Here is a 72,089-nt window from a genome sequence, read left to right on the forward strand (position 1 = left end):
CACACTTCACTGTGCCTGTTAAGGACAAGGATTATTAAAATGCAGTTAGCAAGATGAATCATGGGAGTGTCACATTGTCTAATGCACTATACAAACCATAATATGAAACTGAGCCCATTTAGAGAGTACGAATTTGATGCAGAGATCACATCTCTTTTTGATTGAACGGTAAAATGAGAATTTGCCAGGAAAATGATTAAAATAAAAGAAACCCTGTGTCACAGTCCAAAGTGCTGCATAGTAGCACCCTATACATCCGTTAATATTTATCACAATGTAAACTATCTGACTACACAAAAGACAGGTGTTGAATAGTATTAGAGACTAGTTCTGTACTCCCAGAATTAGATCAGTCTCGAATTATTAATATTTCTAATCAAGGTTTGAGGAATCCTAGACATTTTTCGAGGATTGCGTTGGAGGTGATTCAAATAAATCTACCTCTTAACATTGTGTAAGTGCATCAGGGAAGGGAATATAGGGGTCAAACTCACATGAAAAAGCAGGTTATGATGTTAAACCACTTTTTTTCTCCACATTTTGTGGTGATTCAAGCTAAGGCTTATTAACCTATTGTTCACCAGCAAAAAGTAATCTCTCCTATAAGGGCCCAATCACAACTGATCCAGTATAGCGGGCATGGTAATACGCAATATGAGGTACCAGTAGTGTTAGAAAGGGGATCTCTGGTTGGCTAAGGCGTGCGCCAAAGCCAGGCTGAGACCACCACTCTAGTCAGGGCAAGAGAGTTACACGCCAAAGATAACCCCTGCTCACCCCCTTGGTAGCTTGGCACGAGTAGTCAGGCTTATCCGGTGGCCATGTGTAAAGCACTTGCACACGCCCACAGCAACAACATCCCAGGCACACTACAAAAGGCACACTACAAAAGGAACTCCACAGAAGGCTATATCAAAAATAGCCTTTGTATTCTCATAACACATTAGAATAGTAAACACATATTATACAAAGTGCCAACTGGCACTGGGTCATATCTGCAGTGGATTATATACACCTGACACGGGCCCACTGGGCCACTGTCAGAACCATCACAGAGTGAACGTAGTAAAAGTAAAACATATCATAAACGTACAACCAGTAACCACTGTTAATCACTGTACTCAGCATCAGCCTGTAACATAAACTACATTATACATAGTATAACATCAGTCGCGAATTACATTCTGCGCCAACCTCACCAGCATAAACACATTATGCAATCCTCTCATAAGTCTAAATGCATTAGACTCTAACCTCCTACGCATAACTCACATTAGGGGCATAAATCACAGTGGAACATAATCTCACTAGCATAAACCAAAATATGCAAACAAACCTCATATATAAAACTACATTTAGAGATATCAAACAGGGTGCGTAAATCATACTACATGAATCACATTTCCTAGCACCACATAAATCACTTTAGGGCCTAGCGCCCTATAAACCCAAAAGCCAACTGGCCATCTCAAAAAGGGGCTCAAATGCCCTGTGTCCAGAATGTCAGGGCGCGCTGCCAATGCAGCAGAAGTCAAGGTGCGCCATTGCGCAAACCTAAATGTAGGAGCTGCCTACTACTTGCTGGGTAGCTGGGAAAGATATGGGGCCAAGAAGTGCGTCCCACTACTAACTCAACACACGCCCCCAAAGAAAGAATAGCCTAAACGGTGCAGATGGCACTAATTACTGCGCAGCTGTAAATCAAAGGAAGGCCTGGCACTCACTGTGCCCTCTGAACAATTGTGCAAACATTGCAGCTGCCCGCGCTGGTGCGGTGCAGCTGAGGATTAACAAAATGCAGGCACGGGTACCTTGGGGCCCTAGAAATAATTATACTCACGTTGCAGCTGCCCTCTAGCAAGTGGGGCAGCTGTAGGACTGTCCAAACTGGTAGGGACATGAGCCCTGGTAAAAAATCAGGCCCCACATTGGAGGCCAATAGCTCTCCTAAAAACATGCCCCCGAAGTGTTGCAGCTGCCCTCTAGCAAGCGGGGCAGCTGTAAAGGGAAATAGGAGCCTGGCACTTTGGTGCCCTCTGGCCCCCAGAGGCCCATAACTACATAAACACTGCCTCTCTCAATGGAGCGGCACGCAATGGCGTGACCGTTCAGAACAGCCAAAAGGAACAACCCCAAGCCCTCATTTACTGGGCTCCGTGAGGGAGACTTCACTTGGTCCCACTGCGGTGGCCCGCGGGGCTCCCTCTTCACCCCCTGGAGCCCGCCTGGCCTATTGCTTGGTTGCGGCCTGCTCCGGCCGCCTCTTCTTCACCAGGGCCCCCTTTTGGGACCCGGGACTTTACTTCACAGAGGAACCCACGAGGCTCCAGACGACTTCCCTCATGTGCGGCACGAGGGTCTTCCCTTTGCACACGGGAGCCCCTTGGGAGCAGGTGCCGCCTCTGTCTCTCCTCTTCCACTACCGTCCACCAGGCCCGGCCCACAACCAGGCAGGCCCCGGACAGCAATGGAGATCTGGTTTCTTTGGCAGCAATGAGGGGTAGGCTCCCTCTTCTTTAAATAATATAAAGCAAGGTGGGCACCCGCTAATATAACGATAATTGCGGCATATGCCGAGGTTTCCCTCTAAAAGGGATAGAAGTGCTTTTCCTCAGCTGCAGGAAACACAGCACTATGAAAAACGCTTTTAATAAATAAAAGTAAAGCTCTCACAGGGCGCTAGAGGCCAAAGTCCAAGGAAGGGGGCAAAGGGCTGGGCCCCAGGCAGGCCAGCTCACAGGGCCCTCCATCAGGGAGGCAGTCCCTTGTGGCAGTTCCTCCAGAGCCCGGCAGCAGCAGGCCCCCCCCCCTCAAGTCAAGTGAACAGCACACACACATGGGGTCACAGCCCCAATATTTATATGCCCTTTTCCTTTGTGTCACAGCACAGGGCTTGAGAATACTAGTCAGGACTCGTTTAGAGGGGATTTGGAGCACTTTGTTTGGCCCAGCTCCTCTCCCCTTTGTCAGGTAGGGGCTCGGTGATTAGACACATCACAGGGGGCAGAAACAGCATTGTGGAGGGAAGGCACAGACTTATTCAGATCCCAGGTGCAACTCCTCCCTCCCATCTAGATACAGATTTCTCTATTCACTACTGGGCTGACTCACTCAGTCTCCTGGACCCACTAACACCTCCCAGCTCCTGTCAATCACAAGCCAGACATGCAGTTCACATCAGACAAGCAGACACACAGTACACAGAAATGCCAACTTCTAAAAGTGGCATTTCTCCACCCATCACCATAAACCTGCAGCATTTATCCTCACAAGTTCATACATACTAAACTCGCCCCTGCACAACTCTCATACCAGGAATTACCATGGACACACATATCACCCATGCATTCCTATGGGAGGGCTTGCCAATCTCACCACATGCACTCAGAGAGCTCACACACTTTACACTGGGCCACAGTGCTGAAGTGCGCAGAGGCCAGAAAATCACTACCACTATGTCAGAGCTTAAGGCAAAAAGTTCAGGGGTGAACCTACCAATAGGGCCAAGTCCAACAAGTAGCATGTGGAATGGGAAATAAGAAGTGGGAATATTTACTTTTTGAAATTTCTGAATGTTATTCCCAATTTCAACTAGATTGTATCCTTTAGGCAAGACCTATTCATTAAGCCAAAAAAAGACATATTCATGGAAAAAGCGAATGAGTAGGACGTGGATGCATATATTTCCTCAATCATATGATACTGTACACTGCATTGAAAAACAACAAGTTGCATTCAAAATATTGGGCTCATGCAGTGACTAATTACCAAAGGTCAACTAAAATCTGTACAAATTGATATCTGTTGATTTGCTCCTACATTTATACTAGGTTTCCAAGTGCAAAATATTTACAGTTAGTTATTACTGTGGTAGAAAGTTGTCCTGCCCACGTATGATGCCAAAGACTCATAATTGTTAGTATCAGGCCCTGCTGTGGTGCTGAATGGCCAGCTCTGCCCACTAAAATGGATTGAAGACCAAATGAAGAAATGATGAGTGCATATGTCAACTACATCATATACATAAAATACTTCTCAATGAAATTACAACATTAAACCAGAGAATGCTTAACATTGTGAAGACTTTGAGTGCCGTGTGGTATGGTAATGTCTAAGATGATTCTTCCATTATATTGGTGTTTAGGCCAAGCCCATTATTTTTCAAATAGTTACCCATGATTCCAAAATCTTTAAATCAGGTCTTCTGCAGAGGAAATCTTTCTTGGAATGGAAGCATATAGGTAGGATTGTGTCATGACAAACAATCTCACTCAGGTACCATCCCACAGCATGCTGCCTATCATGAAAATAATAGAGATAGAATTTTCTCTTAAGGTTTGGTTGTATATATTAAATTAAGATATGCTAATAAAAATATCATTAGGCTCACCAAATACATTTAAAAAGGTTAACAGAGTTTGAAAAAAAATCCTTACATACAGTAAGTAAATGTTATGCAATGTCAGCCTTACGGCCTATTAAATGTCCATGTTCAAACTGTGATGTCTGATGGGATTTTGCCACCATATATTAAAGCATCAAAAACAAGGTGATTAACGGAATGCTTAAATTAGTGTCAGCTTCTGACAACTGCTTGGGCTGCACCCCAATTCCTAATTTTTCATCCAGCACAAAGCCAAAACTTTTTACCCACGATGACTTCTCCAGTGGGAATAGTCCCGCCCAAACTGCTGCGGAAGGTCCTCCTTGAACCAGAACACAAATAACCAAGGATTGGTTTCACCCTTATAAGGAATTATCAGGCAGGTATAGCTTGGTTCCATTGGCACAGTGAGCACGGTACCCACCTTTGGGCACACCCGTCCCTCTTAATACATCAACAAAGAAGGTGATGGATGGAATACTTGGATCAATCTCATCAAGTGGCAATTGCTCGGGCCACATCTCAGTCCACCATTTTTCAACCACTATACCACTTCAGTTTGGTTCCCGCCATATGCAAATCCGTCTTGACGCTACACAAGTGGGAACAGTCCTGCCCAAACTGCCATACCAGGTCCTTCCTGAACTAGAATTCAAGCAAACCAGGACCAGTTTGACTCTTATCAGGGCTCATAACTGACCACCTACTGGAAAGACTACTTTAGAATGTATTTTATGCATTAGAAGATGTATTTTGAGCAGGGGACTTCTCAGCCATAAGTGCTTTGCATTCTATTAGCATGGTGTCCCAAGCTGTTGCAATGGGGCCTTTTCAAATTCTATGGGTCTCTTCCGAGTATAGCACAGAACTCTCCGCTTCACCCCAACATTGCAAATCCCTACATCACTGTGCGGAAGACACTGAGTGACTCCGAAATGGGAGCTAAATCACTTGATGGATCCCGAAGACATAGTCTGCATATAGCAAAACTACGGGCACAACATCATCCAACGATATGCCATAACGTCACCCATCTAATTGTAGTCGCTGTGCCAAGGGCTCTATAACAAGAGTGAATTGGATGGGTGGAAGTAGACATCACTGCCGTGTGCCACCACATATGGGAAACATCGCAACCATTACATCGCACCACACTTACAATGCAACATTCTTTACAACACATGTCACTATAATGCAGGCATTACAGCACATACCATTACAACCCATGACTCCACATCGCATGTCACTACAACGCAGGCATTACAACGCATGCCTTCACAACGCATAGTACCTCTACACTATCCAAAACCTACCCTATTGTTGCACCCCCTGGAGATAGATTAGTAATTTTACCCCTACACTATCCAAAACTTACCCTACTGTTGCACACCCTGGAGTTAGAATAGTAATTTTTACCCCTACACTATCCAACACTTACCCTACTGTTGCACCCCCTGGTGTTAGAATAGTAATTTTTACCCCTATACTATCCAATACTTACCTTAAATGCAATGTAATGGTATGCGATATAATGCAATGCGTTGTGAAGGTTGTTTATAAAAATGCGATGTAGTGTCATGCGATGTAATGCAGTGCGTTGTAAAGGATGTTGCAATGTAAAAACCTCATTGTAAAGGCATGCATTGTAAATGTATGTGTTGTGACGTCATGCATTCCCACATATAGAGAACGAGTCCAAGATCAACTTCTGGTCAAGTACTCATGAAGTAGGGTTTGTATATCACAGTTTTGTATAGTTTTTAAACATAAACAATGTGTTTCACATAAATAATTTTATGAACAAATAACATGAAAACGAAACACAATCATTAGATTAATTAGTATAAAAGGACAATATATGCCACAGACAAGATGGACATAATAAAAAACATTTAATTAGATACATAATTTGATAACATTTTCCAAACAGATGTGCACTTTTATTATCAGACACATATTGTACATAAGGCCCCTTTATTGCTCAAGTATTGTCAGTAGAGAATTGCGGGTTGACGTGGCTGTCCTCGTGATGATCATACTGTGCATCATGATGACCCTACTGTGCATTGGTGTGAGTTGGGAGCTGCAACGTTAGCTGCTTGGACAGACTTAGCGTTAGAAAGGGATCCTTTTGACCTATTCACCCCCATTTCTTTCTGAATGAAACTGGTGTTAACTTACTCTGACGATACCCTAGGCTCTGCTAACCATGCCCAGGACCATGCTATGTCCAAGAAGGCACACATAATAGGGTACACTTACAATTGGCAATGACAGACCCTATAAGTCCCTATCAGAAATAGGGGCTAGGGGAGCGATTGTAATTGTAATTGTAAATAATGGTGCATGGAGGTTTTGAGTCCCAGCAGATTTCCTTCATTTACATGTTTACATGTGTGCACAGCTGTGTGCCTGCTGTCCTTTTAAAGGCAGTCCTGCCTTACAGCCTGTCTTTGAAAGTACATTCTGCAGTTTGTATTGACAGACCCTATAGGACCCTAGTGTATAAAATGGCTAGGGGGTTAAAACTACCTATAAGTCTCTAGTATTTAATAGGGCATGAAAATTTAGAGGCCAAGCAGATTTCCTGGACTTAAATGTGTGCACTGCTGAGTGTCTGCTGTCATTTTAAAGGCATCCTGGCTTTGCAGACTGTCTTTAAAAGTAAATTGTTTGCAAACTCAACGTTTCTGGTAGGGGTACTTTAAAAGTGATGATCTACAATATTTTCACATATTAGGCACCCTCTCAGGTCTCCCCTATGTGTCCCGGGTGGCAGGCCATGTACCTGTAAGCAGGGACCTTACAAAAGATGTTGTATATAAACTGGTGGGGAAAAATTGCTGATTTCAATTTCTCCATTGTAAATACTTAGCTCCATATGTTAACTTTGCTATATTTTGTTAAGATATAACTATAGCTAGGAAAGGAGAAATAGCATTCAAGGACTTAAAAGATTGGTATTGATAGATGGAACTATTTGCCACTGCTGAATTTATCATAACTAGTGCAGAAGAGACGTTATAGAACTTTCTCTTTTGTAAGCCAAAATCCAGCCTCTCAGTGATATTTGCTGATTGGTTAGCCTTAACAGACTTATCCAGGCTGCTTTAATTATATGATAAGTGGCCTGGCTGGAGCAGAGGTTGTCTGATGAAAAGAGCTCTGAAGCTGAGGAGAATGGTCCTGCAGAGGAGGCTGGATACATCAAACTGAACTTGAAGAGAGAGCAGATCAGTAACGAATGCCAGGCATTACTACCCCTATACCCTGTGCCTCAGCCAGATTGCAAAAACAACAGTTGATGGGCAGAATGCAGAACAATGTCATACATTCACCCCAGTAAAGAGATCTGGGCCTAAATCCATTGTTTTTGTTGCACTCCACACCACCCCAGTTCAGACATGGCCATATGCAAACCAGCATTGACCCTGTGCTTCATGGGAACAGTCCAGCTCGAACTGCCAAGCCATGTCTTCCCTGGAGCGGAATCAAGCATCCTAGAACTGGTTTCTGGCTATCAGACGTCATCAGCCAGGATAGCTTGACTAGAGTGGTTTGGAGAGCACGGGACTCACGTCTGACCATACCCTTCCCACTCGGGGTGACAAATGCAAAAACAACAGTTGATGGACAGAATGCAAAACAATGTCATAAATTCACCCCAGTACAGAGATCTGGGCCTAAATCCATTGTTTTTTTGTACTCCACACCACCCCAGTTCAGACCTGGCCATATGCAAATCAGCCTTGACCCTGTGCCTCATGGGAACAGTCCAGCCCGAACTGCCAAGCCATGTCTTCCCTGGACTGAAATCAAGCATCCTAGGACCAGTTTCTGGCTATCAGCCGTCATCAGCCAGGATAGCTTGACTCCAGTGGTGTGGAGAGCACGGGACTCACGTCAGAGCATACCCTTCCCACTCAGGGTGACAAATGCAAAAACAACAGTTGATGGACAGAATGCAGAACAATGTCATACATTCCCACCAGTACAGAAATCTGGGCCTAAATCCATTGTTTTTTTTAACTCCACACCATCCCAGTTCCGACATGGCCATATGCAAATCAGCCTTGACCCTGTGCATCATGGGACCAGTCCAGCCCGAACTGCCGAGCCATGTCTTCCCTGGACCGGAATCAAGCATCCTAGGACCGGTTTCTGGCTATCAGACGTCATCAGCCAGGATAGCTTGACTCCAGTGGTGTGGAGAGCACGGGACTCACATCTGAGCATACCCTTCCCACTCGGGGTGACAAATGCAAAAACAACAGTTGATGGACAGAATGCAGAACAATGTCATACATTCACCCCAGTACAGAGATCTGGGCCTAAATCCATCATTATTTTGCACTCCACACCACCCCAGTTCAGACATGGCCATATGCAAACCAGCATTGACCCTGTGCTTAATGGGAACAGTCCAGCCCGAACTACCAAGCCATGTCTTCCCTGGACCGGAATCAAGAATCTTAGGACCAGTTTCTGACTATCAGTCGTCATCAGCCAGGATATCTTGACTCCAGTGGTGTAGAGAGCACGGGACTCACGTCTGAGCATACCCTTCCCACTCGAGGTGACAAATGCAAAAACAACAGTTGATGTGGACAGAATGCAGAACAATGTCATACATTCACCCCAGTACAGAGATCTGGGCCTAAATCCATTGTTTTTTGCACTCCACACCACCCCAGTTCAGACATGGCCATATGCAAATCAGCCTTGACCCTGTGCCTCATGGGAACAGTCCAGCCCGATTTGCCAAGCCATGATTTCCTGGACCAGAACAAGCATCCTAGGACCAGTTTCTGGCTATCAGCCGTCATCAGCCAGGATAGCTTTACTCCAGTGGTGTGGAGAGCACGGGACTCACGTCTGAGCATACCCTTCCCTCTCGGGGTGACATATGGAAAAATAACAGTTGATGGACAGAATGCAGAACAATGTCATACATTCTCCCCAGTACAGAGATCTGGTCCTAAATCCATAGTTTTTTTGCACTCCACACCACCCCAGTTAAGACATGGCCATATGCAAATCATCCTTGACCCTGAGCCTCATGGGAACAGTCCAGCCCAAACTGCCAAGCCATGATTTCCTGGACCGGAATCAAGCATCCTAGGACCAGTTTCTAGTTATCAGCCGTCATCGGTCAGGATAGTTTGACTCCAGTGGTGTAGAGAGCACCTGACCCACGCTGAGCATACGCTTCCCACTCGGGGTGACAAATGCAAAAGCATCAGTTGATGGACAGAATGCAGAACAATGTCATACATTCACCCCAGTACAGAGATCTGGGCCTAAATCCATCTTTTTATTGCAATCCACACCACCCCAGTTCAGACATGGCCATATGCAAATCAGCCAAATTGCAGGCATAGGAAATGAATTTGCAGAGATCAGGAGGAGAAGAGCTAATGGAACTAAGCCACACTTTAGTTGGTTTAGCTACTACTTACTCCTCTGGAGAGAAATCATCCAAGTTGAATTTTGGAAATACAATGCTTTGTGGCACAAGAAGATGCCACAGTTTGGAGTAAGTTGTCATGCTTTTGCTAACATCCCAATGGACAGAGCTTCCCCTGCTTGTCATCACAGAACACTGAATAAATATGTGTAAGCTGAGTAATCTTTCAGATCTGCTGCTTGAAACTACAAAAAAAGAAGGACTGCCCTGCTGGAATCTGACTCTACACCCAAAGGCCTGCACTCTGAATGTCTGTGTCTGCTTCACAATCTGGTACTACTGCCCCTGGGACTGTGACTTGCTTCAAAAAAGATTAAGGAGTGGACTCACTGCAAACTACAGGTTAACGAGCCCACCTGGATCATCTTCACCAAGAGTCTCCAATCTAGAGAGCATTCATTGGACTTTTAAGGATTTGGCATGGAGCATTGTGGGAACTGTAGTCGAGACATCTCAGAGAACATCTAGGAGATTCCAGACATTTCAAATGGTGATTTGAACACTTTGAACCTACAAGGAGACCTTTAGGAAGCACATCTTAAAGTTTGAAGAACTTTAGAGAACTTTTGTGCAAAAGCTTCATAAGGAGACCAACCCGACCTTGAGGGTCTGCCTGACAACCTTCAACCACAACCTGGCCGGGATTTCAGGTTCGTCCCTCTGAAAGCTCTTCCAGGATTTGACCAGGGCCTTGCAGAAAGTCAAGCCAGTGAACCCTCTCCGAATTCGGACTGTGGGGAGAGTCAATCGATGTCGAAGAAGAAACTCCAGGAAGGTTTGTAAGAGTGAAGGTAACATTTTGACCAAGGCCTCCCACTCAGAGTATCTGATCAGGACTCCATCATGTTCAGCCTCAAACTTTGACTTTGTCCCGGTCAAGCTCGACCAGATGGCCCAGAGTTGCACATAATTAAGTGGTTAATCTTTACAAAGTCATATATCCGCTTCCCTACATTGGATTTTTTGTGTTTTGGTGACTATTTATTCATACAAATATTTCGTAATTTTATACATTTGTGTGGGATTTTGTATTGTATGTTGTGTCCTACTGATTTGATATTTTGGTGCTGCTCGTAGTCGGATTTTGCTGATGCTTTGGAGCAGAACCATCAGAGGTGAACTTGCCTTTTACCGACTCTTGGATTATCGTTGCTGACATTTGAGGCCGCTGTTGGACTCTGGGGTATGGGACTGCGAGGCCCACAGTGCAGCGCGTTCCAAACATCACGCGCACCTACCGCCTCTTCCCGTGACTCCTCCCTCCTTCTCTACTTAAGGCTGGACCACCACGCTACCGCGGGACGGGTGCGGGATGAAGACCGGGCCGAAGCCGGGGCAAAGGGCGGGCCATCTGTGGCCGTCAAGGGCTGCAGAAGGCTGGGCTGGGCCCCCCCTTATCATTTGGGTCAGGACCCCTTTCTGTTTCATTGACTCTGACACAGTGAGTGGTTTCTTGTTTGACATCATTAACTGTTAGTGGTAAAGGACTATTACACTTTCGGGACTCTTTACGTAGCGTTTCAAAGTGATTACGTTTAACTCTACTACTGATTGTTGGCTATAGCATGACTACGTGTACACCAAATCCCTTACCCTCTACTGTAGGGGTTTCAATATTAGGACCCCTAGATAAATATTTTGCCAGGGCTACACGAGAGATAGATAGAGAGATTGCACTGGCTGAGAGACGTGCTGAGCGTCGGTTATCCATCAAACTTCTTAAACATCTTCCTGAGAAGCGGTCGTCATTGGGTTCCATGGCGCAAGCTCCTTCTCCAGCACGTGCAAACGATCCGGTGGTGAATGCTTCTCTTCCCTTAGATCATCCACAGGTTGCTGCTCTAAGGGTCAGTTCTGATAGGCTGGAGAGTATGGCAGACTTACCCCCACTTATGGAAGATGATGCTTTGGATTTATGGTCTAGTAATGCCCCCGTCCCCTTGCTCTCTCCTAATATTTCTTCTAGTCATGGGGATCCCCTCCCTCCACCAGTGTTGGTATCGCTGGAAGTAAATAGACCAGCCCATACCAAAAGGAAAAGAACTGCTAGCCCGCGCAAAGGTTCTCATCCCAAACCCTATAAGAAAATTAGGAGATTGGGCACTAGGGTGGGTGTGATCCACAAGGGCGTTGGGGAGGGTGCAAGCTGCGCTCAGGGGGTCATGGGGGGTGTGTTCTCCGGCGCTACAGCAGCGAAGCCAAGCGATGTTCTGACTTCAGACTCTGCCGAGTTCCCACCCCAAGAGATCCCCTCGATCTCTTGGGGTGAAAATGCTGAAATCTTTTAGAGAGAGTTAAAGGGCTGGCAGAGCGGTTGGACAGGTTTGAGCAAGTGACCCTGGACAATTTCTATTCCACAAAATCTCTTATTAAGTTACATTCTAGAATTAGGGAGGATGAACCAGGGGGGAATCTGTTGTCCGGGTGACCCCTATATCCCCACAGGACCCATCTATTGCAACTGGAACGGTAAAAGGAGTGGCAGCGGAAAATGTTCACGCTGCACTCGCTGAGGCCTCTAATGGGGGTGTTCGGAATCCTGGGTTGGTCACAATGAACGTTACAGAACATCCTAACATACCAAAGGCTAGTAATGTCCCTGTCAAGAAGCTTGTGCGTTCCGAGGTTTCTGGTAGAAATGGCCCTGTCATTCCCAGAAACTCTGGCACTAGCATAGGCCTTGAGCAAGCACAACCTAGAAAAATCAGTTCCATTCCTCTACCTGGTATCCAGCCTGATGCGCTCCCTCCTAAAGAGGCCCCTAGAATACCCCCTATGAACTTACCACCAGACTGTCAGCCCTATGTTGCCATTCTTACTAATGTACCACCCTTGAAGGCTGACCAGCAAGAATCCTACCAAATGCTAAAAAACAAAAGTATGCATTGGTTAAGGACAAATAGACCTCTCCCTAGGGAACTAGGTGGCTTGATCCTAGGTGTCAGAAGGGTAGGGTGGGTAGGTTATGGGCACAAGCATTTTGAGGGTGACTGTGTGGTGGTTAATTTTAAGGATGTTAGGGTTACCCAAACAATTTGTAACCAGAATCATGGGATTGGTGGTGCTGGTATTGGGGTAGTAGACTTGACCTACATCTACCCGAGATCTGTAGGTAACCAATGTGGAAGATGGAGGCACAATTTTACCCTTCCCGAGAATCACTTCATCCCTTTGCTTCCTCAGCCAGTTGCATGGTCAGGGCCATATGGGAGGATGCCAGGATATTGAAATGACATTTTCCCTGGGGTGGTTTCCTTGCCCCTGAGCCTGGGATTTGTGTTAGAGCCTTATGTCTCAGGCCCTAGTAACGCCAGTCCGCCACTTTCACCAGTTGTATGTAGCCCCCTAGTTCAGGATGTCAACCTGGTTGTTGGGATTCAACAAGGAGAAAGAGCACTTTGGATACCCCCTGAGAGGGAGGGGGTACCTAGCCCCGAACCCCGCAGCGAGCCTGCTGTGGCGGATCCAGATCTAAGGATTCTCAGCTGGAATGTTGCGGGTATTTTGAGGAAGCTGACTCTACCCGACTGGAATACCCTTGTGGAAGGCTACTCTATTTGCATTTTCCAAGAAACTTGGAGTAGGGAGCCTTGTCACAAGGTAGGTTACTCATCCTTTTTTATACCAGTAGTGTCCCCCCTCTCGGGGAAGGGCCGTCCCTCAGGAGGCTTCTTAATGTGGGTTGTTATTTCACTTGGTTGCCAAGTTACTCAGCATGTGTCTAATTCACCAGACCTACTGAGCATATCAATCAAGGGACCGCGGAGACGGCTGATCTTGGACATCTTTAATATCTACGCCAGGGGCACGAAGGGAGGCTCGCATTCACCTATAGTATCAGTGTTGGAATCTTTGCTTAGGCAGTGTCCTAATAGTTCTCATATCCTGGTCGCAGGGGACCTAAACTGTACGTTTGAGCCCCTTGGGTTGGAGGACACCTTGGGAACCGCCGACGAAGACATTAGGAGAGGGATACCAGCCCTAACTATACCTCCTATGGTGGTGGTCCAAATTAACTCCCTAAATATGGAATTTGACCTTAGGGCTGTTAACGGAAGGACGACGTCAGATCCTTCTGGAGCCCATACTTATAACAGGGCGAACCACATGTCTAGGATAGACTATATTCTCCTTGATGTAAAACTTTGGACCTTCTTGCAGGATATGGAGGTACTCCCTTCAGTTGAGAGTGATCACAATCTCCTCTCTCTTGCCTTCCGTCCTCTGTGGATCGGGAACCGGGGGGTGCTTACTCCTCATTTAGCGTCTGCCCCTTAGGAAGTATATCCTTCCAACTGCAGCAGACATTTGAAATGGAGTAAGCTTATCATAGATGAAGAGAAAGTGCTAGCTATTGGGGCACTCTTAGATATAGCTCAGTCTAAATTGGATTCGTTGATTCCTTAGCCTGGGGAAGTCACAGTGCTTTTTTGTGACACAACCAAGGCCCTGAGTGACCTTTTCATTCTCCCAAATAAGGCCTCCCGACCTGGCAAGAGCAAGAAGTTGTCGAAATGGCCGAGTTGGTATACTAAAAAATGTAGGGGGAAGAAAAATGCCCTGATAGGTGCTGTTAAAAGCAAATCCCAGGCTGCAATTAGACTGGCTAGGAAAGATTACTCCCAGACTACTTTTGCAGCAAAGAGAGAATGGGAGGACAGGTTCTGGGCGGATCTCATGAAAGCGTGCAGGGATGCCAGAAGATTCTGGAACCTTGTAAGATCTAGGGATAGGCCAGATAGCACTCTGATGACGTGTAACATCCCTGCCCAGAACTGGTTCAACCACTTCTCCTCCCTCTATACCCCTATGGAGGTGGCTTCAAGTACCACCTTCTCTTTAGTTGATTGTACAGGGGGTACCAAGTGTGTTCCCTTTACTGCTAGAGAGGTGGAATGTGTAATTAAATCATTGGTACCTCTAAAAGCAGCAGGGCCTGATGGGATACCGGGCGACTTGCTACGGCAAACCCCATGGAGCGGGGGAAGCTGGTTTCATCATGGCTCAATGCTATCAATAGTTGTGCGCCTGTACCAGAATCCTGGAAGGGGGCTGAGGTTGTCCCGATATTCAAAACGGGGTGCCGGGACAACCCAGCCAACTACAGGCCAATAAGTCTCATCGACTCATCCCACAAAGTGTCTGGGAAGGTGATTTTGGGAAGGGTGCTCCAGTGGTTGGACGACAATTACATCCTGTCGGACTTCCAGGTTGGATTTCGCTCTGGAACCGGGACTATTGAACAGGCCTTCAGACTGGCTCTCTTGTATTGGAAGGTAGTGGTGCTGGGCAAAGGCAGTCTGTATTTGGCCTTTATAGACCTTAAGACTGCCTTTGACCTGGTACCAAGGGAGGAATTGTAGAAGGTTTAGTCAGAACTGGGGTTGCCTCCGTATATCCTTTCCCTCCTTGTGAGACTACACGCTGGCAATTTTGCGCAGGTGCGATGGGGTACGAATGGTGAAAAAAACGACAGGATTCCTGTGGGTAGGGGCGTCCGTCAGGGATGTGTGCTAGCTCCCACTCTGTTCTCTCTTTATGTGAAGGGAGTGGTTGAGCATTTGTTAAGAAACCCTTCCGATGCTCCTTCCCTGGCGGGCAAACGGATCCCAACGCTGCTTTTTGCAGATGACACCCTTCTTATTTCAAAGTCCTCCATGGGCCTCCACAGTCTCCTGAATAGCTTTCAGGAGTTCTGCTCATGTGAGGGGATTGGTAATCAATACTGATAAAACTAAGTATTTGATTATGAATCCCCCCAAAAAACCTGGGCGACCTCCGGTTTTGAATTCTGTTCCATTGGAGAGGGTAACCGAGTTTGACTATTTGGGTATCCGCCTCAATGATTCATTTAGCTGGAACTCACACGTCCAAAAAATGCTCCTCAGTCATAAAAGGGTGGGTGGGGTATTACTCAAGGAACAACACTCCTCCACAAGCAAACCTATAGCCCCAGTTGTGGAGATATACAAAGCTAGAGGGGTTAGCACAGCCCTATATGGGGCGGAGCTGTGGGGTACTTGCAACCTGGATGTACTAGCAAAATCGGAGAGCAAATTTTTGAAATATCTGATGGCTCTCCCGTTGAGTACTCCTACTGTACCAGTGTAACTGGATCTAGGTTGCAGATCGAGCAAGGACCAAGCGCAACTCCGCCCCCTGCTTCTCTGGGCTTGGTTGTGGCAGATGCCCGAACTAACCTCTTATGCAGAAGCGCTAACAGAGGTAATGGCCATGGAAGGCTGGTCTAGGATCAAATGGTTGAGGGACGTAAAACAGCTATTAGTGGAGATAGGGCTAGGCGATGCATGGGCATTGAGAACCGCCCCACCTAAAGCCATGATTAAGAAACTGTACTGGAACTGGGTCTCCTCTAAACTATTTACAGACGCACGTCACTGTAATTCCACTGTAGCCTTTGTGAGGAGTAAAGATGTGGTGGCCTATGAACCTTTCTTAGACATGATTTCCATCCCTTTTGACCGCGCCTTGTATTTTAAGTTTAGAGTGTGGACCCTACCAGTGGTGAACTAGTTGCCCGTTGGAAATCCTCTTTCCAGTTTTCCCCCTTTTGTGCGCGTTGTCTCACTCGAGTAGAGTCGGTAGCCCACATTCTTTTTGAATGCCCGGATTACTGTGCACCTAGGAGGTGCTGGCTTAAACCCTTATGTAGACTCTTAGGTACCCCCCAACACAAAGTGGCGTTACGCATTTTAATGTCTGACACATCCTCTATGACTATTTGTGTTGTGACAAAAATGTTTAAGTGGTCATGGTTGATTCGTGCAAGAAGGCTCTCTTTGTCATTTTAATCCTGTTTTAACTGTTTTAACATTTCTTCCCTGTCTTCCCTTTTCGTGCCATTAGGAAGTGATTGTTATAAATGTTGTGTTTTATACTTGTTGTACAAGCTTTTATGATATTTTCATATCGAAATAAAGCCATCAATTAATCCAAATCAATCAATCAAATACTTTACACACCTGTCTCCTAAGTTAGGCCTGACTGCTCATTGTCAGCTTTCAAGCGTTGAGCAAGGGGCTCATATACTGAGACCTTTTCTCTACCCTATCCTGTGTTAGTGGCCTTATTACTATGGGCAGCTGCATACTTACCCATACCAATATCCAACATTTAGCTCCTGCTGAGCCTTATTATGTGCCAGTGCAGAATGTCGTCTCAATGCTTGTATAACTCCTTCCATCTGTGGGTATAGACATGCATTGCACAGCAGCACCTGTTGATCTCCCTCCAGATCAGGCCTGCACTGCAGTGCTCAACTGGGTCTCTGTATCCCCATAGAGCTGAAGATACTTCTAGCAGACTCCCTTGCAAATAATGTCCAACTCCACATTAGTAAACCCTGTGGCCCTCTTAGCTGGCCTTTCCGCAATTTGGGAGCATTTCAATTGCCAAAGGAGCAGCAGAACTTATAAATAGAGAGCAGTAGAAGTAGCCATCCCAGCTGCCCCAGATCAGACGAACCAGCAGCCATTTTGCCCTGGTCAGTGAGACTCTAAGTTTGTTCACATGAGAGAGAGAGTGAGTAGATACACCAAGAGGAGTGTTATAATCTGTAAATTATGAGAGGGGAGTATCTGCATAACCGGATAACGGGTATTTGTTTTGGTCAATTCAATCTGTCCTCGGGATCCAAGAGCAGCTTACCATCACCATTGGGGCATGCATTAGTTAAGATATTCACCACCTTCATACCTGCACCACTCATTTTGCAAGGCATTGTCTTGCCTTTTTCATTTAAATTGTTTCTAAGGCCCAGGGCCCTCCATTGCCTATATCAACATTGGATTGAGTTTTAATTGGTGGAGAGTCTATTTAAGACCCATTTTCTGACTCAGAAGTAGAATTACAACTGGTGGCTTCAGATAAGTAAGATAGTGAAAAATAGCCTTGAGAGTTCTTGTGTCTCATAAGCCAAACTGACAAGACTGTTACAATCCAAAAATGGCTGGCTTGAGGCAATATTGCGTAAGAGAGTAACTTATTATACATCTTGATTCTCTAAAGATAAAGATGGTGTTTCATGGCTTCAGATATTTTAACTTGTATTACGGTCCAAATTCTTAGTAATGTCCACAATCACCTGCACTTGCACCAGGGCAAAATGAGACTTTTGACAAGGGCTGGTCCCGCAACCAAAGATCAATAACTAGTTTGAGTACCTACCAAAGATACCAGGAGCATTAGCAACAGAAAGAATACGGGATGTTTCCATGGTAGCGAGTGCGACTTCTACTTGCAGAATGGATGGAGGGGCAACTGTCTTGCTTTGCTCAATAACCCCATCCCCCACTTTGTGAGCCTCCAAACTCCTGGGATTGGGACTGAAAAAATCCACCATGTTGTTTTTAGAATGACCAGCATAGAAATCACTGTGGCCTGAATGTTCTATAGCTGGCATGTTGTGGCTGCTGCTGTTGTTGTTGCGGCTTCTGCTGTTGCTGCGGCTGCACACTTATCTGCTGAGTTTTCGCCAGCGTTGATTGTGTACTACTTTGCGATAATGACATTTCAACATCGCTGCTCGTTATTAGACTAGCTACTTCTGTGACACTCAAGGGCTTGGGCCTAGGTTGGTGGTGTTGAACCGCTGGTGCAGAGGTGCTGCTCCCAGCTTGGTTCCCGTACAACGCTGCTGCAGGCGTAACTTTTTTGGTCCAAAAAAAAACATTGGCTGGCACACCAGTCGTGGTTAATTGCACTTCCTTTTTCTGTTCATTCTTCTCACCGGTAACTTTCTTGGTACTGGACCTGGTACCTTTCTTTGGGGACATCTTCTTCAGATGTCTGGCAGGACGCAGATGCACAACAAGTTGTGGCCACACGTGGACGTGATGCGCAGCAGGACTTCTGTCTGGCTGGCAGTATAACGGGTGATGATGAATGATGACACCTCCTCCTCTGGCTTTTTGTGCACCTAAAAGCAAATAAGCCAGGGGAAGAACATCAGTGAAATGTTGCATTTGTTGTTGTGATTCAGTTACTACTGTACTAGTACAAACAAAAGATATAGTCTAGCTATTTCCAGGACTTTGTCAACAAGGGCTATGTAATTCTACTGTGTACACACACTACACCCTCAGGAAGGATAGGAAAGAGAATAAGAACCGCCAAAATAAAAATGTAATGGAAGTGGGGTGGACCCTATTTGCCATTAAAATATTTGAGCATCACATCATTCATGGAGCTGCTGCTGGCAACGGGGATAGATGGATGGAAGCAGTAAGCCAATAGGAAAACTATGCAGGCCTATATGGCAAAAGCAGGACACTATTAACTCAAAAAAGGCCACTAGCCACACGGACACTCACAAATCACAAGCAACAAGCAGGGGGCCTGACAAAAGGCATATACAAGCCAGGCAAAGCATGCATGCTAAAACACACTGCTCTGCCTTTTTAATGCAACACAATGTAAATATGAAAATTCACAGGCCCCAAAAAGGTCTCCAGGGTGCATGCATTGCACACCAACACACACCAGACACATGCAACAAAGGCATGTCTTTAAGACACCCAACATCAGAAAGCCCACCCAAAAAAACACACTTTCCAATTCAATCAAATGCCATACATGCCCTAAATGATGTCTAAATTCAACAGACCACAAAGAAACACTTGTTTAAATGCAGCTGTGGCTATCTGCTCTGAGCCTACTGGAAGAAAGCAGGCCTGTTGGCAGACAAGGTCAGACAAGCTTGCAGGCCTAGGCTTCTAAATGGCCACCAGCCACATGGCTAGGACCAACAACAGAAAGTCCACCCCAAAAAAAAGACATTTCCCAACTCAATCCAATGTCATCCATGCCCTAAATGATGCTTGAAAATGAAATACATAAAAAAACACCAAAGGAACTGTTTCTTCATCATGAACCCACCCATGAGGCCATGACTAGCTCTGGGCCTACTGACTACTACTACCCACAACATTTTTAAAAAAAAGGAACTGATAGTTACCAAAAATAAATTGTAGTTGCAACAACTGCAATGCCCCAATCAAACATACACAACAACCACTTACTTGTAAAATATCCAATTAAAAAATCCTCAAATCCAATGGCAATGATGCAGGAGACAAAAAGAGTGATCTTTCCAGCTCAAAATCCAAAGGCAGAATGCGCAGGAGATGGACAAAGCACTGGGAGGAGCCTGCTGGACACGATTCTGTGGCACTTCCTCCCTCTCCCTTTTTTCATCCAAACCATCATTTGCAGAATGTTTTAAGCTGCTAGAGCTGATATTCTTCTCCAAATTGAAGATTTTGCATGTTCGAGTTCTAGAGCTTCACCTTACTTCCGCCGGATGTCAATGGCGCGTCCAAATTGACGTGTTCACGTTCTTTCGCTCCCTGACGCTTTGGATATGACGTGTTCGGGTTCTCTTGCTCCTTGTCGCGTTTGATATGACGTGTTTGCGTCCACACGCTCTCGCTTGTGGTGGAGAATGACGTGTTTTGGTTCTCTCGCTCCATATCGCGTACGATATGACGTGTTCGCGTCCTCACACTCTCGCTGGCGTTTGAGAATGATGTGTTCGAGATCTCATACTCTCGCGGTGCATGATCGTGAGACAAATGACGTGATCGCGGGCGCGAACTCTCGCGAGATAGTGCAAAATGGCTACCAACAATCCAACATCTCGTGGAGCACGCGACCGGATCGGTAAAACTTGTCGGCAAATGCGGGAATCCAGGTAAGGCGATCGCGCGCAGCGAGAACATATTTTTACAGCACGAGCATGAAAATAATTTCCGGTACACTGCGGATCGTGGAAATTTTGGCATTTTCGCGCTCTCCGCGGAACGCGAAAATGTCAAATTATCTCAATTTCCGCGAGCGGAACGGAATTTGATGCCCAGGCCTAATATTTATCAAACTTCCCGGAGTCTGTAGCTTGATACATTTTTTATGTCCGCCGGTAGCCTTACAGCAAGTTCTGCTACCACATTAAAGACTACATTCCTTACCCACTGTGGGGACCACAGACTGCTTGGTGAGGCCAAAAGGAGAAGTGTTCAGCCTTATGTAGAGATCCTGACTAATCCTGGTCTGGCTCTATATTTAACATGGGTGAGGAATCAACATCATATCTTTCTGTTATATAGACTGAGGCTTGGTACCTGCCACTTCTTGGCGGCCTTTCCCACCTAGTGCACTTATTTTAACCACATGCACGCTAGTGGTATTCTGGAGCTATGCTGAGATTTTAAAAAACCCATGTTACATGACGAGCTGGGCTCGTCATCAGCGTGCGAGGAGGCTACACCATGACGAGCCCAGCTCGTCATGAGCCTGGAAGGGGTTAAAAATGTATCTGTTTGTCCTTCTGATGGCTGCTTGAGGCAAAGCACATGACACTTTGTAAATGTTTTTTGCAAATGTTGTGCTTCCTTGAGGAAGTTGTATATCATACCTATTTTAAAACAAGCTAATATTCGCCTCAACAGAGCAGCTTTTAATTATCTACAGTCATTGCTAAATCTGTGGATATCGTATATTTAACTGCAAACTATATCCGAAGGGCTATTAGGCAGAGATCTGCTATCACTGTATAAGAAACATGAATCTGTTTGATGTTTGATGTCTGGTAATCATGAACTATTTGGCATATATGATAAGGAAAGTGATATTTTTATTGTATAGTTAATAAAAAACCATTACAATGTTACATACTATATTATATGATAAGTTGTTTTTAGTCTTTTTTTGCCATGTGTTTTACTGCCTCCTTTATGATAATTTATGTCATCAAATAAATATAAATTGAAGATGATGATGATGATGAGTGTAAAATCAAAGTGTAAGTGGGTTAATAATTTGAGAAAAGCATGTAGCATTATGATATTATGGTAGTGCTAGAGTATTGTGTTTGGATGGTATGTGGATGGTATGAAAGTCCACCATTCATAATTGACAAGGCACTGTCCAACAAATTTGGAAACCAAACTAGCAGATCAGGTGAAAAATGATGTAACTAGTCAATCAAGCACTTGAAAGACCTAACATTTGTTCTTTGCCCCTTGCCGGGATCAGGAATGGGGCAGTAATTCAAACGTAATGTCCATAAAACATTGTGAAAAGTGCATGCATTAAATGTGTATGATTTATTAATCTGGCATCATGTCCACAAACATTGTGCAAAATACTTATATTTTAGAGCAGTAAAGTATATTATGCATACTCTAATCTCACAAACATTGAGAAAGAATTGGGGAAACTGAATATTAGAAGTAGATTTTCATAATCTACCTCCAATTGTACAATCATAGGGAAAACGTGAATATATCAGGAGGGTAACTCATTTAATATTCTAACTCAAACCCCTCCAATATTAACACATGGTTAAACTGGGGGGGTGATCAGATTTGCTATTCTAACACCAATCCAATATGTATTGAACAAAAAATGTATATTGGGAATATTTGATTTTCAATTCTAACATTGAGATAAGTACTTTCATGTTGGTAAGATTTCCGCTTCTAACTTGAACCACAAACACTGCAAAAAAGAGCAAATACAAGGGGATCAAATTAAATATATGGTGTCGGGTGGTTGTCAGTTATACTATTATAACTTCATTTCAGCAAACATTGGATGAAGTGTATATATTGTTTTATTTGATAAAGTATTCTAACTTTAATCTAAAAATACATTGGGAAGGTGAATTTAATTTGGTGGAGTGGGGGCAGATTTACTAATCTAACTTTAATCCCACTTACTATGTGGAAGAGCAGATGGTAGGGGGTAACATTAACTATTCTAAATCAATTTCTGGGGTAGGTGCAATTATGGGGAATCAGATTTTCTATGGTTACTCCAACTTTACAAACATTGGGTAAAGAGTTATATTTGGCAGGTGGTGTTTTTTCAATTGTAACTTCAGTCACACAAACAATGTGAAAGATATATATGTTGTGTGGATCTATTCTGACTACAATGCGACAAACATTTATTTCATAAAACTGCCATCGTAATCCCTCGGCCGGAAAGAGCCAGCCGGGGGATTATTGTGGGCCTTCTGAATTGTGGACGGGCTCTCCGAGCCCGTCGTAAGCCACTCCGAAGACTGATTTGGGTTCCCTGCAGTACAAGTCCATCGAAATGGCTAGGTGGAAAGGAATCCGAATCAGTGATTATAATGTGGGCAGGAACCGTTCCTGCCTGCAACGTAATCAGACCCTTAGTAGTAGACCAAATAAGACAATTATGTATACACCAATCCATTATAACTATTTACACAGAGAGCATATGCACTTTGAAACTGAATAGCAGTGGTAAAGTGCCCAGAGTCCTAAAACCAAAAATAAAAAGGGTCATAAACTGGAGGCCAAAAAGCAAAAAGTCTTGGGGTAAACCCGCCGAAAAAGCCAACTCTAACACAGATTCATTCATTTCATAATCTTTATTTCGATGATTGTTCATCATAAAAGATACAAAAAAACAATACATTCATGCAATATTAAAAATGGTATTACAATATTAAAATTCCCACAGTTAAAAATATAAAACTATTTCAATCAAATGCTCAAGTTGACCACATTCTTAGTAAAATACTTCCTAGTTTCGGAGGGCTTGATTCAGACAATAACGCCTCCTATTCCAGACAGTGCCCAAGTATTTTGCCACAGCAAACACAATGTTTTCAGCAAGGTCGGTTTTAAGTACCCTGTAAGCCACCAGACACTCAGAGAAGCCTAAATTTTTGCACAGTGGGACTATCCATTTCTTTCTAGCTCCACTGTACGCTGGGCAGAAGAAGAGGATGTGCATGTCTGTCTCTCTATCCACTCCACACCCAGGGCAGCTACTCTCAGTGGGCTTGCTCCATTTGCTTGTAAGGTCACGTGTCGGTAGTGACCCGTGCCTCCACTGCACATAAAGCTTCCTTATAGGAGGCGGATAGATAATGTCTAAGACTGGTTCGAAACAGTAGCAGTCTTTAAAGAGCAGAAAAGACTCAGTACAGGACCCGATATTTCTATTTTGCAGTAGTGTCGCTAATTTATGGTCATTATAGATTTTTGCCAATCGCTTCTTGGGCAACACCGGACAAGTGACCAGAGGGTTAGTCCATACAGTATGTAAGCCAAGGCTTTCCAACCCCAATTAAACAAACTTAAGCCAGGGAATTGTACCTGCATTGGGGAGGGAAAGGATCTCTTGCAAGGCCTCCCTATAACTAACTAATTCCGGGGTAGCCCAAATCCTACGCCAGAACATCAGTGGTCTCAGGGATAATTCTTCATCTATTGGTCTCAAGCCCAGGTCTAGCCTCAATGGAATTAAAGGTGTGCTGGGGGGAAGTAACAAGAGCCTCCTGATCATCTTATTCTCCACCTTTAACAGATCTTTACAGGGTAGATGTCCCCACAGTTCGCTACCGTACATTGCTGCACCTTTAGCCTGGATCTTATAAATCTCTAGGGATGGGCCAACGGGTCTCATCGATGACTTGTTCTTTTCTATCATCTTTGAAATCCCACCTACACACTGCACTAATTTGAGGTGCGCTTTTTCTTGTTGTTGGCCCCAGGCTAAGTTTTCATTCAAGGTGACCCCCAAATAATCGAAGGTGCGAACGCTTTCGAGTTTAACCGGGCCAATGGCCGGTACGACATGGGATTTGGGAGTAGGATTAAAGACCATATACTTTGTCTTTCCGGTGTTAATTTCCAACCCATGTTCACTGCAAAAATCCACAAACCCGTTGAGGACACGCTGTATCCCCATTGGGGATTTGGAAAGCAGCAGGGTGTCGTCTGCGAACATAATCGCCGACACCCTGCTGCCAGCGAGTCTTGGTAGATCACTGTCCACAACCCTGTTTAGGTGGTCAATAACCCCGCTGACATAGAGGCCAAACAGGGTTGGTGCAAGCACACAACCCTGTCTTACCCCCCTGCCAACGGGGAATTTACCAGAAAGGCCCCCGATCCTGCCACACCTGACCCAGGCGTAGTTGTCAGTATGAAGGCGAATTAACACCTTCAAAAGACTTGGCGGGACCCCCATTTTACCTAAGACCCTCCACAGGTTGCTACGCGGGACAAGGTCAAAAGCAGCTCTCAGGTCCACGAATACAATGTAGAGGCTGCCACCCTCCAACTGTAGCGTTTTCCAGAAAATTAGTGCCAAACAGAACACCTGGTCAATTGTAGAGACCCCACTTCTAAACCCGGCTTGGAACAGGCTCAATATTTCATTATCTTCAACCCATTCTAGTAAACGGTCGAGGACCAAGCGAGAAAACAGTTTTTGCGTTACATCCAGGAGACTAATTGGCCTATAATTGACTGGGAGCAGAGGACACCCTTTCATAAATATTGGGACTATCTCACACAGATTAAAACTGCAACCCAGCAAAAGGTTTTAAGAGATTTTCTGAAAACTGATTAATTCTGACAGAGAGGATGTAGAGCTACCGGCATAAATTAGAAAGTAGTTTTCTGTTGGATGAGCATTTGGCAAATGTATCTTTAAGAAAGAAAGCGTTACTTTCATAGTTAACTTATGCAACATACAGTTTTTTTTAAAACACATCAATTGTTTTCCAAGCAACAAATGCAAATGCTTCTATGTCTGTGCCACGTGGTATGTTTATTTCTGGTCCTTCGCTTTCTGGCTGTGAAATTCTAGACCCTCTGAATTTGCACTAAGTAGGTTCAAAGTGGTCTGGATATGAACTGTTAAAGTAGTCAGTCTTGGACATGACACATGCAGAGATGATCTTGGCATGCATAAAGTGCAAACTTTTGTTCTAGAAGCTGCAGTGTCTGAACACAAACAGAAGAAACTATCATCACTTGAGGCTTAAATGATACCTTTCAGTAAGATACTCATTGACCAGAAACGTTAAATGAGGTGGTAAAGAAAATGTCAAAAAGGTTTATTACCAAAGGTCATTGTGTCTCTCTATGAGTGGCAACTCCATATTTTGTGATTAGTATCTATTTCTGAATAACTAAGGCACTCTTAAAACCTGAAAAATGTATGGGAGGCTTGTATCACAAAGCTGTACTCTAGACATTTAAAAACACTCCAATGTCCCTGTGAGGGGAACAATTTATAACGCTCAGAATAAATAAAATGAATGTAAGATACACTGCAATCAGTTTGAAAGCATTATATGCATTACTCAGATATGTACGCAACAGACAACACCACATATATTCTGCATACATGTATGATTAAGAGCCATTCTAGAGATATGCACTTCATGAACATCTCTGTTCATACGCTGTATGTTACCAATGCTCTTTTTTTTACAAAAAAATCTGTGCGCATAGAAATGCATGATTCGGACTAAGATGAACATTATTTAAGTATGTAGAATTTTGTAAACACTACCAATGCTATTTTCCTACAAATGTTTTTTTTTATTCTGTCTCTAGTTCTTTTTACAATTGTTCTTCTCTACCATTTTCTGAGTAGGCCTAGAGTATTTAAAGTTTCCGTTGGGGACAGGAATGTCTGGGTAAGGACTACACTGTTTGATTAAATATTCCTGTTTCAATCATCGTGCTGTAAATAAATCTAGTTCAAGTGGCTTTTCGGACTCTAAAAAGCAGCTTTAGTGCACCTCTGGTAGGCAGTAATATCAGTGGCAGTTCCTTCGCTAAGGCGGAGGAGTGTTGCCCCACTGTTTAAAAGGAAAAGTGCAATGATAATTACATATGGTTCTTATCATTGTATTTTTCCTTTGGAAAGAATGGCTCACTAGGCTGGGCTGGGTAGCGTTTGCATGTTCCCCAACAGACTGCATTACACAGCCTGGTGAGGAACATTCAAAGCCTCCCTGTCCCCATCTGAACCACTTCGCTCAGACCAATCACAATGGTGCATTGCAGCATTGTGATTGGTTATCGGGAGCCAATCACAACGCTGTTTTATTGCAGTGTTCTCATTGGCCCAGGAGAGCATGTGTGCCCCATGCTCCCTGCTGCTGCTGCTGCTGGCCAGGACTGGAGACTGGTAGATGAAGAGAACGAAGGAGAGCCGGCAGTTAGTCTGTTTCAGGTAAGTCTTATTTTTTTTTCCAACCACCGCAGCCACCCCACCACCCCTGTCAAGTAGCAGCTGCTACTGAGTAATACAATGAGTGACAATTTGGAAATCATTTTGGGTTTACTTTTCGAATTTAAAACTAATACAGTACGTCACAATCTTGTGGTTGTAACTGATTATTATTGAATTTTCCATTGAAACCACAAATATGGTTCTTTTTTTAACACTAATCATTGTGAAGAATAACTTTTCTACTTTTTCCCCTCTTAACGTGGTTCATTGGCTGGTATCGAGTACATTATAATACGGTTTTTCTTGAATGTGTTTGTAATGCCATTCTAACCCAATAGCTTAGCTACCATTTAACTCCTTATCGTTGTTTTTTTTCTTCATTTTAATACACCTAGCAATGCAACGTTCCTTTCGAAGGACTATTTTACAATATAGTATAAAAATAATATACACTGCACATTTCTGACACAACTGCAGATGCCTATTTGTTATAATTGTTTTCAACTGGAAACCGGCTTGTGGAGTTGAATCCAGTCTGGTCATTTCGATACCACCTCGTTTGTTCTTGAAATACGTGTAACACTTCAATACAGTTCCACCTCCTTAAATGTACCTCTTCAGTTGCAGTTAATTAAAGAAGATGAAACCTTTATAAATATAGATGCACACTCACACATGTGATCCAGCACAGTCTGGCGCACCGGGATCCAATTAACAAGCACTATTCCAAATGGAAAAGTGAACTGTGAATTGCTTTGCCACGAATGATTAGGAATCCATTTTATGTTTTGTCTTCTAAAATTATATTCGCATTTAAATTACTAAAGAATAGTTTGAAGATACATAGGGCTTGCGTCATACAGGATCCATAACATAGTACAGTATAATTAATTGTATTACAATACACAGAGCATCATATGAGTACAGTAGATAGTATAGTACACATAATATATGACAGGCATGAACAGTAGCCCCTTATGGGAATTGATGATTGGAACTAATATCGGAGAGCATGCTATTGATAGTTAGTGGAGTTGCCCAAAGGAATAAACAAGAATTTTCCATATAGCAATAGGGTTTAATAATCTGCACCTTTAATAGTTTCTTTTAACAGAACTACTTGAAGTTAGAGGAGGGAAATGGTGACATTATGTACAGGTGTGGTATAAAGTGTAGCATGGTGTAGAAACCAATCATGTCAATAAACCAGTGAGTGGAGTGAGGAGGCAGGAGGGGAGGGATGCTCATGAGTATCGTAGGGACCAAAACAAGTGTATAACCCATATTGTTTTCATTTTCCCTCTAGAGAAGCAAGGGCTCAATTTTAAAGTGTTGGATGTTTCATGCAAGTGCGCTTCTGGGCTACGTATGTTCTGAGAGGACAGAGATGACAAAGAGTGCCATCCCAAAGGCCACAGAGCACTGTGTAAAATTGTTAATAATGATTAAAGGGACAAAGTGGGGAGGGGTGTATATAAATCTACCAACCATGTAAATCCGACAAATCTGTGCTCTGTTCAAAAATGGAGCCGGAGGCTGCTTGCCCTGCAGGAAGGGAAGATTATTGTTAGAGGGGGTCTGCAAGGGCTTCTAGATCTGTATTTGAGCCTTGTTAGTTTTGCCTTAAGATGCTTGCTGAACTTTCCCGCGGGAAATCATGTCACGCCCTGCAGGAGAGGGTGGCCCCAAGCAGAATAATGTACCTTTTCATTCTATAAGATGGTAATATGTTCACTATCCACAGTTCATAGTAAACAGACTACTGCCTGCTCCTACAAATTTAGATGTAGCATATTGTAGTCTGTGAACTATCGACCTATTGCAGTGGGTATGTCACTGCATCTGGCATTGCAGAATTTGGCAGTAAAAGTCACGAAATTCATATAGCTTTGAGAGAGAATCTTTGTTGCCAGGTACCCTGAACGCTTCAAAATGCATACAGAGGACATAAAGGTCTAACATCTCCTCCTGGGGCCGTATTATAGATGACTGTGCCAGCACTAATTGTCACTGGGCACCCAGGTATGTCTGTGTTTATATACGTTTACGTCTGTGCTCTAATACAATATGCGCACAGATGCATACGCACATAAAGAGAGAGTTCAAAGTCTGCACCAACATCATGGCGCATTACAGACCAATCCTCTGTAATGCTATTGGGCGCAGACTCAGGCGCACAGCGACAATTAGCGCTGGCGCAGTCATCTGTAATACGACCCCTGGACTCCCATATGGTGGTCACCTTTTGACGTAAACCCTTATTACAGCGAGGTGCTCTTCACTGTCACCTGTCAGCCCTGTAGCGAATGGGTCATGTTATGTAAAGTATATTCATAAAGCGCACAGTTACCCAAGGGTGTCCTGGCGCTGGTAGCTCAAACTCTACTGAGAACAGGGTTGCATGGAGAGTGTATCTGGAGGATACTATAAGTTAACAAGCATTGGAAATGCAATAGGTCTCGCATTAGAAAAGTTGGAGCTATTGGTCTTGTAAATGACAAATATTTTATTTATTTATTGGTTTTTAAAATAGCTAAATTGATAGCTTTGTCATTTACAACGCCAATAGTTATAACTTTCGCGAATGTGACACCTATAGCATTTGGAATGCAACATGTTTTGTATTTACGTGACTTAGATGGCAGCTCTGGTCGTTAGGCCACATCTCTGGAGAGCAGGAGAGTGCAGCAGGGGAGAGAAGCACAGCAATGCAATAGGTCTCGCATTAGGAAAGTTTGAGCTATTGGTTTTGTAAAGGACACATTTTTTATTTATGTGCTTGTTTTGAAAATAGCAAAATTAATAGCTTTGTTATGTACAATGCCAATAGTTTTATCTTTCGCAAATGTGACACCTATTGTAACACAATATGTGTTGTAGCACTGAGTGGTGTGAGGGTGAGGGGAGTGAGGGTGAGGGGTGTGAGGGTAAGGGGCGTGAGGGTGAGGGGGTGTGAGGGTAAGGGGGTATGAGGGTGTGTGAGGGTGAGGGAGGGGGTGTGAGGGTGAGGGTGTGTGACGGTGTGTGAGGGTGAGGGTGTGTGAGGGTGAGTGAGAGTGTGTGAGGGTGTGTGAGGGGGTGAGGGTGAGGGTTAGGGGGTGTGAGGGTGAGGGTGTGAGGGTGACTGAGGGTGTGTGAGGGTGAGGGTGTGTGAGGGTGGGTGATGGTGAGAGGGTGCGAGGGTGAGGGGGATGAGGGTGTGTGAGGGTGTGAGGCTGAGTGAGGGTGAGAGGGTTGTGAGGGTGTGAGGGTGAGTGAGGGTGTGTGAGGATGAGGGGGTGAGGATGAGTGAGGGTGTGAGGGTGAGGGTGGGTGAGGGTGTGTGAGGGTGAGGGTGTTTGATGGGGAGGGTGTGAGGCTGAGTGAGGGTGAGAGCGTTGTGAGGGGGGTGAGGGTGTGAGGGTGAGTGAGGGTGTGTGAGGATGAGGGGGTGAGGATGAGTGAGGGTGTGAGGGTGAGGGTGGGTGAGGGTGTGAGTTGGACTACCAAGAGGACTTCTTAATAAACTCCAACTAGTCCAAAATGCAGCGGCCTATCTTATTTTGGCATGCCCCAAAAAGACACTATGTAGTACTTGAAGCCTCTACATTTGCTCCCAATAAACAGAGGATAATGTTGAAAACCGTGACCATCGCTGAGAGGGCCTGGCATATTTTCAGCTCTCTTTATCTATGAAGGAGAGAGAAACAGTGCGCTCGTAGCAGAACTCTAAGCTCTTCCAACGAGGGCTTAGGAGTTATCCCTAAATACACATGGAGAGGCTATGAGGATGCTCTTGTGCCTATTTGACAACAAAAAACTTGAACTTGCTTCCCAAAGCACTTACGTATTCGGATACAGAAAAAATGTTCAAAAGTAGCCAAAAAAGCACTTAGGACAAGTTATAAAGTAGAAACATATTTCATAGCAAGAGAGAAACAAAAATGTAGAAAAGTTTCACGTGATGTAGAGCATTAGAATGTCAGTAAAATAAAGTTAACCTGCGTGCAATCAAGAGTGAGAAAACCACGCCTGCATCAGGGGGCGGAGCGGGGGGGTGCGGGGGGACAAACAGATGGCTGCCTGTGGGACGGAGGCTGATGATGTGATGACTGACGGGCAGAAAGCTACATTACATTCGCGATTCAAAGTAAAAAAAAGCTGTTTTAAATCACTGTGGCCCCAAAACAAATATCCGAGCAAACTGCTCAATAAGCAAACACCAAGTGGCATGAAGTTAGGTAAACAGATCAACAGCCCGACACGTCTCGAGTTACCTGAAATTGAAATGAGGGAAGTGTGCCTTTAAGCTAAGCGCGCAGATCAGATAAACACATTACTTCTTCGGGGGAGGGGGCATCTTTGCTTAGATTGCCCTCTTTGCCAGTCTGATGATAGAACCGCAACACCTTTTAAATCCTAATCTGTTACTGAGGCTAATCACCTTGTAAACACGCAGATTTCCTGAGCGCCCGCTTGTTGAGCCAGGAAAGTGGCTGCACCGTGACTGGATGACCGTGTAGCCAATATGGTAATCCTCTGAGTGTCATGCAAATGGCGGCCTTCTTCGTTCGCTGCGAGGTTGGCTTTGGTGACAGAGCTTGCCACATATGCATAGGGATTAGCCAGCGGCTGTCTTGGACATCAAAGAGAAGGAAATTTAGTTGGGACACAGTTGACTTTGATTTATTTAGATGCAGATACAGGCTTGCTTCAATGCTGCTTTGATTTGCATGAGATGGAATACAGACGAGGGGTGCCCAAACTCTCGTCATAGAGCCTTCCTTGCCATCGTATATTTTGCATGTTATCAAAAAACTAAGGACTATATTTTGTTTTTAAAAAAAGCACTTCTGCGAAAACAAGAAATGGAAGGGAAACAAGAAAAGTAAAATAAAGGGAGACACGGCTGTGAAACTGCAGGGAGAGAAAGGGAAGGTGCTGGCGGCTGGGGAGGGGGAGGAGAAATGCAAGCCTGGCTTCTGTGCGGGGAGAGAGAGAGGGGAGGTGCTGGTGGCTAGGGGCTGGGGAACAGATGGCGAAGACTGGCGATTTGATGCTGTGCGCGCGCATTTTAACTCATTGCGCTTGCGCATTGAGCTAAAAGCGCACATGCACAGCATCAAATCGCCAGTAAATCGCCAGCTAGTTAAACATTGTTTAAGCTCCTATAGTCTCGCTCCGCTCAATGCACATGCGCATTGAGAGGCGAGACCTAAAAAGCCAAGTTTTAAATTCCTTACTGAATGCAATGAGGTCCGTGGAGTTTGACAAACTCCAGGGGAAGGCATTCCATGCTTTGGCCGCACCTGTAATTAAACTTCTCCTCCCCACAAAGCTTTCTTTGTGAGCGGTAGGCTCACTAGTTTGGCTCCTAGTCATTAGGTCAAGGTTCTGGGAAAATGGATCCAACTGAGCGAGACTCCTCCCTCTCGAAGCCTGTTATTCCCTAACTTTTGAATAGGGTGGGGGAACGGTGAGTTTAGTCAAGGTGGGGGACACAACATTTTTTAGCATATGTACCACTTCTGCCAAAAGTCTGAATTTCTAAAACCTAGTATGGCTAGGCCTTACCTCTTCCACACAGGCTCTGAGTAGAACTTGTTTTCAGCAAGGCACCCTCCAAGGCTATCGTTTGCACCCTAGTCTTGTTAGATGCCTAAGACTACACATATCAAGTAGTCAGTCTAAGGTCAGTGCATGCATTTCTTTATAATTTGCATTAATTTTCCATTAAATTCACAGTTTTCTTATCTAATCCTTAACTATCAATCTCGTGACAGTTGTCTTAACTCTGCACTGCGAGATGATTATCCGCTGTGTAACTCACATTATAAATATACATTAACTCTTTAATCTGACAGAATATATATGTTTTAACCATGTTGTCACCCAAGAAAGGAAGGCAAAAGTAAAAGAAAAGCCCATTGATGCAAAATAAAAAATTTACGGTGAACATAAAAAAACTTAAAAAATATGATTATAAAACAATGTTTATGCAGTTAGATAGTTTTTTTCCCTTATCCAGCCTTCAACAAGATTAAATAAAGACACAAGTACACTCATTTCTATGACTGGAACCAAGAGTCTATGGGCCACATGGATCAAAGTGAGCAATTGCGATTCCTAAATTGCGATATTTAAGAAATCACAATTTAGGGATTGCAATTTCTTATGCATGTAGGAATCGCAATTAAAGTTGTGATTCCTACAAATTCCTTATTTGCGACTCACAAATTGCGAATCGCAATTAGGGAATTGCTTCCCATTCATCATGCACCATTTGCGAGTACCTATTTGGTACTCGCAAATTGTGTAGGCAATTTCAAGGGTGCAAGGGTGCCAAAAGGACAACCTGATGCACCCCGAAATTGCCATGTGGCCACATGTTGTGTTGTACACACATGCCCCAAGGGCATGCATGTGTGCAACATGGAACTTTGAAAATAGCACGTTTGTGCATTTTTCAAAGTTTTAGCAAATTACCATCAACTTGGTTATTTGCGATACTTATTTGCAGAATTGCTAAACTTTTGTGAATAATGCATTTAGAGAATTGGAATTTGCGATTCCCTAAATGCAATCACAATTTAAGTAATCACAAGTTAGCGATTACTTAAATTGCGATTTTATCATTTGGGATGATGCATGTGGCTCTATATTCCTTTCTCCTCTCTCAAGTCCTTTGTCGTATCCCATTTTAGGAAAATAAGTTTAGACCTTTAACTTGTGCCATATACCAACTGACCTATATGTAATAATGTCATGCGATTTTTCCTTTTATAAAACAGTTATATGCTGTGTGCTTCCAATAGGGATGCTTCCTATTGCTGCATCTTTACAATGGTTCTAGGAATTCCTAAACAGACACATCCGGCCTATATATAATGATTCAGAATTACTATGCCAACTACGCCATATACGTACATTATTTTCAACATGTATTGTCAATCACATTATGAGAAACACAGAGACCTTGTTTCACATGTGGGTATATCTTCTGAGAGCTACTGTCAAAAGGTAATCTATTCTTCAACTGAACAGAGAGCATTTTAGTTATCGATGGAGATGGTTTACAAAGAGCATCAGCTGGGAAATTATGCGCTGGTCCAGTAATAGCTCTCTTCAGCCTTGCACATGCATGTGTCTTTGTTATTGCACTTCTCATCATTGTGGATCGTAGGAATAAAAGGACCAGCTTCAACCACTGACTCGTCATAACTCTCTTTGAAACTCTCTAGCAATCGCTGACCCTCACATACTCATCTATTGTGGTGAAGCAATTGAATGGCTCTGAGCTGTAGAAGTGAAATGTCCCATTTTCATAGTATTGCATAATTTACCCTGGTGGTAGTCAAAGAGTAGTCTATATAGAAGGAAAATGACCTACCATCATGTTTCCCAACAAATGTCTTGCCTGTTTGAAATCCTAGTATATAATCCAGCGGTTACATTGATCACTTAATTTGCTGGATCAAGATTTTAAAATCCTCATTTACCAAACCCTTTTTCGACCTATTCATTTGTTTGAGAATAGCTGAATGGAAATATTAGAAGTGTGCATAAAGATCACTCGCAAATACATATCGGGTTAATGATACCATAAAAGTTGAGCCTATAGTTGTTTTACAAATTTCATAGTGGGTGCTACTATCTCACAGCTATCTTATTCTTTTCAAAATTACTTATCCATCACCCTCCAGTCCTACTGCAATTAATATAGGCTAACTTTAAAACTCACTCTTGGAAAACCTTTATCCCGTTATCCGTTCACAAATGTCTGTTCATGAATTTGCATGAGAATTAAAATAATGAATGGCTCAAGGAGTTAAAATACAGTAGATTTCCTGCTTTTCTTTTCTTACAAGATGATGCCTGTGCAGGGTTATTGGTGAGTATATGAACATTTACACATCTTAAAGGAAGGTATGTGAGAACACTTCAAAAGTGCCTATTTTTCTTTTCCCATTGACTGGTACTTTTAATTAATTGGAGGATTTTTCTATACCGAATAAATAGAAATGAGCTACACAATAACCTCCCTTTAATGGCATCACTAACCTCACTAGTTAATTTGACTTTGACTATGGATATCTACTTTTCTTCTTCGGTGTGGAGGAACACATACTTTCATTAAAATAGCTTCACTTAGTTCATCAATTAGGATTTAATTAAACTCTAGTTTTAAGTTATGAATGTTCATCAAATCAGTTTTAAGAACGTTGAATTTTATATCTCATTTCACAAAAATACAAGTAATTAGTACTCTACATAATTTAAGGTATGAAATGTACCCCATAATTATGGACTTAAGGCATTTGACACAGTTTGTCACATGTTAATGTTAATGTTAATGTTATATGTGCTTGTATAGCGCACAGCTGCCCCAGCAAAAGGGCGTCCTGGTGCTTACTGTATGAAAGGGGACAGAGGGGACAGAGGGTAGGAAGGTAGGAGGGAAGGGAGAAGTTAACCGAAGAGGTGTGTTTTTATTGCTTTCCTAAAGGTCAATAGATTTTGTATCCCTTGGATCTGGTCTGGGAGGCCATTCCAGAGTTTGGCGGGCAGGTATTTGAAGGAACGGCCACCCATCCTGGATAATTTGATACGGTGTACCGTTGCGAGATTTTGGCCTTCTGAGTGTAGGGCGCACCGAGGGACGTAGGTTGACAAGAGTGGGCAGAGCATGGGGGGGGAGGCAGTTTTTAGGATTTTAAAAGCTAGGCATAGCGTTTTGAAGTGTATCCTTTTCTCCATTGGGAGCCAGTGGAGCTTGATAAGGACGCTAGCCACAGATGTGTGGCGAGGGAGACCTACCAGAGCCCTGGCGGCAGCGTTCTGGACTCGCTGGAGTCTAGCTTTTTCTGCAACGTTCGCTCCTAGCAAAAGGGAGCTGGCGTAGTCCAGCCTGGAGAGGATGGCTGCTTGGACTATCGTCTGATGGGTTTGATTGTGAAAAAATCCCAGGATAGGCCTAAGGTTCCATAAAATGCCGAAGCAGGTTGCTGCCACTTTTTTAGTATGGTGAGTAAATTTGAGGGCAGAGTATTCCCAGACTCCTAGGTTTTTGACACAGTCCTTGGGCACAGGTGGTTGTCCCAGGTTTTCTGGCCACCAGTTGTTCCTCCAGGTGTTTGTCTTTTTTCCCACCAACAACACCTCTGTTTTGCCGGCATTGAGCTGGAGGTATTTTGCTGTCATCCATTCTGTGATGTCAATGAGAGTTTGTTGGAATTTTTGGGCGCTGTGACCACTTTCATCGTTTAATGCCACCACCAGCTGCGTATCATCAGCGTAGGATACAAGAGACATTCCGTGTCTCCTAGCTACCTCTGCCAGGGGCTGAACATACACATTGAACAGGGTGGGGCTAAGAGCTGACCCCTGGGGTACCCCCTGTTCAATGGGACATTCCCTGGAGAGGTAGGGGGGGGTGGAGACTCGAAATGATCGGCCAGAAAGAAAGTCTCTAAACCAATCAAGAGCGACTCCTGATATCCCGACCTCTTTTAGCCTGAACAGCAAAACTTCGTGTGACACCGTGTCGAAGGCAGCACTGAGATCAAGTAGAATCAGTGCTGCCGTTCCACCAGAGTCTAAAATGGCGCGGAGGTGTTCTGTCACACTTAGTAGAGCTGTCTCGGTGCTATGTCCCGCCCGGAAGCCATGTTGTGACCAATCTAAGATGTTATTAGATGACAAGTATTTGGTCAGGATGGTATTTACATGGGCTTTTGCTACCTTGGCTGGCCATGGTAGGAGGGATATAAGTCTAAAGTTTTCGGCAATGTTAGAGTCCAGCGTAGGTTTTTTGATGATTGGTGATATCCAGGCTTGTTTCCACTTGGAGGGGATTATATCTGTAGAGAAAGATTTGTTAATGATGTCTCGCAGGGGGCCAAGGACAGTTATGTCAGCTTCTCTGAAGGTTTAAGGTTTGAGAGGGTCTGCCGGTGAGCCAGACTTGATTTTATTACAGATTTTAGTAAAATCTTCAAAGCTTAGGGCCGGGATGTTAGGGAGATTGGGTCTACTGGGGTCATTAGATTGGATGAGGTCAAAGGTGGAGGGAAAGGTAATATAGATTTTCCGAATTTTTTCTAAGAAAAAAGAGGCCATGTTATCGCATAATGCGGGTGAGGTGTTAGGATTAGCCATTGTTTTTTTAGCACTGAGTTCTTTAAGAATTTTAAAGATAGTTTTAGAGGCATTATGGCTGTTCTTGATCTCAGTGGAGTAGTAGGCTGCCCTGGTCCTGCATATGTTACGGTGGTAGGTTTTTTGCGATTGTGTGTACAGAGTTTTGAGGGCCGGGTCATAATTTTTCCTCCAGCATCTTTCGGCTTTCTTGCACTCTTTTTTTAGTGCGGAGAGTTCCTTGTTGTACCAGGGACTGGAATCGTGGGCGCGAGCTTTGATCCATTTAGTTGGGATGAGGGTGTCTAGGGCTTGGTTAATCCAATCACAAAATTTGTCGTATTCATGATCGGGGTCTCCGCTAGGTGGAGGGGGATGAGTAGTGAGGAGTGCATGGAGGTCCTCTATATGGTCTTTTTCGAACCTGCTGAGTGGGCTTAGTAAGCAGGATATTCTTGCAGGGTATTAACATAGTTACTAGACAGTGGTCAGTCCAGGTCATAGGGCTGGCGGTTTCGACCTGCGCATTCATTATGTTCATGAAAATGGGGTCCAGGAGATGGCCGCCACTATGGGTAGGGCCCTGTATAAGTTGGTCTAGTTGAAGGGCCTCCAGATCAGCTAGTAGAGTATTGATCTTTGAGTCTCCCTTACAATCGAAATGGATGTTCAAATCTCCAATAATAGTGAAGTTGGCAGTTTCAGTGATCTGTGAGCATAGGTACTCGAGGAGTGAGTTAGTGAATTTAACATCCGTTCCTGGTGGCCTATATATCAGGAGTCCTACCATGCTAAGCTGGGGATTGATTTTGTTGTTATAGCGTGCACACTCGCTATCTTTAATATCTGCTTTAGTTAGCTGGCACATAAGATGCGATCTGGTCATGATGGCAATTCCACCACCTCTGGAGTTTCTATTGAGCGTGTGGGTGGTGTATCCTGTGGGGGTGGCCAGATTAAGGATAGTGTCCATGTCATCTTGAAGCCACGTCTCGGTGAGAAAAAGAATGTTGAGGGCATGGTTAGTGACTAGATAGTGGATTTCGGCGTGATGTTTCGACATAGATCGAACATTCAGCTGGCCAATTTTGATCACTGATGGCTTGGCAACGGTATGGAATGTTTGTCGATCTGGATTTGAAAGAGAGAACCCACATAAGCAAGCTTGGGGCGCATTTGTGTTGACCAGGTTGAAGTTAGAGCATCCTTGCCAGGATGATGTAGTTTAAGTAACTCTAGTTTAGAATACATTATCTTACCGCTTTGGTAAATATCAGGGTGTCTGGCGTCTGGCGCTTCCTCAGCGCTGACGGGCTTAACTCTTGCGCACCTCTGGCGCGCCATCGACGCGCCCGCTGCGCTCGTCCGCTGCGCTTCCGAGGTAAGCACATGATTTATAGTGGCGGGTGGTAGATGTAGGGGGTGTGGCCTCACGAAGGGGGGCGTGGCCTCAAAGCACACCGGGAATGGCGGCATCGCTGAACATCATTTTCACAAGTTACAGATATCTTAAAACAAGGCTTCGATCTAGAATTAAAAAAAAACTACCAGACCATGTGCTACACATCATGTTGCTTGAACATTTAGCACCTTGAAAACAGACACAAAAGGCATTTAACAAAACAAGAACAGTTCCTTTAATTAAACACTGAGGCCGTGAAAATATTCACAGGCATAGGGTCTAACATAGACTTTTTTACTGTTCATTGGGTGTATTAAAATGGTTCCAGTCTTTTTTTGGAAAGGAATGCGGACTGCCGTCTTTGGGGCCATAAATTATTGTTTGGATGAAGAATTCAAGTGGGCCTTGAACTTGCATTTTCACAATGCAGCCAGTAGTTAACATGTCCAGATGTACGGCTTGGGGAGCGTGTGATCACTGAGCGTACTGTGTGTGCTGTGTCCTGATTGGCTGTTTGTTCCTAACTTTATTTGGCATCTGACTTTTTGGTGTTTTGGGAACACGCGCACCCCTCTGGCCATGTGTGCTTTATTGGGGTCAGTCTCCCTGGACCATTGTGAGGTCGCTGCATCTATCTTTGTGTTTCATCTGGGATTTCCTGTTTACATGTTTGTCTGCTGGCTAGGTGCTACTCCACGTGCGATCTATCAATCAATGACCTCGGGCCTGCGTCTCAGGGTGTGCATAACTATATATATATTCACAGAAAAAACCATAGGTTATAGTGGATATATAGTTAGGAATTTGCATTTACAAAACCTTGAAAATTCAATGAAAAAACCATTGGTTTTAGGCCATATATAGTTAGGAATTAGCATTTACAAAACCTTATTTTACTCGCATAAAACCATTGAAATTCCATATATAGTTAGAAGCGCTAACTATATATCGCGCACCCGCAATCCACTGCTGATGATGTCACATATTACATCATTCATGACATGGTCAGTGACATCACTGATGACATCACTGATGACATCTCAAATGACATCACTGATGACATCACTGATCACAACATCCAGTGATTGTATGTGTCTGTAAAGTTTAAATATGTTTTACATATTGAAGAATGAGTGGATGTATAAGTGTCTGGATGAAGAATTTAGTAGGTGCATGACTGACTGTATGAAAGAGTGATTAAATGTGTCTCACTGAGTGCATGGGTTAGTGACTAAACTGTCCTAATTTGTGCATCAGTATGTTTGTTGTTGTGTAAGCTGCTGCATGTGTTGATCAGTAGCTATAAGAGTGGCCATATGGGTTATTGATTGGTTGCCCAAGTATTTGAATGGGAGGCTGAGTGTGTGTGTGGGTGGCTGGGAGGTGCGTGACTCTGTGCATAGATGTGTAAGCAGTTGATTCACTAGGAGTATGAGTTCAAGAGTGCATGTGGAAACAGCTATATGGGCGGTTGACTGTGCATGGGTGTGTTGGTGAGTGAATGGATTTCTCATTGCTACATGTGCAAGTAAGTACGTATGTAAAACACAATACATGTGAGAGTTGAGATATATAAATAACTGAACATAAGAGCCAGTGAATGTGTGAGTGGCTGTATCGATCACTGTGAGCTTGTATCAGGGATTATATAAGAGAGTAAATATGTGTTATTATATGTTTGAATAAGTAAGATGTGTATAACTGTATAGTTGAGGAAATGGAGGTGTGATTGATTCTTTGCATGACTGACTAGGTGTGTGAGTAACTCCATGGATGAGTGACAGTCTGTGAGTGTCTGTTTATACTGAGTGTATGTAAGGTTATATTAGAGTCTGAAGAGGTTCATTGTATTATCACATGAGTGATGTGATCAGTGATGACAAATGAGATGTCATCAGTGATGTCATTTGAGTTGTCATCAGTGATGTCATCAGTGATGTCATTTGAGATGTCATCAGTGATGTCATTTGAGTTGTCATCAGTGATGTCATCAGTGATGTCATTTGAGATGTCATCAGTGATGTCATCAGTGATGTCACTGACCATGTCATGAATGATGTAATATGTGACATCATCAGCAGTGGATTGCGGGTGCGCGATATATAGTTAGCGCTTCTAACTATATATGGAATTTCAATGGTTTTATGCGAGTAAAATAAGGTTTTGTAAATGCTAATTCCTAACTATATATGGCCTAAAACCAATGGTTTTTTCATTGAATTTTCAAGGTTTTGTAAATGCAAATTCCTAACTATATATCCACTATAACCTATGGTTTTTTCTGTGAATTTCATTGGTTTTTTAATAGCAAATATGAAAAGCTTTAAAATGTCAAGTACGTGATAGATAAAAACATTTTCGTATTTATGCACGCTGATGTGCTTTGAACGCTGCACCCCCCCCCCCTCCCCTCTTTTGTCTTAGTAGTACTCTCTCTTTGCAGATACTGAAGGGTAGTTAACGCAGGCCTTTACCCCCGTTGTAATCCGTCGTGCCTCCTTGTCTCTCCATTTGATTGATTGTTGTCCAAGCATTTACTGTTTTAGAATTGGTTCTCTTTGGATCATTCTCGATTTACAAACAAGCACAAAGTCGCAATACTCTGTTTAGTCTTTGCAGATAGTGAAAAATCGTGTAAAAAAATAAAAGTAATCGAGCAAAATCAGTAGGCCACTAATTGGATCTCTTTTTGACCTCGCTAAAATAGAAATATTAGGAACAACCCTTCATGAGAAATACGAAAATAGTGAGATGAACTGAGCTCCACACCATGAGGGCTGCAAGACAGCTCGGCTCCATCACCCATCCCGCACAAAATAACGACAAACCCTATGCAAATATTAAAAATATAGACAACACACCAGCAAAGAAACAGGGTAAAACATTTTATTAAAAAACTATTTACATAACGTTGGTTTATAAGATGATGTCAGTAGTGGACCGATGTGTGAATAGATCGAAAACAGCACAAGGCTCCAAGATCCGGATGGCAAGCTCCTGGATGTTGGGTGCCATAGTTTAGAGTTCTGAATTTCAGCCTTTTTCAATGCCTGTGCTTTGTTGAATCAAAATGGCGGCTTGACACAAAGCTGACTCAAGCGTTCCTACTGATGCTATGCAGACCAAAACTGGTTTTCAGTTTGTACATTTTTCTAGATTTTTCAATCCAAGTTTGGTTGACTTTGTAGAACGATGGCTTCAGATTTTCAACATACGGTGTGGTGGCGCTGACTGGGAGGGGGCGCTTCGCTCCTGCCCCCTCCCCAAGTAAGATTTTCATACGTGAAAGTACGTTAATGGTTTTGGTCCCTGAGATGCTTCGATGTCACTACCATTCTCAAATAGCATAAGTTCTGGATGTTGGGTGCCATAGTTAAGAGTTCTGAGCAGTGCTTGTAACACTGTCTGAAGCTTATTTCCACCTACTGCAGCTTCACTATTCTCAAAGTAAGTGAGTGTCGTTTGTGGACCTGACTGCATTAGAAAACAATGTGATATGTTACCTTCCTAAACAGCTTGACGGAGGCCCCTGAGGGGCGGTGTGATGGCCATGGACTCGGAGAAGACGCTTGGCTCCGACACCCTCCCCAAGTCTTATAGCACTGGTGTAGCCTGAGATCGCCCCCGACATAGGCGGCCGGCTCCCGGGGTCCGGCGGAACTTTTTGCCTTTTGATGACTCTTCAATTCTGGACCTTGTCCCACAATCCGTTTGACCTGAAGACAAGCTGTAGTGGGGCGCCCCTTTATCGTTTTAGTTGCCATTCCGCCCGCTTTTGCTACACTGTGCCTCTTCCGCCATTCAGCTGTTTACCGCCCGCTCTTGCGACTACAGCGTCTCGCTCACCATGTAGTTGAGATGCGCCCGCTCTTGCGGTGCAGCGATAGGCGGCTGCCACAGGACTCTCAAAATGGCGGCCGGCTCTTCGGTTTTGGGCCTGGTCCACTAAAATGGCCCTGGGACACCTTGGAACTCGGACGCTTGTCTGCTAGGGCTTGGGTCCCATTCTCGAAAAGCGTCCCCTCAGCCGTGAAGATTCTACAAAAGTCTTGGGGGCCTCCGACTCCCGCAGGCTTCTGGTGGGGAGCGGCTGCCATGATTGCTCGTGGAATGGCCACGACGGAGCTACGAGATGGTAGTGGTCTCATGCTGACGCCAGCTTTAGTCTGAAACATCCAGAAACACTATAGACTACCAATTCGATCAGTTCCGGTAGCGCCCCAACATGACCCGGAAGAGAAGAACTTGCCCTCCCCTCTTTGACTGATGGTTCTTGTTGCCTGTCCCCTCTGTTGTCATTTAACAGAACTTTTTGGACTGCTGAAAGGGGTTGTGTTCTGAACGCTGGTTGGTGGAGACATTTAGACTATATTCTTGACCTACGTTGTCGCGTAATGCGTTTTATGACACGCCGCGTTAGCGCACCCGGAAGTGATCCGAGGCGCGGCGCGCAGCGCGTAACGTAAGCATAACAGGTCATGTGACTTGTTTATAAAACTTTTCATTGGTTCATTTTACTTTTGTTAATTTAATGATGAAAAGCTTGGTCATATGACCTAAAAATTACGCTTTTTATTATTTTCGAACAATATTTTTTTTTCAAACATATGTTATAATATTCCAGGCTAATGTACTTTCCCGGAAAATTTACAACTGTCTTGCAAGTAAAATATATTCCTTTTTCGAGAAAAAGGGCGTTTCTTCCTTCCATGACGGAGCCGTTGAGTAAAAGAGATTCGGCCTGCTGTCTTAGTCGCCGATACGCCTGATTATCAGATTCTTATCGATCACTTTATGTTGCAGACATGAAAAACACAACTGCCCTTGACCATTTATCTTTACTGCGTTCCTACATATTATACCTTTTATCCGTCATGTAATTGGACTGCTTTATTTCACTTGCCTTTTACTGATTCGAAAACAGTCACTAAAAGTAAAAACTTTACAAATGTAAATACTACTACCGTGTTTTGTTTTAAAAACCTTTATTGTGAAAATGTCAGTATACAAATACGGGCCTATAACCACGTGGGCCGGCCACGGAGCAAACTGAAATCGTATATGATGAGGAGACATTTACACTGTAGAAGAACGTAACGAGCAGGCCATTAGGTGACAAGAACAAAGGTGTCTAACAGTTGCGGAATCGGTGGACGTACATTTTGTAATTAAAATACGACAGGGCCACTTACAATAACATTTTCTAGATATACATTTGCGGGCAAGGAGTTACGAGTCCCATTTATACCGGCGCCATTTTGGGCGAGGCCGGGCAGGTCCAAGATATAGTCAAAATGTCTCCACCAACCATCGGCCAGACCAGAACCCCTTCCGGCCCTTTATGCTACAAGATGGTGTCTTCCATTCAGAAAATATTGGTGGCAGCATTTTGAAAGGAAACAGAAACAGCCGTTCTCCTAGTGAGTTTCACATTGTTACATTTAGGAAGAATGTTGAAGAGTAGTATGTGGAAAATCTGAAGCCATTTTTCTACAAACTCTCAATCAGACTTGGATGGAAAAAAATAACCTGAAGAATGTACAAACTGAAAACCAATTTTTGTCTGTATAGCACCAACAGTAACGCTTGAGTCAGCTTTGTGTCAAGCCGCCATTTTCATTCAATCAATAGCGTCCCCCTGCACACATTCAAGGACCTGGTCGTGTCTTCAGATGAAACGCATTGTAGGAAAAGAAGCAGAAAGGAAAAGGAAAAAAGTTCCGCCGGACCTAGTGAAGCTGCAGCAGGTGCAAATAAGCTTCAGACAGTCTTACAAGCACTGCTCAGAACTCTCAACTGAGGCACTCAACATCCAGGACTTGCCATTCGGATCTTGGTGCCTTGTGCTGGTTCCGACCTATTCACACATCGGTCCACTACTGACATCACCTCATAAGCCAACGGGGCACCCCACGCCGACTTTCGGCGCAGCATTGTAGGATGGCCACACCAGTGCGGCAACTTGCTGGACACAACATCGGGGCCATCCAGATCTCGGCACGTTCGACTCACTGTACCGCAACAGTGACCGCAACTCAGCTGGACACGCCGTCTTTCGGCGCAGCATTGTAGGATGGCCACACCAGTGCGGCAATTTGCTGGACACCACCTCGGTGCCATCCGGATCTCGGCGCGTTCGAGTCACTGTACCGCAACAGTGACCGCAATTCAGCTGGACACGCCGTCTTTCGGCGCAGCATTGTAGGATGGCCACACCAGTGCGGCAATTTGCTGGACACCACCTCGGTGCCATCCGGATCTCGGCGCGTTCGAGTCACTGTACCGCAACAGTGACCGCAATTCAGCTGGACACGCCGTCTTTCGGCGCAGCATTGTAGGATGGCCACACCAGTGCGGCAATTTGCTGGACACCACCTCGGTGCCATCCGGATCTCGGCGCGTTCGAGTCACTGTACCGCAACAGTGACCGCAACTCAGCTGGACACGCCGTCTTTCGGCGCAGCATTGTAGGATGGCCACACCAGTGCGGCAATTTGCTGGACACCACCTCGGTACCATCCGGATCTCGGCCCGTTGTGCTGCCATCGGCCTATTCGCACATCGGTCCGCTACTGACGCCGCCTCACGTGCCAACGGATTTTCTACGCTTTTTGTAGCCCTATGCCGCATAACAGGTCATGTGACTTGTTTATAAAACTTTTCATTGGTTCATTTTACTTTTGGTTTCCTAAAGATGGAAGGCTTGGTCATATGACCTAAAAATAACACTTTTCATTGGTTTAGAACATTTTTTTTTTCCCAAACGATGAAAGCCCCACCTTGTTTCTGGATCATTCAGACTGAAGCTGGCGTCAGCATGAGAGCACCACCATCTCGTGGCTCCGTCGTGGTCATTCCGCGAGCAATCATGGCAGCCGCTCCCCACCGGAAGCCTGCGGGAGTCGGGGGCCCCCAAGACTTTTATACAATCTTCACGGCTGAGGGGACGCTTTTCGAGAATGGAACCCAAGCCCTAGCAGGCAAGCGTCCGAGTTCCAAAGTGTCCCAGGACCATTTCAGTGGACCAGGCCTAAAACCGAGGAGCTGTCCGCCATTTTAAGAGCCATGTGGCAGCCGCCTATCGCTGCACTGCAAGAGTGGGAGCAACTCAACAACATGGTGAGCGAGACGCTGTGGCCGCAAGAGCGAGCGCAACTCAGCTAGATGGCCGCCACCTGGGGAGGCCCGTTCACGCCGGCTCCCCCACGCCCCCCCCGGGCCGCCGCACGCCAATTTTCGGAGCAGCATTGTAGGATACCAAAACCAGTGCGGCAGTTTACTGGACATCACCTGGGTGCCTGTCGTACATGTTGTGTCAGCCATGTGACACTGGACACAGACCGCTACTGACGAGGCCTCCCCCCGCACCACCCGGGACGCCCCACGCTGTTTTTCTGGGCTGCATTGTAGGATCCCTAAACCAGTGCGGCACCCAGGCGACATCACCTGGGTGCCGTCCAGAACTCTGCACGTTGTGCTGCCTTGGGACTATTCGCACAACAGACCGCTACTGACGAGGCCTCCCCCCGCCCCACCCGGGACGCCCCACGCCAATTTTCGGAGCAGCATTGTAGGATCCCTAAACCAGTGCGGCACCCAGGCGACATCACCTGGGTGCCGTCCAGAACTCTGCACGTTGTGCTGCCTTGGGACTATTCGCACAAAAGACAGCTTCTAACCATTGTTGCTTTTTGTGTTGAGAAATGTTTAAATGTTTTTAGTTTTTGTTCCGTTCGTTAAAGTTAGTAGTTAATAAAGTTTTATAACCTTACTTTGTTGGAGTGTTATCTATTTTTTTAAAAACGGGTGAATGGGGCCTTGAATCGGGTTATTGTCATGTGTGGGCTTTGGAAGTGTGCTGCTGCAGGATCGGACATTTCAAACTCAAATGCACGTTCTTTTTCTTACCTTTCCGAAGCATGGAGCGCAATAGCAGGCAGAGAAAGGGTGATGCACGTGTTGAACACTACCTGACCTGGCAAGTTGCTGGCAGTGCCCCCCCGCCCGCTCCTGAAAGAGGGCACACACACACCGCCGCCCCGAGTACTTCACAAATCTTTAAAAGACCATGCGCTTGTTCATGAGGCTTAAATGGTTTATCACCTCTTCTAGAACCCCTGCATCGACCCTCTGACGTTTCATGGAAAAATTACCATGTAACACAATACCAAGCCCTGTCAGCTGAAACCCCCAAGGAATCGTGGGGCATATTATCAAGGGGGTTTATCTCCGCTTTTTTGGCTTTAAAAGCCATGAAAGCGGAGATAAAATTATTTCCCTATTACCAAGCTGTCGCTAACACCAGTTAGTGACAGCTAAAAGGAGATAGCGACCATCTTGGGCCCCGCTTTGCATGTCAGTGATACTTATCACTAATGACATGCAAAGTGGCGTGCCAAGATGTTAGCGACTGGAAACAGTCCCTAACATCGCTACCTTCTATTACCAACTTTTGGAGATATTCGCGCTAAGCGCGAATATCTCCAAAATCTAACACCTGCCCTGAGCAGTTCTTAGCCATGTTATCCAATGGGAGGTGGATAACATGGCTAAGAGCATTAGATCGATAATACATGAATATCGCTGACTTTTCTGCGATAATAGCAAGGTTTATCTGCGATAAAAATCGCCGATGTGCGGCGATAATTTTTGTCTCTAAACAAGTTAGAGACAAAAATTATCGCTAGTTGTTCGTAATATGCCCCCGGGTTTTTGCTTGCAGAAATCGGGAGGCGGGAGACTAGCACTGAAATCAGTACTCACACGCCTGAATCAGGAGGATTGGCATGTCTGAATTCTCTACAGCTGGGGCCATAAACTACATCCGCAGGGTTAGGTGATAGCCTGGGACCAGCCTGGCATCTAAAATGGCTGCCGTGCACGACAAAATTGTGGCATTCGAAAAAAGGCAAGATGGCGCAGCCGCTGGAAGAGATGTATCAACATATATCAGCCTCCTCAGCCACCCTCAGGAAACATAGGGGATTAGGATACGTCTCCCGCACCCCCTTATACCTAGTACTTTAATTAACGAAGCACAAAATGGCGAATTCCCGTTTCGCTACCAGTTTGCGGCCCAGTGAAGCGCTTCTACCGTGAAAAATCATTTTTTTTTTATTTTCCCCACGGGACCCTTTAATAACCCCAACAACATTCCTAGGGGGTCAAGAGGGGGATACCTTGCCCCCTTTCATTAAATTCCCCCTTAGTTTTTCACCTTTTCTTCTCTCTCGATCCTACCGAGAGACAAGATGGCGGCCGCTCCGGACTGTCACGCAGCAAAAAAAAAAAAAAGCTCACGCACACCCGCTGGAAGAGATGTATCAACATATATCAGCCTCCTCAGCCACCCTCAGGAAACATAGGGGATTAGGATACGTCTCCCGCACCCACTTATAACTAGTAATTTAATTAACGAAGCACAAAATGGCGAATTCCCGTTTCGCTACCAGTTCGCGGCCGCGCTTCTACCGTGAAAAATCATTTTTTTTTTATTTTCCCCACGGGACCCTTTAATAACCCCAACAACATTCCTAGGGGGTCAAGAGGGGGATACCTTGCCCCCTTTCATTAAATTCCCCTTTCGTTTTCCACCTCTTCTTCTCTCTCGATCCTACCGAGAGACAAGATGGCGTCCGCTCCGGACTGTTTAGAATGTTGACAGACACCGGAGAGCCAATCAGCTTTCTGCGCGCAAAGTTCCGATAAGCGAAAAGTAAGCGGACCGGATCGCTGCCCAGAGCGCTGTTACAGATATATATCTTGGTTTGAACGTTAATTTCTCAAAAACTACTGGAGCACATATATTGAGACCTAGCAAAGGCACATCGGGCTAACAGTCCCTACAATTTTGCCAAGTTTCGTGCAAATCCATTCAGCCGTTCGAGCTAAAAGTGAGTCCAACCGCCCTATGGAAAAATGAATGGAAAAAACGCGTTTTGGGACCCCCCTTTTTTCTCAGCCCCCCCTTGACGAAACCCCCCTAAATTTTCAGGGGCTGCTCAGAATCCGAATGTGCCATTTTCCTGAAAATTTCAGCCGATTCCGTCCACAAACGCCAAAGTTATTAGACATAGAATTTTCAAAAGTCCCATAGAGAAAAAATTCTAACTATATATACCTACTGGCTATCGCCAGTAGGTAATATATATATATATATATATATATATATTTCAGAGTCAGAGTTGAAGCGGAGTTTACAATGGGTGACTTTATTAATAAACATTCAATTTTGTTTCTGTATGTAAATGTATTGTCATTTAAATTGATATTGACTTTTTCAATATTAATATTCCCCCCTCTAGATGAATTTTCAACTACACAATCAAACCCATACTTCATGATAGATACATTATTGGGGCACTGTTGATTTCCGGTTTTGACAATTACTACTTTCCAAGCAGGAAATGCTCAATTGTAGGGAACCACACAAAAACAAGACATTATGAAAACTGGTAGCAATGATGTTCACAGTCCGGAAAGCATACGGGGTAGCCAGAAGAACCAATTTGAAAACCACTTCAGTTCAGGGGCACATCCCTCCTCACGCAGGTCTCTTTGCATAGGGTGCAGTGCTTGGATAGGAAGAGTCAAAATACTGTTATCCAGGTCATTTCCTGGGATAAACTTGCAGAAGGATGCACCAATCTTGGCACACACTCCTCCCTCTATCTAGGTCATTAAGTCTAACACATACCAATGCTGCATCACTATGAGGCAGATTGCTCAGTTTTTCCTTGATCGAATTAAGGGCAATGTCAGCGCTGTTCCTCATTTTAAGAAACTCCCACCTGGCAATTTGGAACTAGCGGCATTAACTTTTGTCTGCAAGGTAAAGAAGGGTATGGACACTCCTACTGCTACTTGTGTATCCAAGAACAGTCTGAATTCTTCTGAAATCTTCTTGTTATGAGCCCTATAAAAATACTTTGCAGTTCTTTTTTCACAACCCTGATGGAGCAAGGTTGTCTTCTTCCTTAGCAGGTGCTGGTACAAATCTGATAGTTCTTTTCTGGGAATAACCAGGGTCGGGATGTGTATGATGACAAGGGAACAAAGTGAGTGCCATCCAGGGATGAGTTGAGTGTAGGCAAACTCACTGCAATGCATGTAGGTATCCAACAGCATGGAGGTGCCCTGTTGTATATCCAGAATGTGCAGCATCGTGCCATAGTTCTCGTTCATACCCAGTAGAAGTCTTTCCTTACCTCCGAAACACAAGGAATATAGTGTACGGTTCCATACAATTAGGGGTCGCCCTTTCCTTTCTAGACAAATGTATCCAACCACTTCGGCATCCCAGATTTCCTGACATGGGGTGTCTATGCTTTTGTTCAACTCTGCTCCTAAAGACTTATTGCCCTTTGCATCATCGATCTGGATGGTCCTACATAGGAACTCCATGTCTGGGGTCCACTTGCTGTTAAAGTAAACTGCCCCAGGTACATTTAGTGCCACCCTTGGGCCACAATTGGAGGCAGGGGCAGATGTGTTTGTGCATTCAGTTTGGGGTTTTTCAACCTCCAAGAATCTCTTCACTGGGAAGTCTCGGGGGTTCAACAGTATCCTCCCCTATGGCGCCCCTTCTGCTCTTCAAGTCTAGCTCAGTTTGAATATCGCTAGGCTCGGTGAAAAGGTATAGAGCCATTGGGTTGGCTTCGTTATGGGCTGAATTCACTACCAGTCTATGCAGTTCTACCTATTAGGCTTTATTTTGTCCCTTATTCTGCATAAGCACAGCTGGTGAAGGCAATTTACTTTTTCAGGGGCTATCACTTGGATAAGCAAAGTCAATCTGCGCCTTCTACAAATGGTATCAGCGAACAGATAGAACACCACTTCGCTAATGTCTTCAAGCCCACATTGGTCATATGTTGATACCACATGTTGTGTAAGAGGGCACTATGTAGTGCATGTGGAATACTAGTGTTTGGGCTGGTGTAACTATAAGTGACATGAGAGAGATCCCTATGCAAGTGCTGTGATTATTCTGAATAGATTCCATTTGGCCAGACAGTTATTTAGTAGCAAATAGGTGGTGCAGCACCCAAATTAGGCATAGGGTACATAGAAATGCAAAAATACATTGCTTGTAATTGAACATTGCAGGTCTTGTGATATGGCTTCAAGGGAGATGTCTATGGTTCTCTGGTAATCAGGTATTTTCAATCAAAAAGTTCAATTAAAATGTTCATAGTGTAGTTCATGGGAGGTTTGCCATTGAAGGTTTCAGCAATACGTCAGAAAGGTGGACCCATGCATTTTTCCCCTCCACCTTGAGGGTCTTTGTGTAGAAAAAATCACCTGGTAGGGTCCTTCAAATGTTGGCTTGTTTCCACTTCCTTACAAAATTCCAAATGTAGAATTCTTGTCCAGGGTGGGTTGCTTGAAATGGTAACTTGGTGGTGGTGCACTTGGTGGTCCGGTGATTAACCTGTCTGGATAGGAACTGAGCGTTTTTTATTTGTTCTGAGAAATATACATGTAATTCATTTCCTAATGCTTGGAGCCAGCTTTGGCACATAATTTGGTCTGGGCTTTGGGATGGGCATCCCTAGCAATCTACCAGTCACGACCTGGAGTGGTGTGAGATGGTGGTCGCTACAGTGTGTTATGAAGTCTGAATAAGGCTAGGGACAGACAATGGAGCCACCTTTTAATAAGGCTGGTACAGATTGAGCTTATATTGTTTTTTAACAGGCTATTTCTTTGGGGCTGCTACTCTGAGGCTAACTTATGTGTTATTCCTAACAGGGGGCAGATGTGGTCAAACATGGTTTTGACAAAATGTTTTACATTGTCTGACCAAATGATGCTTGGTGCCCCCCCACCGGGAAATTATTTCCCTGATGAGGAACGTAGCTACTGCCTAGGAGTCGAAATGCACCCAAGAGCTGGCTTTGATCCTCCTAGCGTATATCAAGTATCGATAGTTAGCACACTGGTCAATCATATCAAATTAATGAAGTGGATGTGTAACATTTTACGCGTGCCCAGTGAGGGGTGAGGACTTCAATCAGTACTTTCGGCTCTGCCACCTGTACAGAGAGGTGTGGGAGGAGAGTTAGATGTGCAGTAACTTGCAGCATTTCCGAGGGTACGAGGCTACTAGCCAGAACTACTGCAGCCCCTGTGTGTCTCACCCCTGTCTCCTGGTCTATCACAGAAGAACTGCCCATGAACAGTGCCTCACTGTCTGGGATGGGATCTTCTTCTGCCTGGCTGATCCCATCAGGATATATGTTGCACGGTCATGGGTCTCCCTTTCCTCCTGAACTTTGTGGGTTAGGAATGTGGCCAGGTTCACTAGATGGCTCTGCACTATTTTTAAAGATGGTCTGGAGAGTATCAGACCATAGCCTGAGACCTGTTGCATAGTTAGAGTGATCTTTCTCTTTTTTATGACTGCGAACACTGAATGTTCAGCGTACAGGGTCAGCAGTAACCCTGTTACAATGGGGTGCTTTTTTTGATAGCAAAAGCTGCTACAGTAAGAGCCTGTTCACAAGGAAAATTGTCCTGCATGCCTGAATCCAAGAGCCCGCTGTAGTACGCAAGGGGCTTGTGACACAAGGGATACTTTTGCATCAAGACTGCTGACATGATGCGGCCATCGCTGTGGCTAAATGAGAAGAATTCCTTCTTATAATTGGGTGTTCCTAACACTGGGGGGTGTATTATCTCTGTTTTGAGTTTATAAAGGTACCATGCATCCCGGACGTTCATGTCAGTTTCTCATTGCCGGCTTTTGCCCTTTTCATGACCTAAAGCAGGGTGGCAATGAGTGTGGTACAGTAAAAGACCCATTGCAGCATGTAGTTACACAATCCTAATTTTTTTCGTTTGTGGTGGTGAAAAAGCCTTGATGGAGTCTGCGTGCACTGGTGCAGCCTTTCGGCTTGCCGCTGAGATTAGTTAACCCAGATAGCTAACCTCCTGCTGCACATACTGCATCTTGGCCTTCTCTTCTTTGTAGCTCCTCTTGGCAAGTGCAGTGAGGAGGGCTATCATGTCCTGGTGACATAGGTTTTCAGAGGGGCTGCATATCAAAATGTCATTCACATACTGTAACAGGGTGCTGCCTGACTGGAAGTTCATGAGATCCTTCCTAACTATTCAATTGAAGATAATGGGGGACTGTTAACAAGGGACTGGTAGTCTCCGGTATAGCAGTTGAACCCTTTGAAATGTGAATCGGGTCAGGCACTGGCTGTCGGGTGCCGCAGGATGCTAAAGAACGTGCTCTAGACATTTATCACTCAGATGCAGCTGGCATCCATGGGTATTTCAGGATAATGGAAGGGTATGACACTACCCAAAATTCTAGGACCACAATGTAATTGAGGGGGCATTGGTCCGGTACCATATGCCAGGTTCCCCCTTTACTCTTTTGACCAGGAAGATTGGCCTGTTACAGGGATATACCCCAACGTGTAGGACCCCTTCATAAATTAGTGCCTCGATTGTGGGTGCTATTCCCTCATCAGCTTCTTTGGAGAGCGGGCACTGGCTCACTTAAGGTAGGATGGCTACTTCCTGCACCATTATCCTTACAGGTTTGTCTGTATTTATGAGACTTATGTAATAGGGCCCCTCCGCCCATAATTGCAGGGGTGCTGCCGACAAGTCTTGCTCCTGCCATGTGGTCAGTACCGCTATGGGCAATGGGGTATAATTCTACAGTCCTACCCTAACCTAGATTGTGTCAGCAAAAACAATCTTTTATGCCCCAGGGCATTTGTTGAACAACTGATCATCTGTTACATCCTGTACACGGAGACCAGGGGTATCTAAAATGATACACGTCCACATCATGGTTGCTTGGTCAGTGGCCAATAAGACGCCATAACCAGGCCAAATTTCATTGGCCCCCAAGCAAAACAATACCTCCTTGTTAGAAATTGGTAATTTAGTTGGCAGTGGCTTGCACTCTGTCCAAGTAAGGACCATTATTATAGTCAGGGTAAGGGGATTACACAGCTAAAATTACCCCTGCTCACCCCCTTGGTAGCTTGGCATGAGCAGTCAGGCTTATCTCTGAGGCAATGTGTAACACATTTGTACATACACACACAGAACACAGTGAAAACACTACGAAAGGACACCACACCACTTAATAACCGAAATTTATCTGAATAAAACAAAACAAAACCAAAAGAATCCAATATACACAGGATAATATATCCTTTTGAAAAAGTTCAAAATAGTTCAGTTATAGAAAACAATGGAAGTGTCACATTTATCGCAAAGTACCTGGGATGCATCAAAATCAAAGCTGAAAACAGCCCCAGGGGAGATAAGGTGCCTGAAAAGCAAAGCGATGCATTGATTCCTCACTCCCTGGGGAGGTGATGCATTAATTCCTTACTGGCAGGGGAGATGATACATCATTTCCTAACTGCAGCACTATGGAGGTGAGGTGTCTAATCCTTACTGTCAGTGAAGGTGATGCGTTGATTCCTTACTGTCCGGGGGGTGATGCATTGATTCCTACTGCAAGGGGAGGTGATGGATCGATCTCCGGACACACAGCACTGTTTCCTTAGTGCTAGACTACGTTGATGAAGAACGGGTGCCTCGGATGTTGGAGACACAATGTCGAGGACTCGGGCTGTACCAATGTTTCATCTGTATGGCAGATGCTGCATCAATTCTTTGGCTGCACTGCAGAAATGCATGGGTTTTTCAGCCACACGGCGGTGCTGCATCAGCAAAAAAAGGTCAATGTCTGGATTTTCTGGTTTTAGTCTTACTGACAAGTCAGTTAATGTTGTAAGTAGTCAAGTCTGCTTAAGTAGTATGTAATACGAGTGACATGATTTGGGAACCTCCCAGTTTATAGTTAGCTACTGAATATTAGAAGAAATACTAAGTAGTAATTGACAGAAATCGCTTTGAAGGTCTTTTTTCATTCCCATGCTTTACATTTTTAAGGAATAAATATCTATTACTACACACTTTTAAGACGAAAAGAAGCTAAAACCAGTCTAAAAGGGGGTATGTTTTACTGCTAAAAGAAAATTTAGAGAGGCATACATATATTCAAAGTCCAGACGACAGATATTATATAATGTTTATTGTTGACTTTCTGTACAGATTGCAAATTCTTCCAAAAACATAGTTTTCCAAGGGACGTTCATAATACCCAAGATTAAAGGACAAGGAAGTCTCTTCCTGTTGATTTATTAATTTATCCAAATCCCCTTCCGCCCTGGAGACCCTTAGACCTCTTTAGAAGGCTGGTGAGGGGTTTAAGGAGTAATTATGAGAGGCTTCGGGACTCAAGCATTGTTCTGCTCCTGTGAATTCTGGTAACTTCGACAACCGTTGACACCTTGACAGGAGGCAAGTACACACAAGTCCTTGAAGAACCTTGGCAAGTAGGATACAGAAAGTGTTGGACTTGGCCCTTCTGGCAGGTTCACCCCTGAACTTTTTGCCTGGTGTTAATAAATAGTTATAGTGATTTCTGGTCTTTGCGCACTTTGACACTGTGGCGCAGTGTAAAGTGCGTGCGCTCCCTGAGTGTGTGTGTGAGATTGGCCTGCCCTCCCGTAGGAATGCATGGGGAATGTCTGTGTCCCTAGTAGTTCCTGATGCGTGAGGTGTGCATGGTCGAGTTTGGTATGTGCAAACTTGTGTGGTTGAATGCTTCGCAACGATGTATGTGGCATGATTGTATCTTGTGCGGAAGTGCCACTTCTAGGAGTTGGCATATTAGTGTAAAGTATGCCTGGCGTATGATTGGCTGGAGCTGGCTGGGATGCCAGGCTCCAGAAGTCTGTGTGAGTCTGCCCCGGTGGTGGATGGAGAGATTAGCATGCTGATGTGAGGGAGGGGCTACACCTGTGTCCTGAATGAGGCTGGGTTTTCCCCACACAAAGCTGGCTCCGCCCCCTGTGGTGCGACTGATGACCCTAGCCTGCCTGGTGAATGAAAGGGGTGGTTGAGCCATCAAGGGTGCTCCAAAACCAGCTGCGACTGGTTGTCCCCCCACCCTGAAGACAAAGGGAAAAGGTGTATAAAAGAGGGGCTGTGACCCCATGAAAATGTTCTTGTTCTCAACTTGAATCTGACCAGGGGCATGCTGCTGCTGGGGCCCGGGGCAAGGCTTGCCTCCCTGGGCCCTGCCCAGCCCCATGACTCCTGAAGGACTTTTGCTGGACTGTTGGCTCCTCTTGCGCCTGGGGGCCCTGGATTTCTTCTCTAAGCGCCTGGGAGCGCTTGTTCTTTGCCTCAAGCACCTGGGAGCGCTTTGGACTTTCCCTGTAGCGCCTGGAAGCGCTTGATTTGCCCTGTAGCGCTTGGGAGCGCTTTATTGACTGCTAGCGCTCAGAGAACTCTGTTTTCCACTTATAGCGCTTGGGAGCGCTGTATTCATTTGCCTAGCGCCTGGGAGTGATTTATTTTACTTATTGTGCTTGTGAGTGCTTTAATTGCAGAGGCCGGTGCCCACCCGCCATTGTGCGCCCCGATCGAGTGCCCACCTCGATCTATTCTTTTAAAAGGAGCCGGTGCCCACCCGGCATTTGCCACAGATTATGGCCGTGAAGTCTCCCCCCAGGCCGCCGCTCTGCCCACGGCAACCCGGAAGCAGCTGACAGGCCGGCCAATCGCTGCGCGGCCTGCCCGGAAGTCCCGCACCGCAGCCGGAAGAGAGGAGGTCCTCCGAGGGTGCAGGCAGGGCTCCGGTGCTTTGAAGAGAACCCCGCTGCCAGCCGCCTGACCGCCAGACCCGGTGAGTGCAAGAGAGGAGGGGCGTCGGGGCACATTGGCGGTGCCCGCTCCTCCCCTCCAGACCGAGACCCTTTGTGCTCAGAGGCCCGTGGGGCCTCTCCTGATGCAGAGTCCCCCGAGAGGGACTCCGTTTATTTAATTCCGAGCCCGAGAGGCTCAGGGAGGCAGTCCACGAGCGCGAGTCCCCCGAGAGGGACTCCACCAACCCCCCACCCGCGTATTCATGAGCCCGAGAGGCTCAAAGGGACCCAGTTGTTTCTCGAGCCCTGAGAGGCTCCACCTTTTGCGCATTGTTCTCTAGCCCTGCGAGGCTCCAACGTTGGCTACCTTTCTAAAGAGCCCACAAGGCTCAAGGGGGCATATTGGTTTCTCGAGCCCTGAGAGGCTCAGCCCCAGTACCTTTGGTCTCGAGCCCTGAGAGGCTCACCCTTTGCATATTTATTCCTCAGAGCCTGTGAGGCTCCCACAATGCCCCTCATCATCCTCTACAGCTGCCCAGCACTTTGTGGGCAGTTGCCACGTTTAGGTCTTGGCACAGTGGCGCAACCTGGACCCTATACTTTGATGTAAATCATGTGCTATTATGATTCCTGCTATGGTTTAGATACTGTTATGATCTCTGTCCTATTGCTTTTGGGTGTTAGGAAATGTACTGTGTGTTGTATGTTTTGCGCACCCCGTGTCCTGCACCTCTGAATGTGTTGTTGATGCATCATGTGCCTTGTTCCTTACACCGCTAAATGTATTGTGATACTTAGGTGGTTGTTCTCTTGCTAGTACAGGTGTTGCTTGCGAAGCCCAGGTTCCCTGTGTTGTATTCTGCTTTGGTGGTTAGAGTTGCATAGGTGGTGCTTACCTGGTACCAGTAGTTACTGGTTGTGTGTTACATGATTATTTGGTGTTTAACTATCTCCAAGGGCTTGATACTGAGCTCGCCCCCTGACCAGAGTCCCAGGACCAGTGGACTCTATTTGTGCCTTCTCTGACAAATTGCTGGGACTTGTCTGATCTCCCTTGGGCTCCTGGAGCCTCGCTGAAGTGTGCCTTGCTCATTCCCCTCGGCAGCTCGTGCACGGCAGCCCGTCCAAGCCTCGAGCAGCGCCGCTCTCCCCTGAGCCGCGCCACTTCGCTGGGTCGCCCGCATCCTGCCTTCCCCTCCTCTTCTAAGCCGCACACATTGGTCGCCCCAGAGAAACGCTTGTAGCTAGCCGGCCGCCCGCTCAAGTTTACTAAGGAGGTCACTCGCATTATCCCGCGACCAGGACGGAAGGTACTGTCCGTTAGGTTCTATGTTCTAAGTTCTAGGCCTACAAGTATTGTATTCTAAGTTCTAAAAGTGCTGATTCCTGACAGTGGTCTATGTGGCCCTGTCTTGTACATATCCCTTGTAAATTCTGCCCGTGCCTGTTGGCACATTGTAAAGTGTGTGTTTTATCTAATTTGTTTTTGATATAATACAAAGGCTATTTTTATATATAACCTTGGGTGGAGTTTCCTTTGTGGTGGGCCTTAGGTGTTGTTACTGGGTGCGCGCTCAAACACTTAACCTACATAGCCTCCAAGTTTAGCCTTGCTGCTCGCGCCACGTTACCTAGAGGGTGAGCAGGGGTTATCTTGGCGTGTAACTCCCTTGCCCTGACTTAGGAGTGGTGGTCTCTGACTGACTTTGGCGCAAGCCCTGGCCAGCCAGGGATCCCATTTCTAACAGAAAGCAGAGTCAAGGCTTTTCTCTACACATTACAGAAGCAGGAAGCAGTAGGCTAGCACAGCACAGCTACAAGCAGAGTGGCAGTTCCTCTCCTGAAGCTTTTCCAGCTCTCCTTCTGGGCAGAATCACCTCTTCATCCAGAAGCGTTCCGAAGTTATGGTATCACAGCTCCAGTACTTCTGCCAGTTTCTGCCTTTGAAATCGGAAAACTTCAAAGGAAAGTCTCCATAGTGCACAAGACCCCGCCTTTTCCAGGCCTGGCTGCAAATACACTACAGGGGGACAACTTTGTATGAGGGCAGGCAAATCTTATTCAGGTGTCAGTGACAACTCCTCCCACCACTCTAGTTCAGAAAGACTCATCAGCCTGGTAATGTTAGGGTTTGTGCACAGCAAAGGGCATGTCTACCACTCATTGCACTAGTGGTCTCTGTAATAGCTCTCTTTAAACATACTAATGAAAGCCTTTCTTGTTATCTCAGCCTCTCCCTAAGACTTCTGTGTATGTTGCTCAATGTATTCACAAGTTTGGACACTGCTGTCTTGTTTGCACATTGGACCTTGCTTTTACCATGGCTTATTTTGAAAACATTGGACCTTGCTTTTACCATGGCTTATTTAGAACACTCCTCCCTAGGCCATGTGTTACTTCAACTCATTAGCATAATAACTGAAGCTCTGCACACCTGCTTGTGAGAACCACCCCCAGTTCTTCGAACCACACCCAGCTCTTCGAACCACCCCCAGCCCTGTCTATAAAAGGCAGCCCCTGAGCCTCACCCAGTGCCTGTGCTCATCTACCTCCCACTTACCTGAGAATAGATCATTCGGCGCTGGCACTCCTGCTCTCTCCAGACCTTCATTGACTTCTGGCTCTTCCTTCTTCTGGTTTCCGGCTACTTCTTGCCTCAGCCCATCTTCTGTCCACTGCAATCGACCTGCAAAAGAGAAAGAGGTCAAGGTTAGACTGATCAGTATCCCTTTTCAGCAACAAGTAAGTGCAAAACCTTTTATTACCTGAAAGAACTTTACTGGCAATTTCTGGATTCATGTAAAGACAATTTGGAACAAGATATCTCCCACGAACTTTGTGGTTCAAACCCTTTGTTAAAAGAATACTTTGTGGAACTTTGTCAAATAAACATTGATTTACATGGAACTCTTTTAAGAATCGAACAGAGGAAACAATTGACAGCAAGGCAAACAGTAAATTAATGACTTGCACATATTACCTGCTGTATTTTGATGTAAAAGTACAGTATTTGTTTTATAAAAAGTCTGGAAATGTGTGAAAAGTGAGTTTGCTATTAAGAATTTAGGCTTTAGTTATATTGAGGTGAATGTTAGACGTTGGTAATTCTGATAATGATATTCGTTTGGTTTTACAGAAGTTTTACAGTAATGAAAAGCACATCCCAGAACAGTAACACATTCCAAACCTGGAAGCTTGAGACCAGGATCCAAGAGGTACTTTTAGAAGAGAATTTCTAATAAGATTAAGGTTTAGTCAGGAACACATTTAGGGATAGGTTGCACTTATCTGTTCTTTGTTTATGTTTCATTAGGCACCAGTTTCTACAGGAGTAAGAGAGGGCCACAGATTTTAGCAGTTCTTCTACAGTGGAAACACAAGAACGGTGTTGTCTCTCTTTTTTATTTTATCCACTTCTCCCCTTTCCTTGAGCATCTGGTTCTTAGTGCACTGCTTTAAAACTAGTGTGCTGGAACAAGCAGTTTCAGGGTGGGGTCGGACTGTCTTCAACCTCCATCAGAACTGAACAGAAACTCAGGTGAGCTGGGCTTTGACAGAAGCACAAGCCTTTAAAATATTCAGTTCTATTGGATGATGAATGCCGGGGAAGAAACAGAGGGCATTGACGCCACGGATATGGCGCAGGCCCTAAACGAGGACTTGGCCCATAATGAATCAGTGTCTGGCATCTTGCAACTTATGCAAGAGGAAATAGAGAAATTAAAGTTGGAAAATACCTTTTTAAAACAGGATTTCAGCAGGTATAAACCTAGGGAATCTCAGTGGAACACAGCTTTTACGCCTTTGTTTAAAACCTCCTCAGAGACAGGGGCGCGAGCAAAACATGCAACTTCTGCCCCACCCAGTTGAGGTTACTGTTAATGTTCCTAATGCTGTGCCTTTAGCAGCACCTGAACGGTTTCATGGAGATAGTAACAAATTCCATGTTTTTATCAATCAATGTCAATTACACCTCGTTTGTAAACCACAACAGTTCCCTACTGATGCTACGAAAGTGGCATTCGTCTTGTCTTATTTGGGCGGTACAGCAGCCAATTGGTTGATTCCTTTCATGGATAGAGATGATCCCATCCTCCATAATTGGAATCAATTTAAACGTACTATGACCAGCCTTTTTGCAAAACACACCTTTATGCAGGCAAGCGACAATGAGCTTTTAAATCTTAAACATGGTAGCAAGGATTTATTGACCTATCTCACTAGTTTTAATCGTTTACTCACCGAGACACGTTGGCCAGAAGAAAAGCATGTCTCCCTTTTTTATAAAGGTTTGATAGACAAGTTAAAAGACGCACTGGCTCATATCATTGATTTGCCAGAAGAATATTCTGACTTTGTAGATTTAGTCATGAAATTGGAACACAGACTAGGAGTAAGAAAGGGAGATAAATCCAAACTGGAACCACGGTTAACTTTTATAAGACATGAGAAGAAAGACACAGATAATAAACTACCTGAACCTGAGCCTATGCAAATAGGGACACTCAGAGGTCCACTCACGTCAGAGGAAAAAGAAAGAAGGAGAAAACTTCAATTATTTTTATATTGTGGCAAGGCAGGACATTTTGCCAGAGAATGTCTAGTAAAACCTAAAACTTCAGGAAAGGGTACTGTTTCCTCTATCTCCTCAACTGAGTCGGGAAACTATTAAGCTCGACAAGGGGGAAGGTTACTTGTTCGAAAAAACATCTTAATCAAATCTCTAATTCTGCAGCCTTCCTCATACCGCACATACCTAGACATTTCATAATTCAGATCTTTTTAATTGTTACTACCCACGTTAGACATTCTCTCCCTGTCCTACTGGACTCTGGAGCAACAGGAAATGTTGTGGATAATAAGTTAGCTAACACATTAGGTCTTCCTATTTGCCTAAAGCCTTGTCCAGAAGAAGTATGTGCAGTGGATGGGTCAGAATTGACCTCTGGATTAATCACAAAACAAACAAGTCCACTTGTCATGGTCTGTCAAAACGGGCACACAGAGATGATTAGCTTTGATCTGATAGATACCCCTAATTTTGGCTTGATTCTTGGGGTACCCTGGTTAAGAATCCATAACCTAAAAATTGATTGGGTGAACAGAACAGTTTCTTTGGATTCCTCATTCTGTAGAACCAATTGCTATCAAGAAGCAGGTACAGAACAGAGCTCAGTAATACACTGTGCTAGTGTTACACAAGAAGAACCAAGTCTCCCTCCTGAATATTCTGACTTTAAAGACGTTTTTGATCCAGTGAAGGTTAGTGTGTTACCCCCACATCGGTCATATGACTGCCGTATAGATCTCATCCCAGGGGCCCCTTTACCTAATAACAGAGTATATGTTTTGACTGACGAAGAGACCAAATATTTAAGAACCTACCTAGACGACCTACTACAGTCTGGGTTCATCGGACATTCCACAACTCCGGGATCATCTCCACTTTTTTTTATCCCGAAGCCGGATAAATCTCTGCGCGCGTGTATCGACTATAGAGGACTAAATAAGGCTACAATAAAAAAAGAAATATCCTCTTCCCTTAATACCTGTGTTGTTGGATCAATTAAGACATTCTACTGTATACACTAAACTAGATCTGCGGGGAGCTTACCACCTGGTCCGAATAAAAGAGGGGGATGAGTGGAAGACAGCTTTCGAAACAAAGTTTGGTCTATTTGAGTACACAGTAATGCCCTTTGGGTTGTGTAATGCCCCTGTGGCCTTTCAATTCTTTATAAATGAGGTCCTACACGAATTCCTGGACGTTTGTGTCATAGTATACATAGACGACATCCTCATTTACTCTAAGAAACCGGAAGAACATACCCAACATGTTCGTGTGGTATTATCAAAGTTAAAAGAAAATCATCTCTTTGCTAAATTAGAAAAATGTACTTTTAGGGCTCCATTATGATGTCAGGCGGATCGCCACCGCCATGGCAGCGGTGGCGATCCGCCCGACAGAAATGCCCGCCCGCCACCCTTTTCCCCCGCCACATTACAATGGCAGGGGGGGACCGCAGCGGAGGCAAACACTGCCCGCCACTTTTCCGCCCCGGTTGCCTTGCGGCCGGGGCGGAAAAGGGTTCATATGGTGGCGGTGTCTATCAGACACCGCCAGCCATATTAGCATGCGTGTGCATAGGTGCCTTTCCGCTGTGGCGATCCCGCCATGGAAAGGCATGCAGTCGTTGCTATTGGGGGCCCCTGCGGGCCCCCATGGTGAAGGCCGAGGTGGGGGTGCACAGGGGGGTACCTATGGTACCCCCCTTCATTTGCATATACAAAGCGGCAGTCACCACGCGGTGCCTGCCGCTTTGTATATGCAAATGCAAAAATGCATTTTTAGCATTGTGGCGGGCGGTGCAGAGTGCACCACCCGCCACAATGCTAAAAATGAAGGATGTGCCCGCCACTGTGGCGGGCACATCCTAATTCCCCCAATGGGACCCCCGCCCTTATGGCGGGCGGTCCAGAATACCGATAGGATGGCGGGCGGACAACGTCCGCCCGTCATCCTAATGGGGCCCATAATGTCAGCAAAGTGGACTTTTTAGGATACTGCCTGTCACCTCAAGGAATAATTATGGATGAAAAGAAAATTAGTGCTATTACTGATTGGCCAGAACCATCATCTGTGAAGGATGTTCAGAAATTTCTGGCTTTCGCCAATTTTTGTAGGAGGTTTATTTCTCATTTTGCAGATATTGCGGCCCCAATAACGACCTTGTTCCGGAAAGGGCAAAGATTTCTTTACTCTGATGAGGCGGCTCACGCCTTTCAACTCCTGAAACAAAAGTTCACTTCAGCCCCAATTCTGAAACATCCTTATCCTGACTTGCCATTTTTTGTCGAAGCGGATGCTTCACAAATAGTTTTAGGAGGAGTTCTCTCTCAACGAAATGCAGTAGATGGCCAATTACATCCTAAAGCCTTCTATTCCAAAAAGTTATTACTAGCTGAACAAAATTACACTGTGGCTGAAAGAGAGCTACTAGCTATCAAAGTAGCCTTTTCTGAACGGAGGCACCATTTAATGGGAGCCAAGTACCCTGTTACCATCTTTTCTGACCATAAGAACCTACAGTTGTTTGGATCACTAAAAGCATTAACTCCACGTCAGATGCGCTGGTTACATTTTTTTAGTACATTTGACTTCGTTATAACCTATAGACCAGGTGCACAACAAATTCAATCTGATGTGTTATCTAGATACGGACATACCTCAGACATGAAACAAGACAAAATAGGAGAACCCATTATTCCTCCCCAAAAACTTTTGCCACCAATACAACAGAAGGATTTCATCACAGATCTATATAATGCACACATGCAAATGGCACCTCAAGATTGGTTAAAGGATTCCCATAACTCAATACAACAAGGTTTATTGTATCACGACAACATGCTGTTAGTGCCCACCACAGAATTACAAACATAGGTGATAATTTGGCATCACGCCTGACCGGCAGGTCATCCTGGCTAGGTAAAAACCCTGGAAAATGTGCGAAAACACTTTTGGAGGGACAATACGAGTAAGGACATTAAGCAATTTGTCACTACCTGTCCAGTTTGTGCAAGACATAAATCTTCTCATAAGGCCCCTGACAGTTTGTTAATACCAATGCCATCACCCAAACAACCTTGGCACACGGTGAGTGTAGACTTTATTGTAGGTTTACCACCAGTAAAATCCTTCACAACAGTATTAGTGATAGTGGATTTTTTGTCTTAAATGGCACATTTTGTACCATTAAGGAAATTGCCAACTGCGGCAGAATTTGCCGATATTTTTATAAGAGAAATTCTGCATTTACAATGGTTTGCTAGTAAAGTGGTGTCAGGCAGAGGTAGCCAGTTCAACTCTAGATTTTGGAAAAAATTATGCGAAAAACTGAAAATGGATGTGGGATTATCCACTTTCCATCCAGAAACAGATGGACAAACTGAACGACTGAACCAAACCTTACTTCAAACGCTACGTTGTTTATTGGCTGATTATTCCAATGGTTGGAAGCTCTCCCTGTAGCGGAGTTTGTTTATAATAATACTGAACATGCAGTTCTACTTTGCTCACCATTCTATTTCATGCAGGGGTAACATCCAAGAGCTATACCCATTTGATTAGAAGATTCCCTGTTGCCTACAGTAACAGATAGACTAACGAGATTAGGTGACATACAAGACAAGGCCAGAAAACATTTATTAAAGTACAAAGAAAGCATAAAAAGACAAGCAAACAAACACAGATCTGAGGCCCCAATGTATAAAATCGGTGACAAAGTATGGCTCTCCACAAAGAACCTAAATATAGAGGGATCCCGAAAGCTGCAGCCACGTTTCATTGGACCCTTTAGTATAACTGCCATAGTAAACCCGGTAACAGTAAAATTGGACTTACCAAAAGAATACCCAGTACATGCTACATCCCATGTGTCCTTGCTTAAGCCGTACAACCCAAATACCCGACCCGAACCACCACCTCCACCCATACCAATTAAGGGAAATCTAGAATATGAAGTGAAAAGTGTAAAAGATGCAAAAAGAATTCATGGACGTCTGTTTTATTTAGTAGAATGGAAAGGATATGACGAAACTGAGAATTCATGGGAACCAGCGTCTTATGTTCATGCCCCATGGTTGATTAGACAGTTTTATCTGAAAAATCCCGGGAAACCCCGTCCAGTGGGAGGGCCTTTGAGGATGGCGACTGTTAGGGTTTGTGCACAGCAAAAAGCATGTCCCCTCTCATTGCACTAGTGGTCTCTGTAATAGCTCTCTTTAAACATACTACTGGAAGCCTTTCTTGTTATCTCAGCCTCTCCCTAAGACTTCTGTGTATGTTGCTCAATGTATTCACAAGTTTGGACATTGCTGTCTTGTTTGCACATTGGACCTTGTTTTTACCAAGGCTTATTTAGAAAACATTGGACCTTGCTTTTACCAAGGCGTATTTAGAACACTCCTCCCTAGGCCATGTGTTACTTCAACTCATTAGCATAATAACTGAAGCTCTGCACACCTGCTTGTGAGAACCACACCCAGTTCTTCGAACCACACCCAGCTCTTCGAACCACACCCAGCCCTGTCTATAAAAGGCAGCCCCTGAGCCTCACCCAGTGCTTGTGCTCGTCTACCTCCCAGTTACCTGAGAACAGATCCTTCGGCGCTGGCACTCCTGCTCTCTCCAGACCTTCATTGACTTTAACGGGCGCGGCTTCTGGCTCTTCCTTCTTCTGGTTTCCGGCTACTTCTTGCCTCAGCCCATCTTCTGTCCACTGCAATTGACCTGCAAAAGAGAAAGAGGTCAAGGTTAGACTGATCAGTATCCCTTTTCAGCAACAAGTAAGTGCAAAACCTTTTATTACCTGAAAGAACTTTATTGGCGATTTCTGGATTCATGTACAGATAATTTGGAACAAGATATCTCCCACGAACTTTGTGGTTCAAACCCTTTGGTACAAGAATACTTTGTGGAACTTTGTGAAATAAACATTGTTTGACATGGAACTTTTTTAAGAATCGAACAGAGGAAACCATTGACAGCAAGGCAAACAGTAAATCAAGAACTTGCACAAATTACCTGCTGTATTTTGATGTAAAAGTACAGTATTTGTGTTATAAAAAGTCTGGAAATGTATGAAAAGTGAGTTTGCTATTAAGAATTTAGGCTTTAGTTATATTAAGGTGAATGTTAGACGTTGGTAATTCTGATAATGATATTCGTTTGATTTTACAGAAGTTTTACAGTAATAGAAAGCACATCTCTGAACAGTAACACATTCCAAACCTGGAAGCTTGAGACCAGGATCCAAGAGGTACTTTTAGAAGAGAATTTCTAATAAGATTAAGGTTTAGTCAGGAACACATTTAGGGATAGGTTGCACTTATCTGTTCTTTGTTTATGTTTCATTAGGCACCAGTTTCTACAGAAGTCTGAGAGGGCCGCAGATTTTAGCAGTTCTTCTACAGTGGAAACGCAAGATCGGTGTTGTCTCTCTTTTTTTATTTTATCCACTTCCCCCCTTCCCTTGAGCTTCTGGTTATTAGTGCACTGTTTTAAAACTAGTTTGCTGGAACAAGCAGTTTCAGGGTGGGGTCGGACTGTCTTCAACCTCCATCAGAACTGAACAGAAACTCATGTGAGCTGGGCTTTTTCAGTAATGGGCCATCAGGATATACAGGGCACACCTCAATTTCCTTTGTGTGATTGTCTAGAGTGAATGCACAAACAGCCCAACTGTCACCCTCCCTCAGATGTGGATTCCAAAGGCCAGCAGAGGCACAGCATGCTTACATTTTCAAACACACAATTTAAAAACTAACCACTAAAAGATTAATTTTTATACTGTGAGTTCAGAGACCCCGGACGCTAAATCCCTCGGTCTTCCCAATTCTAAGTTACACTTGTAAGAGGTTGCAAGGCAGTCCCAGTGATAACATATTACCCTTGTAATAGTGAAACAATAAATTGGCAGTATTTCACTAAAAGGATATGTAAATCACACCAGTATATGTCCTACCTTTTAAATATACTGCATCCCACCCATGGGGCAACCTTGGACCTGCCTTTGGGGTACCTTACAATTAGTAAAAGGGAATGTTTGGGCCTGGCAAGTGGTTGTACATGCCAGGTCACCGTGGCAATTTAAAACTGCAGACACACTAGTAGCATTTGAATCGTAGGCCTTAGTCACTTACATGTACTTTACTAGGGTCTTACCAGTAAATCAAATATGTCAGTCACGGATAATCAATTACAATTTACAAAAGGAGCACATGCACTTAAGCAGTGATCATCAGTGGTAAAGTGCCCAGAGTTTCAAAACCAGCAAAATCAAAATGCAGCATGTAGTCAAAAACAAGAAGTCAGAAGCAAAAAAGACTGGGTAAAAATGTGCAAAAAATGCTGGGTCTAACACTCATCCTGGGGTTCCCAGTCATAACGTGCTTCCCAGCAAAAAACAAACACATTTGTAGGGTAGTTGTAACTTCTGCCCAAGCATTCCCAGTGTGTTAGTGATAATTGTATGGACAGCATTAGTGAAGGCTGTCCTGTCAGTGGGCGATGTCCTCATCAGCCAATCTGTGTGATGAGGCAGTTTAAGGACATGAGTCATAATGGGGAAACCCCAGGGGTCAAGCAGCTCATTGTCCCATCTTCCGGGAAATTAATGGTTAAATGTAGTTTGGCCATTAACTCTCTACATGGGAAACTAGTCGGGAGGAAGGATGATACAGCAATAGTCCCTTTACACAGCTGCCTTCCATGTCCAACTCTAAGGGTTTTGTGTAGGGGACTCTCATAACCTTACCCTAGAACCCCTGCATGTCCACATAATCTTTGGATAGGGGCACAATCCCTTCTTTCAGACAGGACTTTGTACCCTTGTGTCAGCAACCCTCTAACATTTCATAGTGTGTCTTTCAAGCAGACCTTAGTTAAAATAAAAAACACCTTTGCTAAGAAATACCCGCATTGGAAAAGACTAAATCCATCATGGAAATTATTTCTAAGGTAATCCTGCAAAGATTAAGATTTTCGCAGGGTGAACTTCCTATTCTGGCCATTACTCTTTGTAAGTCAGAAACACGGTCTAACTGTCTTGGCCGCTTGAACGAGAAGGCAAGCTAACGTGCATGCATGAGTTGAGATCCTTCAACTGTAATTCTAGTGAGGAAAGCAGCGTTCCACTTTCGCACCTCCTCAGAATTGCAGTGTAAAAGGAAATTCGTTGGGCTGGAGAAGTGAAGTTATCCTGTGCATGTGAGGCTTTCCGAGTAGCATACTCGTCATTGGAGAGCAGTGTTCCAGAATTCCAAGGAAACCTTCTGTGAAGAGAAGTTTTTCTGAATCTAAGTAAGAGTGTTGTGATGAGACTAGTGTCTCAGGAGCTCTTCAGTTGTCTGCGCTTTTGAGACTGAAAGGAAGTTTTTGTTCATTTATTTTTCTGAACTCCTTACTTGCAAAACAAGTGAGAAAAATCTGTAAAACATATTTCAAAAGACTTGCTTTGACACTGTCATTCATTCTAATAATGTAATCATTCTAGAAAGGGTGGAAGTATTTGTTTTTTTTGTCTCTGGTGGCCATCTTTGGGCTACATTGGGCTACATTTGGGCTCTAACATATATATAGCCCAATGTAGGCCAAGATATTTTTTTTTCAAAGTTAATTTTCGTAAAAACCACTTGAGCATATATCTTGAGACATAGCAAAGGCACATCAAGCTACCAGTCCCTACAATTTTGCCAATTTTTTTTTTATATTTTTAAATATGTTTTTTTTTTTTGCCTTGGAGCGCTCCCGGTGCGCGCCCCGGTGAGCGCCCCGGAAAGCGTAGTTTTATGAAGTGCCCCGGGGAGCGTCCCGTAAGCGCCAATATGGCGAACGAAAACATAATCGTGATGTATCGCGTAGCCGCGTCCGCATGATAAGCATGGCGTAAGCGCACCCGCAAGCACTCGAGCGAATACGATCGCCCATCGTAAGCATCCGACGCACTTACGCGACGTGCCCCTGGGCGCGTAACTTAAGCGCGTCGGGTCATGTGACCTGAAAATAACACTTTTCATTGGTTAATAACAGTTTTTTTTCACAAGTAGGGAAACACCCCACCCATTTCCCTCACAACCTGTTTGCTTTTGCTTACACAACACCTCTTGTCTGTTCCTGCAAAAAAATCAAATTCAACCATGTCTGGTTCCCAGAACCCTTCCCAGGACCAGTCCTCAGACTCTTCAGATGGATTCCTGCCTGAGGCCCCCCCACAGAGAAAAGCGAAGGACCACTTCATATGGAAGTTTTTCTCTTTTCCTGAGGGGGAGAAAAAATGCAATGCAGCCAAAGTCACCTGTAAAATTTGTGACACTGTCCTATCACGTGGGGATCCCACCCGGAAGTATAGTTTCGGGAATGCTACTTTAATCAGGCATGTTGAGAGAAGGCACCCGATTAATTATGCACGGGAGAGCACCAGGACCCTGGCTCGCAATCCACTACCCGATGGCCCCTCCACTTCCACCGGAGCTTCAACATCATCGGTGAGAGGAAGACCAGCAGTGATGATCCCAAATATTCAGCCAGTTTTTGCAAATATTACAATTCGTTGTAAGCAGTGTGACCAACTGCTCTGTTATGGGGAGCAGAGCATTAAGCTAATTGTTAGAAAGAGGGAGGAACACCGCTGCGCCCCTCAGCCCTAATTTTTCCCCTTTTTTTTTGCTCCTGTTGAGCAGTGTTGCATTCCCTAGTTTTGTTTTTGTTCTGAAAAAATACCAACTTTTTTTTTTTTTAACGTTCGGAAAAAGTAAAAAAAAATAAAAACTAAAAAAGAAGAAAAAAACAGTTCTTTTAAGAACTACCTCCAATTCTCCAAAAAGAGCTATATTCCTTACATATTGTGTTGTTCTTTTTTTCAATGAATGTGTACTGCATAACTGTTTGGATAAAATGACTGAATGAAAGGGAGAAAGAGACTGATGGAACAAATGACAGAAGGGGAGTGAGTAAAGGTGAGTTGATTACAGTGAGGAATGCAAAGTGAGTGAGGGTGAGTGAAGGGGGAGTGACAGAGTGAGAGGATAGAGGGAGTGAGGGTGAGACAGAAGGAATGAGGGAAGAGGAGTGAGAAAGTGAGAGGACAGAGGGAATGAGAGAAGGAGTGAGTGAAGTGGAGTAAGGTGAGTGAGAGAAGAGGAATTACTGAGGGAGCAAATGAAGGGAAGAGAGAGGAAGGGAAGTAAAGCAGGGGGACTGAAAGAAGGTGAGTGTGGGAGTGGAGTGAGAGGAAAACAACAATTTAAGGGGCAGATTTACAAGCCCCTTGCGCCACCTTTGCGTCACGTTTAACATGAGAAAAGTGACGCAAAAGTGGAGCAAGTGGCTTGTAAATCTGCCCCTAAGTCTCTACATGTAGGTACTTAATAAAAAAAAACAACAAAAAGATTTTTTTTTAGAACAGCTACATTTTTTTTGAAACTGTCATTCTTTTTTCCCCATGGTAAGCTCCCCGGTGCGCGTACCGGGCGCTCCCCCCGCGAAAATCAAAAAAAATAATTATTTTTTTTGCCCCGCGGGGCCTTTTTTTGGCCCCCACATCAAACCTAGGGGGTCAGGGGGGGGTCTACTCTTCCCCCTTTTGGTCATTTCCCCCTTTGTTTATGCCACCTCTTGTGTCTCGATTTTACCGAGACACAAGATGGCGGCTGCTCCGGACTGTTTAGAATGTTTACAGACACCCGAGAGCAAATCAGCTTTCCGTGCGCACCTCGCGTGGTGCGCCCAGAGCGCTCCCCGGAGCGCGTACCGGGACGAGCTTATAGATATATATATTTTTTTTAACCTAAATTACTAAAAAACCACTGGAGCAAATATCTTGAGACATAGCAAAGGCACATCGGGCTACCAGTCCCTACAATTTTGCCAAGTTTGGTGGAAATCCATTCAGCCGTTCGGGCTAAAAGTGAGTTTGACCGCCCTATGGAAATTAACATGGGGAAAACACGTTTTGGGACCCCCTTTTATCTCGGCCTCCACTTCACGAATGCCCCCCAAACTTTTAGGGAAGGACCGGAGCTCGAGAAGGCAAATTTGAGGAAATTTTCAGGCAGATTCGTCAACCGACGCCAAAGTTATTCACAATAGAATTTTGAGATTTTATTTTTAGGTTTTGGCACATGTTTGTGGTAAGTGGCAATCGATATCACTGGATGAATATTCAATCAACTTGGAATATTGGTGTCATTTTTATCTTTTTTGATCCATCATGATGATTTTGATTTGCCCACTTGGGCGTAAATATGTATGTTTGGATTCGTAAATTACACTGCAATTCATGCATTGAATCATGAATCATATAATCAAATCTGGAAGTTGAATTCACATAAACAGTGTGGAATTTGTGATCGGTTACTTGCTGGTATATAAGTCTAGTCCAATTGAATTACATCACTTGGCAAGATTTGTTAAGCGCGACCCCTGCTGAATAAAGCATTAGGTTTTTGAATCAGACACGTTTATGTATCCACAGAGACTTGGAGAATATTATGCTACGGCAATGTTTATTAGCGAAATGACAGTATTGAGAAATCGAGTATATTATTTGGTATGTATTATCCAGTTTTCACTGTATAACATTCACTACATTTTGAAATTGAATTACTTTGTCAGACAATTCATGTGGATTAACTTGACCAAAATGGGATATGTTATTTGCTGTATTTTATGACATGAATCATTGTTCAGACACCATTCTATAGTCGTGAAAACAGTGATAAGATGGCCACTGCATTGCACAGAAATGGTTTATATTTTTCACTACTTTCACTCGGGTGTATTTGTAAGTCTTTCTTTTATGTTTAGTAAGATTGTGTATAAGGATGTGTAAACTGCCTATCTTGTTAGCGTGATCAAGACGAAAGTCGAAACGCGTTGCTGTGCAGTTGTGTAATAAATGTATCTGCAATCCACTCAAGGTGTCCGTGAGATTTCTGAACTTGGAAGTCGTTGGTGGTGACGAATCTGCCTGAAAATTTCCTCAAATTTGCCTCGCGGAGCTCTGGTCCTTCCTAGAAAGTTTGGGGGGGATTCGTCAAGCGGGGGCCTGGATAAAAGGGGGGTCCCAAAACGTGTTTTGCCCATGTTAATTTCCATAGGGCGGTCGACCTCACTTTTAGCCCGAACGGCTGACTGGATTTCCACCAAACTTGGCAAAATTGTAGGGACTGGTAGCCCGATGTGCCTTTGCTATGTCTCAAGATATGTGCTCCAGTCGTTTTTGAGTAATTTAGGTTCAAAAAAATATATATATCTATGGCAGCGCCCTGGTATGCGCACTGGGGAGTGCTCTGGGCGTGCCACGCGAGGTGCGCACGGAAAGCTGATTATCTCTCGGGTGTCTGTAAACATTTGAAACATTCCGGAGCGGCCGCCATCTTGTGTCTCGGTAGGATCGAGACACAAGAGGTGGGAAAAACAAAGGGGGA

Source organism: Lissotriton vulgaris, chromosome 12, assembly GCF_964263255.1.
Source record: "Lissotriton vulgaris chromosome 12, aLisVul1.2, whole genome shotgun sequence".
Taxonomy (NCBI): domain Eukaryota; kingdom Metazoa; phylum Chordata; class Amphibia; order Caudata; family Salamandridae; genus Lissotriton; species Lissotriton vulgaris.